Here is a 71,335-nt window from a genome sequence, read left to right on the forward strand (position 1 = left end):
CTGCCCCAGATGGGAATGGATTTATGGTACAAGCCCACTATTTGGACCAGTTCTGAGTTCCACAGTTTTAGGGTCTCCACAGGGCTTGTGAACAATGAGGACTTCACTGCAGAACTGCGATAGAGATAATATGCAAATCCTCATCAGCCTCTTCGTTCCGTTCCACCACAACAATGTCAGTCATTCGAAGCAGCACAACAACCAACTTTTGCTCAGAGCGACCGGGGGAGGAATGTTTCTTTGGTTCAGGGCCATTTGGATGGATTGGTTACCACCTCCTCCTCCTCTTCGATGCGGGAACAGTGGATTATCAGTCAAAAACAGTCGCTGCAAAACCAGGCTTCCCAGCAACCATGCGCTGCCAAGCAATTATGCAGCTTCCCACCCCCTTCCTTACAAACAACCAAACATCAAATCGTTGCGATCTTTCGTCAGGATATAAATTAACACCAGTAAATATTGACAAGTTATTGAACACAAGCCCTGAAGAACAATTTAGAGGGACTTCGCTCTCCACCCCAGGGACTCAATTAGAACTTTAGCTGCTCGTGCCCTTTTTATTCTTCACTTCTGTGGGCTGTGAGCACTTTGAAGCAGGAATACCATTTGGGTTTCCAAAAAAAAAAAAAAAACACACAGAAGAAGAAGGAAAAGAAGAAAGAAAATCTTCCTCCCTCATGGTCTCAACTTATTAATCGATTATCGACCGAATTGATTTCGTAGCGCTGTCTGGATTCTGAGGAGGGAGAAAATATTCACCGCACGTGGTTAAATGAAATATTCATCTCTGAGAAGAAGAAAAAAAATATATCATCACCACCTCACTACAGTCTGAGTCAAAGGGGCGTTTATATTAATTAGTATTTAAAAATGCAATATAATCAGATCCGGCAAGCGATGCAAAATCCAGTCAGTCATGCGTGCATTTCACACGATAAAATGCCGCGATCGAATTCTTAGTCTCGTTGTGCTCGTTTTTATTCATGGGAAGATGTAAAGTTGCGTGATGCCCACGGTGCTCGGGCGGGGGGGCATTTAAAGTTGCCACCTGAAATCTTCTGCATCGTCCGCCCCCGAGAGACCAGAAGTAAAACGAAGCCGGTGCTGCGAAGGACCGCAAGTTCCCCTCCGCCACTCACCTTTCCCGGCCAGAATGCCGCACCGGCCGAGGAGCGCCAGCGCCAGCGCCAGGGACGCCGCCGCCGCGGGGGTCTTCATGTCGAACGCGAGCCGAACCGAGCCTCGGAACCGGGGAGCGACGCCGAACTCCGTGCGCGCTGCCGCTGATGATGCTGCCGCCGCCGCGCTGCTGCCACGGGCTCTGACCACCGGGGAGGGGGGCGGCGGCGGCGCGGCGGCGGCGGCGCGCGCGCGCGCGCGCGGCTGCGTCACGAGAGCGCGCGCGCGCGGTTCACATTCCTGAGATTTATTCGACTTCTGGGCCTGTAATAAATCCATATTTCAATATTTACATGGGCCCGTGATACCTTTGACGCCACCACGTGTCAAGGTTGAACAGATGAATAGATTGATTTGGCAGCACTAAATCTATAAACGTCGGATCGGGGTCCGAGGCCCTTCACCTGCTTCACGCAACACGGTTGCGACCTCCCTACAAACACCTGCCAGACCTCCCCGAACCTGCGACCGGGTTCGGTCCTGCCCCTTGATGTACACGTCCTGCGTAAAAGTCGCCTCGGTGCCACGGTTCCGTCCAGCGACGCGCATTTCGGTCACCGTGTTTCTGGTGTCCTGGAATCCACGGTATTTATTCACGGGTGCTATCAGGGTGACATGTTTCCCGTAAATAGAGTGGGGGGGAGAGTGGATCGTGTCTTCGCTGCATACAAAGCAGATTAGCTCTGGTTTAGTGGGGCAGGGTTTGCAGACGCCGGCGTTGTGTTGGACCCCATTAACTATTATTCCATCACAGCTCGTTCCATCTTTTTTTTTTCTTCTTACTTAAATGTCAATTTCCAGAAGGCCCCAGGGATGTTCAGATAATCGCTTCAGTTTCCCGAAAAATAAAATGAGGTAGTTTGAAATGCCATGTATTTCTCCCCGCGTCTGTTTTTTTTTTTTTTTTTATGAAAGCCAATTTACCTGTGCTGACAATAGTTTGCAGAGCCAAGTGCACTCGCTCATTCTAATCGCACTGCCTGTTGCATGTTGCATTTCAGGGATATATTTGGTCTTGACCCATTCCATGCCTTGAGGAGAAACACAACATCACCAGGGTTAGAAATTTATTTATTTATTGCATTTTCGAAAAGTGTGATCTCATTGAATTTCTAGGAGTAATTGATGGCCATGGCTGTGATATATATATATAACATGGTTATATATAATAATGGCCATCCATTATTAACATATTCATTCATTCATATATATATATATATATTTATATATATAGTTTTGCTCTGGTCATCCTGCTGTGCATTTAATCACAGGCATTTCCCGTAGTATGCGGCATTCTGTTCATCTCTTGCCATAATGGAGCCCGATGAATTATTAACGCAGATTCTATTTAAAAACTTATGAAGGCAATCTGTTCAAAATGCAGTCTGAACTGTTCTAATCCACCATACCCACACGAGGCGTCGTTAATCTCTCTTCGTTTCAGATGTGCTCTCTGCCCCTCGTCTGACTGCGTCGCACATGGAGCGTTCCGAGTTCAGCACCCTGGAGAGCGCCCGCAATTAGATTGGCCATGTGGGGGCGCTGCGGAGCGACATCGGTCCGTCCCAGCACAGAACAGCAACTTTCAGACTTCACTCAAATACTTAAATTTTCTTCAAAACGTATAACAAAGATTCTACCTCTAATAGCAACTATAGAAGTGCATATGCTGTTATTAAGAATAATTTGTACAACCTGTACTATAGTTACACAATTACACAAAATATAATGGACAGAAATGAAACAAAAAGGTTTTGATAAAGTCCAAAAGATGAACAGTATTCAAGGCCTTCTCGTGGATAACACGGATAATCTCATCCTACCAGGTAGGACCTTTGGTCTTGCCTGTGACCATCATTACATGGGCAGGTTACGCTGTCCCACACCGCAGCCCAGCAGTGGATGATGGAGCTACTGCTCCCGGCCTAGCCGCGTGGACTGCCTGCTGAACACAGCAGTGGTCATTATTTTGCTATTCAGAAGCAATTCAGAGTTAAATTTTTCTGTCTGTGAAGGGCAACAAAAAGGCGCCTCGAAGGGTGATTTGGAAAAGCTTTCTCTCCTCGCACCAGGTTGAATATTTATGTTAAAGAGATGATGCATAATGCATGAGCAGCTACAGCAGAAAAAGAAGATTGAGGAGGCCAGGAGATGTGGGCCTGCATCCACACTGCACAAGCATGTGTGTACTTTTCTTTACACAACACCAACATCTCAAAATAGCCTTGGCAAGAAGGAGGAAGGAGAAGAAGAAGAAGAGGTCAGCACAGGTTCAAGAACAGAGATAAAATGTAAATAGGATCTGATTGCATTAATTCACTAAATGGGGAAACAGTTTCTGTACACATTCTTATCTCTTCATTAAGTCTTCTGCTGAAAGTTTTTTTTTTTTACTTTCTCATGCAGCAGAAGGAGCATCATCTTGTTGCCAAGCCTTAAATGAAGCTTAAGGTTTTACCTTCGTGATACTTCTAAAGCTCACATTTTTGAAGCTTTAAAACAACAAAAGGATGGTCTGTTGACAAAAAGTAATATGGTTTGCATGAAAGAGGTGGCAGACAATATATAGACACTTCAAGACCTTATTTTGATCATAAAATTTAAGCACAGTCTTGAACACACTTCAATAAAATCCAGTAGAAAAAGCCTCAAAGTATGAAAAAAGCAAATTAAATGTCCAAATAGTATATAATTGAAAAAAAGTCGTCACACTGCCAAATTGTTGTTGCTGATAGAAGAGTTAGAGACTACAAGCATGCATTCCAGCTGTGAATCATGTCTGACTTAGATTCCGAAACACCATGTATTCCTATGGGGCACATAAACAAAAGAACAATACGACAAATTATTTCATCAATGTTATTGTTTTTTTGTTTTCTTTTTCAAAAGTGAAGCACACAGTTTTTGTGTGGATGACTCAATAGCTCTCAATGACAGCAAGCAAGTGGTCTGAATAATTAAAGTGTTGGATTACAGTCGTGTGACTGTTTTATAATTGTGGAGAAATGATGAATTGAGTAAATGGGTTGTTTAGTTGTATAAAATAAAAAAACACTTCATTTTAACGGTGTGACATTAAATTGCTTCAGCAACTATCTAAGCATGGTCTGAAGGTCTTTTCTGAAGTTTAAACGAATGATGAAAAACTGAGGGATTAAACTCAACAAAAAGGTACATCATACTTCAACAATGGCCTTTAAGTTTCCCCACTTAAACCAACCTGAAGTGTATTATCAAAAAATATTTTTATGCTTCAAATGTTTTACTTTTATGCCTTCTCTTATGTTGGAGAAAACAGTCCAATCAGTGTAAGAGTAAGACTGATATAATTTAGTCCAACATGACAAGTGGAGACAGGATCTGTTCGTGTTTGAAGGTGCTGGACAGTGCAGAGTAGGTTTCAGGCAGACCGAGTGTGGACTGCCCGCCTGAAAAGATGTGGGTCAAGCACATTATAAATGGAGATCACTCTCACATGCCTTCCTTTTCCCCATCTTCGGCGCAACTTGCCTTCTCCTTTGGGCTGGCTGTGGGAGATGCTCTGTTATTGTTTTCAGTTTTGCAAGTCTTTGTAGCACAAGAGCTCTTCTACGTGATTCTTACAGATCTCTGCCGCCGTTCCCCCTGGTTTGAGCTGTTGCTGGCAGGTCCTTTCACTGTGTTCTCCACATTTTGCAGGTTGCATGTCATGAACAAAGTGTTGCTCCAGGTAGTGATTTGCTGTAGCCTAAAAGTCTAAAGTCTAAAACCTGCAGACTTCTTTGTTCTATGGGTTGAGAGCCAGCACTGCTTGATTGGCATGTAGCCTACTCCTGCATCAGCTATCAATTTTTTATTTGGTTAACTGGCTCTATTCCATTTCATAGAGACCAGGGCAGTGTGGCATAGTGGGTAAGAAGTTGGACCTAAAATCAGAAGGTATCTGGTTCAAATCCCAAACTGCCAAGGTGCCACTGAGCAAGGTACCATCCCCACATGTTGCCTTTCATGGCTGATCAATGGGTTAAACGCAGAAGACACAGTTTGTGCTGTGCATGACAATCCCTTCACATTGGCATTGAACATTCGCATTGAAAAGTGTGCGGTTAAATTCACTTTAAATTCAATTCCCGTCTGTTTAGTAGAGTGTCGTGTGGTTGATGAGACCAGGGGAGTTGTCACAGAAGTACGTGTCAGAATTACAAAACGAATTTGCGTCGCTGTCGCCGCCCGCCGCTAGTAGTCGCTGTCGCTCCGCCGGCTTGTCGGCGAGGTTCCGGGGAGCAGAACGAGTCAAACGCTCGTCCAAACCCAGATCGGTGGGACAAAAAAGGTGAACAAACCCCCCCACCACATCCCCCGAAACAGCAATGCCAGCGTCGGTCAGTGTAGACGCGAAACAAGCCTTCCCGGCGTGTGCTTCAGTGCCACGGCGGCCCGAGGCGAGCGGCGCGTCGGCTAGCTTGGTGTAGCGGGGACGTCCTGGTGCGGGGAGGAGAGCTACGTTTTTTTTTTTGCTTAGATCGTGTTGATTTGACTGCGCTTATGTCCAATTCAGTCCTGGCGGCAGAGGGAATTTCCCACGGAGGTCTTCTACCGCCAACCGTGCCCCACAAGTCATCCACTTGTCCCCATCACTGCGTTGCACGTTCTTTTTAATCTTAGCCAAGTCAGAAAAGTCCACCGAGCGATCAGTAACCTCTAAAGAAAAGTTCCCTGGGTAAGTAAAATAAAAACAAAAAATGTCCAGGAACCCCGATCCGGTCTCCCCCTGCTCTAATGGACTTTTTACAGGGAATCTGTGCTGCTGCCTGTTCGTAAACACGAACGCTTTAGTTCGTGCGCTGTTTCATTTGGTAATTGCGCCGCCGACTGATGAAGAGTCCCGTAACGTCCCGGTCCTGCGCCAGGCCGGAGATCCTCTCCGGTTCGCCATTATGTCACTTGACGTTTCGGCAGAGTGCTGGGTGCTTCTCCCCAGGTGATCCTCCCCGTGCATCCATATTCCATGGCCGTGCAGTGTACTCTACGTTAAACATGGGTTTATGGAAACTGTGGTTTTATTTGGAAACCCAGCCCATGAATTAAAGAGGATAACCTTGTCCGGTTCGACTGCAGTTTCTCCATAGGCCAGAATGGATTTATTCAAATGCACCATGCTGTGCCGCCCCATTCTTCAATCTAATCACTTTGTTTCCGCAGGCAGTGTGTCGAGCTTGGTGTGTTTGCGTGTTGCAGCGCGTTCGTTCCGATGGGTTGCAGTTTGCACAGTGGACACGCCGTGGTGTCTGATCAGACATGGTTAGCCGGATCCCCCTGGTCCTCCTGGCCTGTGGGTCTTTTAACCCAATTACTCACCAGCACATGCGGCTGTTTGAACTTGCCCGTGGCCACATGCACCAGACAGGTGGGTCCGCATGCACGAGATGTGTGTATGCACGCTGTGTTCTGCATCAACTGTCACTGGCCACGATAAAAAGCTACTCTCGCAGGGAACCACATCCCAACCTGAAATTAGTCCCAATGCAGTATAAGTAGGAGTTACACCTACGCACAGAATACCTCTTCATAAACCCACAGCTACGTAGCACTTACTGCACATTTTCATGTCCTGTACTTTGCAAACTTTGCAAGTTGATGAACAAAACTTTGGCCTTGTCTTTCAACGAAATGGGGGGGGGGAAGTGCACATAATTACACATTTTCTGTGTGTTTGGGATTTTTCTATAAACTACAACCTGCACTTTAAAGCATTTAAAAACGTATTTTTTATGGGTATTGCAGTAGCTGCTATTTCTGATGCTGATCTTTGTGGTAGTGTTAATTAAGCTGTAAATACTCAGGAGTAACCACAGTGCTTTCTGTTATCCAAAGGTCAGTATGAAGTAGTGGGTGGAATCGTGTCTCCTGTGAGCGACAGCTACGGCAAGCAGGGGCTTGCTCTGGCGAAGCACCGCGTCACTATGGCACAACTGGCCCTGCGTACCTCAGACTGGGTTACTGTTGACGATTGGGAGAGCCAACAGCCCGACTGGACTGAAACAGTGATGGCCATGAGGTACAGGTGCATCATGTCCCTTCGAAATTCCGATAAAAAAACAAGTTTTTTTTTTTTTTTTGTGGCTTTAAACCCCTGGATGTCAGAATAGTTTATTACTAGAATAACTCGGGTTTTTTTTTATATAGTCCCTTTCAGTGCCTGGTGATGATAGTTTCCATGGCTCTGTAAATTGTGGTTTAATTGTAGATAAGAGTATGAGCTTTTAAACCATAGAAGCAAATGTCCAACCATGTACAGTGAAACCTTTGTAGAACCCACAAAGCGGTGGTGCATCTGGCGGTGGTGCAACAGCCCTTATGGACACATCACCCCACCACCACTCAGACTCCACTGGCTGCCCACTGTAGGCCAGATCAAATACACATCACTAATGCTAATCTTCAGTACTACTTGTGGGATCACATCCATCTTCTAGAGCTCAATAATAAAAGCTAGATACTTCTCTCCTCCATGAAATATTGGCTGGCATTACCATCCCTGAATTTAAGGCACTCCCAGTACAGACCGTTATCAGTTTTTGTTCCCGCATGGCTACATGGAGTTCAGGGCCGGAGCATCTCTTTATCTTCAAGAGCCTCTTGAACATTCATCTCTTCCAAGAGCTCCCCTAACCCTCTAACTATGCACTATGTTCTTTGATCTCCACCTGCGGTTTTATTACCCAGATTGTGTACCTATGCCAACTCCAATGTTCACATTGGTCTGAAGCAATAATCTGTACCACAGGTTTAACGTTGAAGATTTTTAGAATAGAAAGATGGCGATATATATATTTTGAAATTGTGTGTAACAGTAATTACATTGGAAACTGTCAGGAGGGTCTCGGGCCTGCCATCAAATGGCTTTTCAGTCCCTGAGGTCTCATGAAAAGGGATTGTAAAATACAAGCTTCAGCAATAGCGTTTGAAACTGAAGGATCAAGCACCATTGATTTTTGTGTCATAGCAGTAATGTGTCCTTATGTTTTACACTGCTCTCTCAGTTAAGTTTAGCTTTGTGTCTTTGTTCGGACGAGTCAGATTGTTGTAGCTGGTTCTTGCAGTGGTGTGAACTTCCTGTGCTGGTAATTAGCTTTGAACTTTGAGCTTAGAATGCTGAGGGCAGGGACTCATTCCCTCCTCCTGGGTTTCTTGCATCCCTTACACAATTACTTCTGTGAATATTGTGTAACTTATTTACTGCAAACTAGGGCAAGATAAATCGAAAAAAGAAACAGTGCTCTGAAATAGACATGATTCTAGTTTAGACCTGTCGGTGCGCTCCAGTGAGTGACTGGAAGCTGAAATGATCTTCAAAAAAACATAAATATGGTTGTAAAAACTGGGATGTAATCGGTTCCTTACATTTTGAAAAAGTTCACCCATCTTGGGATTAGGTGAATTCACCTACTTGCTACATTGCAATCATGATATGCATGTAACTAAAGAAGAAAAGACTGTATAAAACTGTGTCCTACTCATTTCCCCCTGACAATGTCTCTGAGGGTCAATCCCTAGAAAAAAAGGAAGTGCTTTATTTTGTGCCACAGTGCAGTCACCAACTTTTTTTGTTGGTTTTTAATCTGCTATGAAGGCCCAGTGGGCACTAAAAAAAGATGTTATATTTTATACGTTAAAAATGAAAAACAGAATGACATTGGTATGGAGAGCATTTGAATGAAATCTAGCAACTACTTTAGATTTTTATACTGCTACCTCAGTTATAAAAATCAGTGCCATTTGTCACAGCTGTCATTCAAGCATATCGACACTTTTAGTTTTTGAATGTGCACAGACATTGGAAGCAGCTTTTGACATTGTTTTGGGTAAATCCAGATTGGTTTGAGCAAATTTTTCATGGCATCGATGTCTCTTTCCAAAATTAAGAATTACAGAATTACAGAATTACAGCCACTTTTCGCCAGTCCCACAATGAGAATGAGATTTCTCCAAGACGTGCTGTTTCAGTGTGTGTAGTTTTAAATGCTAATGCTTGGGTGGTAGTAGCCTAGTGGGTAACACACACGCCTACGAGCCAGAAGACCCAGGTTCAATTCCACTTATTATAAGGGCGTCTGATAAATGCCGTAAATGTAATGAGGAGGAGAGAGGCAGGAAAAGGAGTCTTGCGTACCAGTACTAAAAAATTCATTTGTGCTCATTTTTACATCCAATCAACAAGCAAGCCATGACAGTCGGTGGAGTTACTTTTTTTATGGGAAATTCTCTGGGTGGACAAAGAATAAGAAACGGGAGGCAACCTTTCCCATTCTGACGGCATAAGGGGAGAAATTCGAGATCCGACCGTCTGAGCTGCCACTCTCTGAACGGTGAAGCAAAATGGCCAAAGCGCTCTTAATTTCTTGAATTCTCCGGTTCCTGGTAAAGACAAAGACAAAGGCAAAAATACAGGGATGTTTTGCTGCAGGAGTTTGATGGGGGGAAAAAAAGGTCTTATTAGACATGGTGACTTCGCCCCCCCCTCCCGAATTCTGTCTAAAAGACGAGTCCTATTAACCAGCTGATTGTGCACCAGTGGCCCGTGCACCAAACCCAGGTTTCTCATTATTGTACTCTGGGAATTTATTTCTGAATTCCTTGGCAATAGCGCCTGACAAATCCTTTGATACACATATTATACCTCAAAATCCTTTTGATACACACATTGTGTGCTTACGAAATCCAACAAAACCCATTTATATCCTTTTTAAATATATTTAATTACACGTAAACAGCTCTGTTGTCCAACTGTGGAGCTCCAGTCTTGTTACAGTTCCAGGGCTGTCTCATTTTGTCCAACCTATTGGCCAAAGAATTGGCAACAGCTCAACTCTTGTTCACCAGCCAGATCAGAATCTCCCCATCCACCCTGCCAGCGTTTACCCCCATCTCCTGTGTACAGCAGCAGCGCTGTATTCTTCCCCTTATTCTTGGAGAGATCGTTCATCCCCTGGACCACTTGATGCCAGTTGAGCTCTGAGCCAGGGCTTTTGGTCTTCTGACGCCAACTCCATGAGGCTGGTGAACTGAGGGCTTGGCAAGACATTGTGCCAGCTTGCATATCCGCCAGTTGTGTTCTCTGTTGGGCTCAGGGCACGGCTCTTTGGCTTAACTTGAATGAGGGTGCTGGGTTCTGTTAACCAAGGGTCTCAGGGTCTGCTCTTCACATGTGTCTCGGGTTGCATGAAGAGCAGGGGTATAGTGGTCCATGTAACCTCTGCACCAGGGAGCTCTCGAGGCCTCTTATTCACGTCTTTCCTCGTCCTTCCCCTCTGGATTTTTGCTTTTAAGCTGCATTTACGCAAGAACCAAGCTGATTAAAATATGAAGTGGTCTCTTGTCTGAGGAGTGTGTGTATGAATGAATGTTAATCAAGGATCAGGTTCCAAAATGAGGCCACAGAGCCTCTAGAATCACTGAGAAAGTTTTTTATTTTCTTTCTAAACTAGTTTGAATAGTCTTCTTTCTGTACTTTTACGTAAGCATTTGTCCCTCTACTCCTGCAGGTACCACTATGCCAGGATAGCTGCAAAGTACCACAGAAGCTGGAGTGTCAGTCATCTCCAACCTCATGTAAGAGCTAATAATTATTATTTAATATAGTATCATTGCCTTCAATTTTAAAATGTAACTAAAATGACCAGAAAACTTTGAGAAAGTGGGTGTCACACAACTTCCCCAGTTCTGCCACTGACTGACCAAAAATAAGGAAAAAAGACATAAGCTTGGTAGGCCCACACTTGTCTTGTGAATTCTCAACACACTGCCTCCTTGGTGTGAAAACATAATTATTGAGAAAACATAATTCAATGCAAATTCACAGTTAATTGTCAAATTAAGAACCAGTATAATGACTGTCAACATAATGGCAGGTCTCTCTTGTCAAATCATCTGATTTTTTTTCTGTCTTGGTCTGGACAGCTTGTTTTATACTTTTCCCTAATTGAGGCAGAAGTACATCGATAATAAATGTTCAAACTAATTAAGCTCAATTCAAATTTGATTCCTGCCACAGGCCCCAAAAAAAAGTTGACGTGGGGGCAATGAATGGCTGAAAAAGCATGAAAGATTCAGCTAGGAAAACATCTAGCAACTAATAAAGTTCATTGGTACCAGGTCTTGTAACATTGTTGGCTATAGAGAGTCTTAGAGAGTCTTTCATATGTAAAAGAAGTAAAAAGTGTGTTGATAGTGCGTTAAAATATTCCACAATGTTCTTCAATGTCAAATTCCAAATGCTTGGCAAATATCATCTACAGGGCATAACATCGTCAAAAGATATCTTTGTGCAAAAGGGACAAGGCAGAATACCTTTATTTGTGTCATGACAAGGGCCCAGGAAAATTTCCAGAAACCGCTGTCAGTAAATACACATTTCTACCACATTTGAACATGGACCAGAAGTGCCATCATGACCTGTGGGCCAAACCTAATATAAAATCTTCTATAGTTAGGTTTTATTCTTTGTTGCAATTGCAGAAACTGTGTCCTTTGGGCTAAAGAAGGGGAGACCTTTCAGTGTTCAAAAGCCAGTATGTCTAATGGTATAGTGATGAATAAGTGCATATAATGTGTACAACTTGGATGTTTTGGTAAAATCTATGAATTCTGAAAGGTATATAAAAGTTTTGTAAATCTGTTTAAAACCACATACTGCATTACAACAGCATGACTTTATTGGTGCTGAGTCGGCCTTTATCATTAAATAAAAAATGACCACAAATTCTTCAGTAGCTGGAATTGGAACAAATTCAAACACCAAAACTCATAACCTCCGAGAGCTCATTTTGTGCAGGAAATTGTAAAAAAAAAAAAAAAAATTAAATTTAAATCAAATTTTAAACATTTGTTATGTTGTCTGTGTTCAGTTGGGATTAAATATTGGCTTATGTTATATGAAAATGTTCCTTTTATTAAAATTTAAAGAACTTCCTGTTTGGGTTGTAGAATACTTGTGATTAAACTTATTTGGTTAAATTGCAAGTCACTTTAATAGTTAAATGTAGGTACTGTATGGCATTTAATAGCACAAAATCAGTCAGTGCCTGCTTTCCAACAACTGTTTTCATTACACTAAAATAATGTGCACACTCCAACACACCACTTATTGCTTAGCAGACTTGGCTATTTAAAATATATTCATTGCACAGATACCTCTTAACCCAGTGACAATTAGTCTGAATGAGATGGCAAAAACAAAAAAGAAGTAGGCGAATTACGGTTTCACAAATATTGTTGTCCAACAGACCCACTTCTAAAAGCAGCAATAAAAGGCATCTTCATGTAGTTTTCTTTCTGGGCTTTTATTACACAGTTATTGGAAAGCAAATCAGTTTTGCTTTGGAGAGAGTAGTGATTACTTTAGAGTCCATTCTGTTTATTGAAAGAGGCAAGAATGGTTTTAAATTGATTGTGGCCGTTTCATTTATTCCCCCCCTTCCTTTCTCATTTGGTCCACTGCTTATCTAAACACAAATATTGACTTGAAAGGTCATATTGCTTGTGCTGCATGAACAAAGAGGGATTTTTATTAAAAATTATATAAATAAATAAGATTGAATTTGAGGATGTGTGTGGCATTTTTAATGCCACTTGTTAGCAAGTCAAGACAGAAATAGCACGGGTTAGATGTTATATATAATATCTTAGGTTGGAAGTTGAACCCCTTTACGGAACCTCTAAATCACAGGGAAGACTCACTTAAAAAAAAAAATCACGGAACTTCGAACACATAGACATACTTTGGGAGTTACGTCATTATCACTCGTCCTGCCTCCGGTGCTAGCATTGCTATGAGTTTTATATTTGATAAATTGGAAATGCCTTTGAACTGAATGAAACATGACTGGAAGCTAATCCAATATTCATAGGGGAAAATCACTGAACCTCACCAAGCCACCTCTTTCAAGTCTTCCCCAGAGGATCTGCTGATGAAGTGTGAGGGAGAGAGGGAAAAACAGCTAGCTAATTTCCAGCCATCCCAATTACAAGCATGCCACTAAATAAATTAGTAATACAGCTTGCCATAATTGAATGAACATGACGTTTTCCCAACTGCTACAAGTTTAAGTCATTTGGACCTGCCTCACGTTTTTATTTTTCCTGACAGGTGCACCTCAGTTGAAGTTTCTATGTGGGGCAGACTTCCTGGACACCTTCAGAGTTCCTGGTCTTTGGCAGAACGATCATGTGGAGGAGCTGGTGGGCCGTTTTGGTCTGGTGTGCATCAGTCGTGGCAACCTCCAACCTGAAACAGGCTGTTGCACCTGTCAGATCTGCTTTTTAAGCACCGGCAGAATATCTTTCTAGTGCACGAATGGATCCGCAACGAGATCAGCTCGACGGAGGTGCGGCGGGCCCTGCGGCGGGGCCTGAGTGTCAAATATCTTCTGCCAGACTCGGTCATAGAGTACATCAAGGAGCACAACCTTTACACCACGGACAGCGAGCTGAAGAACAAGGATGTCGACCTCCGACCCCTCACCAAACAAGCACTTTCAGACTGCTGATGCCATGCTGATGGTATTGCACCTTTCGTGATATTTACGGTTACGAGTTTACAGCCACATACTCATATGCACATCAGCGGGAATTATTTTGTACACAATTTCTTGCTACTGGAGATTTATTTTTTTCCGGTTGAGTTAATCAACGAGTTCAGCATGCATTTCAGAGAAATGTGTGATTTATTGATTAAAGCATTTGTGCATTGAATGTTTTTTTTGTTATTAATTTCACATTTGACATTTTCACATTTAGCTCTGTTCACAATCGAGCTTTAAAATCTAGGACAGTATTTTGTCCATCCGAAATACTCACGGGCTTGCACCGTCGCTCTTTCTGTGGGTTGTATGGTAGAACCACCCAGAGTGTTTCACTAATAGATTACTTGGATTTTACATGGACCCCTATTCTGTTACAGTACAAAACCTTGAAGGAATGACATTCACTGAAAATAAAGAGGGTCTTGGCACCATTCAGTAGAATGTTTGAGATCTCTGGCTCGGGATAGTTCGGGATATCATTTAATGAAAAATAGACACGTTTACAGTAAAAACTTTCACCTCCTTTTCAACTGAAGTGAGCTTGCTGCCCAACAGCAAGTAAATGGTTGCCAGTGGGAGGTGGTGCTGATGGAGGACTGCTCTGCAAGCATGCAAAATTTCAAATGGGTGGGTGGAGGGGTAGAGAGAGTAATCCGATTAAAGTGTTGCTGGATAAAGTTGGAGGTTCTGAAAGTGCCATGTATTACGGTAGCGAGACTGGATGTAGGATCCTCTTTCCTCTCTGGGCTTAAGGAAAACGCCACCACTTTTCCCACATGCCTGCTGACTATAATGGGGTCTGGAAAATGATCTTAAATGAGAACTTTGAGGAGTACTTGAAGGCTCTTGGTGAGGTTTTGTCTGTCTGTCTGTTGTAGGTCTGGATCCACAATTTTCCATGTTTCTAAAATACCATGGAAAGCAAATTGTCGTTTAAATTTAAAAAACGAGGTACATCTTTGTAATTATTTTGCAGAATGGATGTTCAACAGAATCCTCTTTTTCCCTCGTCATGTCTCCCAAAACGTATGACAGAAAAGAGCAGAGTGGTTTTATAGAATTTAATGTTTAGCGCAGTACATTGTAGCCTTTCACATGCCGGACAGATTATGCGCTCTTGTTCTGAGTAGCAGAATCATTCAAAGAGACCCAAATGAATGCTCCCTCCAGATTTTAATGTAATCATGATTTGTGCTGCTAGGCTTAGTGGATGAAAGTGGTTTTATTTGCATTTCTTTTTTTAGTCCAGTCAACTCCCAGTGTCTTTATTGGCATATTGTCTGAAATCATAACGCTTTGTTCATATATTGCTTATACTCATGCCGGCAGATGTCAATGTAGCTGTCAGAAAAATCGCCACACTGCTGAAGCCCGACAAAGACATCGCGCACAACGGGAACCACTTCATCATCAAGACCATCAGTGCCTTCAGAAGCTACAACATGGAATTTGAAGTTTGGTAAAGAGTTTGAGGAGGACTTGGCCGGGGTTGATGACCGGAAATGCATGGTCAGTGTGTGGTGGCATCACATTTTAAATCCAGTTCAGGATTTCTCATTAGGCTGTTACCAAATGATTATCTGGATGTATGTACAAGTGGGTGGGGGGGGGGTCCTGGTCCTTCTCATGATTATGTAGTCATGGCTCTTCGTTGTTCTGATGTTAGGGTAGGATGCTAGTAGCCTAGTGGGTAACACACTCACTAGGGTGTAACGATATGCCCAGGTCACGATACGGTATGTATCTCGATACTGGGTTCACGAGACGATATGTATCACGATATTTTGAACAAAAGTGAAAAATGAAACTGAAATTTAAATAACAGATTTATTTCAAAAACATTAACAAATTTCAATAATTTTCTTTGTTGTACATACAATACACATTTCAAAGTTTAATTAAAAAAAAAAAAAACTTCTGTATTCAAAATAACAACTGAAAATCTCGTTCTGTCACTGAAAAAATGGTTAAATTTAACATGAACTTAAAATTAAAGATACCTCAGACAGAACTTCTTAAAGCAGTAAAAATGCGATCTCAAGCATCTTTTGCTTCTCCGTGAGCACAGCTGTGGCTGTGGCACTGCGGTGAAAGAAAGCTACGACTTTTCTTACGCGACCAAGCAATCGACTGACGCGAGGCACATTTAAAACCTGCTTGCGACGTGACGACCCCGGCTTCTCTCACTGCCACCTCCATGTTGCGTGCGTTGTCAGTAACAACTGCAGTACTACGAGGAGCCCTATCAAGCTCCCACTCGTGTACAGCCGCTTTTAAAACTTCGGCCATGTTAGGCCCAGTGTGCGACTCAAAAAGCGGGCGAGTCTGAAGCACGAAACTTTTTCATTTCCCACTCCGTGGTAATAACATGCGCCGTGATTTGTAATATAGCTCTGACAAGCCCGCGAGGTCCACCCGTCAGTTGTAATCGCCACATTCTCAGCTTTTTTCACACCGTCGACCACCTTGCCTTAGCTTCACGGTACAGCGCTGGAAACTACCTCTTTTTTTAAATGGCACATCATATTCGAAGTGTTTGACGCTGTGTTTGGCATCCTTGTTTTACAGTGTTGACAAAAAGTTTGTGTTTTGTCTGTAATTTTTTTTTGTTACCGTCGTCCTGTCGCGTGACTGGAAAACCAGACGATGGAAGAAGAAGACGGGGCATCTTCAATTTCACTTTCACTTCATGTTGCCCTACTAATGTTCAAGCGATTTCTGCGGCTGCGATGAAAGCACACGCGACGCTGTTGCAGAGTAGGTCGCGTCGGCAGCTCAACCAATAGGATTAAAATGACGTCATATCGTGAACGTATTGTACTGCGATATATTGTTACACCCCTAACACTCACCTATGATCCAGAAGACCCAGGTTCAAATCCCACTTACTACCATTGTGTCCCTGAGCAAGTCACGGTGCACACAGTGAAATTTGTCCTCAGCATTTAACCCATCACCCGGAAGTGAGCAGTGGGGCAGCCATGACAGGCGCCCAGGTAGCAGTGTGTGGGGACGGTGCTTTGCTCAGTGGCCCCTAGGCGGATCGGGATTTGAGCCGGCAACCTTCTGATTACGGGGCCGCATCCTTAACCACTAGGCCACCACTGCCTCTAAGTTGCTCCAGGGGACTGTCCCTGTAACTTCTGATAAATGCTGTAAATGTAAAAAGGTTAGTAACCTATAAACTAAATTTACATTTATGGCATTTATCAGATGCCCTTTTTTCAGAGAGACTTACAGGGCCAGTCCCCCAACCCTACTGAAGTCGGGGTTTGATTCAAGACATCTATAATCAGGTCCATAACCATTTGTCTTATTTGAGCACTGTGAGTAAATTGAGCACCAACTATCTCATATTAATTATTAATAACTTTATTCATTTTACTTCGACCAATAGCAAAGAACCGCCTCAAATCTCTCAAGTGGTTATATTGCATTATATTGAATTTACGCAAAATAAACAATAACCTATAGAATCTACCCATTAAATATAAGGTAATATTTTTAATTGTGTTTGAATTACAAAGGATATTTGGAGTGAAAAATACCTAAAATAAACAGTCATAAGTCATACTAGATAAAATCTACCTAATGTTACTGAGTAACTAACAGCTATCATCAACCACACCATGTAGATAGCCTCCACCTTGGCAACACCGAATTATATATTGGTCTGCATTTATGGTTCCCTCTCTCTATTTGGCATTACTTGAACTTAAGAAATTCCAGTAAAACAGTCCACAGTATCCTGAAGCAAAATTTTGAACTGCATTTGGCCATGTTTTTATGTTGAGGCCATCCTAAAAGCTCTTAATCTGTTTGAAGTTGAGGAAGTTTGCATAAGGTCTTCCTGAATTACACTGTTTCGTTGCATTTAATCGTTTAGAATGAGAAACAGCTATGCGGATGCCAACGTAGATATCCATAAGAAGAAAAACTAATGTACCAGTATCATTAGCTTTGCCGGTTCAAAAGGAAATTACTGGTGCCGTTCAGACGGTGACCTTGGTTAATGACCCCAGCCCGGCTATGATGAGTCTTTCTCCCCCTCTCTAATCACAACGAGAAATTTAGTGCAATTTAGTGTAAATTACACCAGAGTCAGTGTTTTTTTGGAATCTAGACATTTACACAACCCACTGCTCCCTGTCAGAGTGGCGAGTGACAAAGCTGAGCGAGCGACTATGCTGCAGATGGGCACCAGGGCCGCCCGTGTCTAAAGGGCACCCTTTGTTCGGCCAAGTGAAATGGCCTGTGAAATTTTCAGACGAGTTTTAGCTAACGACTTGCGTGGCACCAGCTTGGCGCCCAGAAGAAAGCCCCCTCGCGCAAACAGTTCTTTAATTAAATGTGTCTGCACTTCAAAAAAAATAATAAACTACACACATACACTCAACACCACACCATACAAATTAGTGAGGAAGCACAGTGTCATTTTCCCTTCTTCTCAGTTTCCTCTGGCCCCTCTGTAGCATGTAATTGAAAGTGCGAATCTCATTTACTCTCTTCTTTGTTTTGAATCTGTGTGAAGGTCCGTACATAACTTTTAATGTGTGTGCATATGTGGGTTTATTGTGTGTGTGGGTGTGTGTGTGTGTGTGTGTGTGTGTGTGTGTTGTGTGTGTGTGTGGTGTGTGTGTGTGTGTGTGTGTGTGTGTGTGTTACACCTTTTTTCCATTTCTTTCCTTTTTTTTTATTGGATTGCAAGTTATTACCTGTCACTTCCTCTGTCCTCGGTTGCAGACCACCATCTCATGGGACGACGATAAGCTAGTGTGTGTGCAGAGGGGGGAGAAGCAGAACCGAGGCTGGACTCACTGGATAGACGGAGACGAGCTACATTTGGTGAGAGCCCTGCATCTACACCCCATTTGCATGCGTTACGTTGCATGCATGCAGAACACGTACTCTGTCTAATATAATGATACTTAAGTACTCTGCAGAAAGTAAATTTAAAGTTCTCATTTTTCTAATTTTCTTTTTGTTTTATTATCTCCACATGTTTTTCTTTTTATTTGCCATGTAAAGTGCCTATACAAGCATATTACCCCAAATGGGACATTTAAGGAGACAATATTATCTTATGTCTTTTCCATATAGCTTGTTTTGTAATTGGATGACTAGCATTAGTGCAACCAAGTGAATCAAAACCACTTCTACTCTATTTGGAGCAGTTATGTAGAGGTCAGATGCATTTAGGAAAAGTAAGTTCAAAATGAATGCCAAGCAAATCTATCCTCCGAAGATTCGAGTGAGTTCATTTATGTTCTTGGGATGCTTGCGCTTAATTATTTTTCCATTGTTTCCATTGGCTGATTGCAGTGCTTGGATCACAGCGTGTACTGGTGGTCGTGATGTGCATCATTTATCCCAGAACAGCAGTTAGCAGCATGCTTCAGCATGCCAACTAATGCAATGACTAGCGCGCATTTTACATTACAGTTATAGCTGCAGCATGACCGTAATGACTGTTATAGCACTGTAAAGGCTGTATTAGTACCACATGATGTATTGAATGATAGCAGCAGATGTTTGTCATCAGCCTATTTGGAAGACCATGCATTTCCAGGGCGATCACCTTGGGACCAGTAAACCGGAGGGCATTCTGCAGGATGGGATATGAGAAGCATTGGCCAAAGCAGCTGCATGGTGAATGGTGGCCAGAACTTTGGCCACTTTGCTAGGTGGACTGCAAATGGTGGCTATCCAGAAGTGTGCCATATACGTCACGCAAAATAATGCTATATGCATTCTGTGGTTTATTATTTTGAGTACCTTACACTCATGCCCACCAAACAACTCATAGAGGCATGGCCTCCTTTAGAGCTTTGTAGGTATGTTGTGATGTTTGCTGCTGATCTTTAGAGTCCTTTTTAGTGAGGGTTCCACCAGTCTGAGGAATTTTGTGGCAGGCCAGAGTTTTGTTCTCCTAGCGTTTCCCGAATAATCTTTGCAGTATGGTTTATCTTCTTGCAAGATTTCACTGCCATTGCGGATGTTGTTTAGAAATGCTGGTCTTCCCTCCCCAGTTTTTTTTTTTTAATATCTTGATCACTTTTGGAATGTGCTATCCACTGAACACTCACACTCACCAACTGACTCTTCACATGCAGCCTCTATATCCCACCCATTAAGAGGTACCATTTTCATGAGGTAATCAGTGTCTTTCATTTCAACTATCAGTGGTTTAAAGGTTGGGTCTGATACGAGTTTATGGGATCTTGCAGCTTTATAAATATTGGAGTAAAAAGTTAAGAACTGACTTTGATCTGCAGGAACTGAGAGTGGAGTCAGTGGTGGCCAAGCAAGTCTACAAGAAGTCCTCCTAAACTCAACTCAACTGAAAAATCAGGAGACCAACACTGACATTTTCTTTTCCCTCATCCATCCGAAACACAGCTCTACCTGTCCCAATGTGAAAAATAAATTCTGTCATGAGATAGACGAGAGCTGCTTTACTCCAGAAATATTATAGTTTTCCACCCATAAGCATGAGGACTGTTTCTCGTGACTTTATAAAACATGACACCCCTCCACATAGCTGCATCCAGCTTATGCTTTCATCTTTGATTGCTCGACATCCATGCCCAGCAAAATGCAGGTTGACAGTTTCTCTTTTGAGAGAATGAGAACAAAAAGAAGAAGCGTTCCGATCTCCTTCCCTCGCTCTACATTCTATAGTGGTTGACAGCTCTGTTTTATCCTCGATTTACTGAAAGCATGCTATCAATAAAGAATCAAAATCACACTTGTGTGCCTTTGTGTTACTTACGTTTTCATATGAGAGTATTAACAGTGCTTTGTAGCGACAGGGTGTCAGTTCAGCACTGACTAGCACTGATTTAGACTGATTTAGACTGAAGAAGTTTGTACACTTTTATAGCTACTGAAGGTGGCACATCTGACAAGTGTCACTGAGACAAAGGGAGGTGTAAAAGACAGCAGTTCAATAACAGAGTCAAAAACACAGGAAAAGATTTACATGGGAGTGCAAAAGAGTGCGGCCTGATCTGATGTGAGACAACTCAGAGTGTTTAGCACAGTTCAGTTTTAGCTGTTTTTAAGTGTGGTGTGTGATTCACAGGATCTGACATTCATTCTGCTATCTTGGTGCCCTGTTTGAGATCAGACTGAAGTGAGCTGGTCTGTCATGCAGCATATGATCTAACCTTAAATGTTGACAGAAGACTGTATGTAGCGAGCTGTGGAGGTCTAGACAGTGAGAAAGTAGGGTATTGAACAAGATACATGAGGCCAATGAAGACAGACCCAGTAGGATGGACACGAATCACTATGCTGAGTTGCAGATTCTGTCTGAAATGGTTTAGTTGTAGTATGCTGGGACTTGGTCTTTCGTATGCTGAGTGGGACCAGGAGTAACATTGTCTATTAATCAAGTCTTCGTAAACTGCCATAAACAAATTCAGTAAGTTATAACTGCAAGTTTTTATTCTTATTGATAATTTGTGAACTTGCCTACATATTTCGGGGGGAAAAATCTAAATGAGAAACATTTCTTTACTAGAGTCTTCACTTCATTTACTTTCCTGAGAAGGTGAGAGCCAAACTGATGAAACAATCTATTTATATAAACTGGATCAAGGAATAGTCCCTTGTGTAGTTTCTCATGAGAAGGATGAATGTTCTAATATCTAACGGCACCATCCGTTCATAAGGCTTTTTATGTAACCCAATATCTCTGAGGCTTCTTTTCATTGGATTTAAACTATAACAAACAAATGTTGACGATGTGTTAAATAACATTTCTGAAAAATGAGATATCGTTTTGAATCAGTGCATGCAACTGTGATTATTGCACATTAGTGTGACCTTGGTAACGGCTACCTCATCACATTGTCAGTGGCGGCCTGCTTGTGCATTCTGCACAAATTTAAAAACTACCATTGAGGAAACGTGACAAATATGAAAGCTTTGCTTCCACTGGTGCCCATTCGGATCCTTCCAAGAATGCAGAGGTTGTGGCATGATAGATGTTACAGTATATTTCATCCCTTTCAAAAAGGACAATGGTTATATTGTGTTAAAGAAACAGCTAGACAATGCATAACCTTGATATTTGCCACTTGTATCCATTATTTCTGTAAGATTTTTTAAAAGCTTCAATGGTTCAAATGCGACATTTTTAATCGGAATGGTCTTCTTGTAGGAAAATCAATGCGATCTCTAAGCGCAGACCTTATCTGCTCCTCAGGATTCAATGATTTCACTGAGCAGTAAACTGCTGGTTTATTATTATGGCTTATAAATGCTTACAGCAATTTGTTCATTGATTTGGTTGGCTGCTTACCAGTGAAAATACAAGGATGGTTTGTCAGCATGACAGGAAAAGATGGAAAAGGGCCTGCGAACCTCTGTTGTAGACAGTGTACACTGCACTGGCAATAATTACCTCATTTGACCTCAAAGGGCAGACATCCACAACACAGACCATCACCTCAGCCTGAGATGGGGAAGATTAGGAGTGACATTTCAGTCCAACCGTGCCCAAAATCACATCAGAGATTTTTCTTTTGCTGTATTTTCAGCTCTCTTAGACCTCCTTTTTTTGTCTCTTTCACAGTCTAAGATCACTGATATGCTACTGTTTCCAAAAATGTCTACATAACTTAAAAAAAAAATATATATATATATATATATACACACACACACACACACACACACACACACACACACACACGGTGCACTTTAGATGCTGTGAGTGACAATTACTTGATGAAGAGGAAGAGAATTAGAGAGTTGAATATTTTCCATGAAATCCGGTTGCCCACTCGGACTTAAAAATCCATAGAAATCCTGCCCAGTAGTTACATCTATGTGATTGCTTTTGATGGACCAGATTGTCTTGGTGTCAAAAGTATAATCGTCTTCTGCAATTTTCTTGTCAACAGTAGACAGTCAGCATTCGTGATTACAGTGTTTATCTGCTTCCAAAATATGAGGACAAATGTGACTTTGACTTGGAAGAAAATTTAAATGGGTTGATGTTCAGTGTGCACAGCTGTATTAGTGGCACATCAGTCAGTCAGCCAGCTTTCAGCCAGCTAAAACTATCCTCTGGTCCATAAATGTCCAGCACTACAAGCAAGTGGCTGTGTGCTTGTGTGTTTGCTGTTAAAAATCTTTCTCATCCCTAATATTTCTTATGTGATGTGCAGTCAACATGTGTTTGAAATATCACAAAAGGCCTATCACTCATGTCTGCAGTCTGTTTTTGGTGTAAACTGAACAAAACAGCTGACAATCCAACCCTTGCAGACTGAAATTATTTCAGAGATAATTCTTATTGCATCATATAAATCTGGATTTATGGCACGGTGAGTTTCAGCTCAGCTCCTGTGGAGCCCTCAGGCAGCACAATTCCCTGCTGCAGCATATTGTGAGCACATTGTGTGCATTTCTAAAATGCTGTGTCATACAGTAAAGGTTTTTTTTTAAGTAACTGATGAAATGTTCAAAATACTCCTTCACAGGTGTAGTACAGTTGGAGAGGGCGGTTGTAAGGGAGCTGGATGCTTGAGAAGATGCGAAAACAACAAAATAATATGATTTTCCAAAAGGCTTTGGTGTATAAATGTGCAAACCAGAAAAAGTAAGTATGGTTTCTTCCAGGGGCTTCTTACATTATTATTTTAGCAATTCCCTGCAGTTATACAACAGCCATCAGAGATGCTTTGTTCCCTTCAGAAACCAGAATAGATCCAAAAGGCACAATTAGCTCACATTCTGAGAATCTGTTTCTCTCCGCTACTCTCTCTCTCTCTCTTCTTCACTTGAATTATTCATGTCACTTTCACATTTTAATTGTTAGAATGTATGGCCTAAATAGGGGATCATGAACGTATGCAAAGGCTCTATATAGTTACAGTCCTCTTTGTTCGTTTCCCCTCTATGTGTTAAGCTGGAGTCTTCAAAATGTGATTATGATGATGAAGACTTTGAGCTCTGAGTGAAGCAGCCGACTGCAAGAATCAAACAGTCTCAAGCTCCATCAGATGGTTAAGTAAATTTGCACAGAGGCCACTTACATAGCTCAATATTCTCCCTCCTGAGAAATATGCCAGCTTTATGTGTGTCTACTTTTTATTGTCAAAGAAGCAGTGAAAAAAAGATTTAAAAAAAAAGAAGTGTTAAAGTGTCTGACTTTCTGTATTACCATTACCACACTTTTGACAATGTATGCAGATTATAATGTATAAAAGACAGTAGTAGGATCTGCAATAGTGATAACCTAGTTATTTGATGTCCTATGACAATTAGCTATGCACATGTATAAAATCCAATATTGTTTAATTTGTCAAATATCGATTAAGTTAAAAAATAGTTTGATATTTTTTCTACAAAATGAAAATCTGTGTTTATTTGTGAGGAAATAGGGAATGACAGATAAATCGAGGAATAGGGGTTTTTGGTTTGGCTTTTCGCCGACAGATGTTTCTGGTCACAATTTGTCACCGTCAAGGTCACTTTGCAATTATTTAAATTCCCCTGAGACTCTATGGTCAAAGAGCCTGTGGGCTAGAGATTTTGCCGAAGTCATCACATTTAACAGTCCTGCCAGAGACCACAATGGTCTCATGTGTCCTCACACAGTGTAGCCAGAAGGGCAAGAAGACCAGCAGAGGACAGAACACATGGGGGAAGACAAATTAAGTTCTCAGACATCATGCATTTTCATTGTGTTTTCAATGTATGATTTACAGAAGCAAATTAAAATGATGTGAATTCAATAGTCATGGATTCTTGTTTCTCTTTGTGTGTGTGTGAGATTTGAAACGTCTATTTAAATGTCAGCACTCTGTTTTAAGGGGACAATGTTCAACATCACACCATTCATGTTCATGTCACTACTAGACACTCGGAAAATTTAATAGAAACAGTGACCGTGGTGGCATCAGATGGCCTTTCCAAGTCAAGAGCGCCGGTGTTGTGACGCCCCCTACTGGTATATTTTACCAAAACGTCTGCCTTCAGAGCTCCCTCACTCTCTCTCTCTCTCTCTCGCTGTCTATTTCTAAATAACTATTATGACGCCATCTTTCAAAACAAATTTCAAGTCAATACCAGTGGAGGACAGTAAATTCAATTCCTTTTTACGAATGAGTGATTACATGGTGAAATAACTGTTGTATAAATTGTTCTTGTCTTATAACCATGGACCACTTAGTAATTAATTGTTTTTTACATGCAAACTGTTCGCTGAATGTCGGTATTCAGTGCAGCAGCGTGTAAAAGTGCAGACAATCAAAGCAACTTATTATTATTCCTCCTTATAATAAAATACATATTAACAGTGTATTATAAGAAAGGATTTTTTGTAATGGCACCTAATGTTATTATGTCAGTCAACTTTATTGTCATCTCATCATATACAAGTACACAGAGAGACAAGATTGCTAAGCTTCAGGGATTCACATGGTGCCAAAAGACAAAAAGACAAATGGAATAACACCCAACAAAAAACATGACAAAGGACATTGTGCACCGACCCATAATATAGTGCAGGTTGAGACAAACTAGACAGACCAGGCAGGCAAGTGGCAGCAATATGACAATATAGCAGTGTATGGATATATTTATAAATTTAGTGTATATAATATATGATATACTATGATAATAATAATAATAATAGTAGTAGTAGTAGTAGTAGTGTTGATATAACATGATAGTATGACGTCTAGTTGAGAAATATATTTGCTGTTAATGAGACTCTTCAAAAATCTGTTAAAAGATTGTTTTGTCAAGAGTTGCAGTCTTTTCACATAAAATTAGTTGATTTAGCAAAACGTTATGACCTCACAGGTTTAAAAACCCCAACTAATACCATTGTGTCCACTGAGTTTCTCCAGGGGGGGACTGTCCCTGTAACTACTCGTTGTAAGTTGCTCTGAAAAAAAGGGCATATGATAAATGCCATAAAAGCAAATCACTCTGGAAAAGGGTGTCTGATAAATGCTATAAATGTAAATAATACATTGCTGTACTTTTGGTACTTTAATGCATTCGAAAGCGTTATTTTACTCGAGTGGTATTTTACCGCGAGGACTAAAACTCTACCTCGTGTGTCTGCTCTGCACTACCGATTGATGTAAACGGAATATAATGCTGATATAATGCTGATATAATGCTGATATAATGCTCCACGGATGACCTCCACGCCCCCCCGGAACACGTCATCACTTCCTGGGCCACGCGAGCCCCGTTTCAGGAAGTTCCACGTCACGTTTAGCTGCTCCGCGAAAGAGAGGAAGAACGAGAGAGAGAAAAATCGGCCAGCGGAGCGAAGCAGCCTGCGGGGGTGAAGGACCAGTCGTCAGGCTAAAAGGAGACCAGCTCCGACCCGGACATCATGGTGAGGGACGCGGTTCGGAGTGGGCTTTATACAGCGCGCGGCAGCTGCGGGTTGTTCTTTATAAAAAGCCACTGGCGGCCTTAGCTCGCCAGGCTAGCTGCAGCCAGCCATGACTACGTGTCCGTCTTCGGCTGCTACAGGGATGTTTTGTACGACGCGTGGAAAGTTATTCTGCTTCGTTCGTGGTTGCTGATGTTTATTTGCGTGTGAAATTCATTTTGGCGTTCAACTTGCCTCTTGTGCTATGCGGCTAGCGGGTTGCTGAACGTAACGCTAGCATCTTCGGCTAGTTTGGATATTTGTGTACCCTTGGATGGGGTTTTCCTCGTCGCTTTTGCTGTCAGTCTGAACGTCACATCCATTAGTGGTAAATCGTGTTGGTAAATTGACTACTCTGCGTTGTTCTAAGCAGTGAGCTTTAGCGTTATTGCAGAGGAACCACGTCAGGCTGGACTGTTCTCTGAACCCTTCCACGTAACAACCTCCATGTGTCCCACAGCCTCTCAGGCTAGACATCAAGCGCAAGCTGACTGCCCGGTCAGACCGTGTCAAGAGCGTGGACCTCCATCCCACGGAGCCATGGATGCTGGCCAGCTTGTACAACGGCAGTGTCTGTGTGTGGAACCACGAAACCCAAGTCAGTGCCTGTTTTATTCTTCATGTGATGCAAAAGCATGCATACTTATCCCTCTTCTTTCTAATATATATATTTTCTTTTACTTTTCTTATAGTGTCCATGCATATGCTTTAAAGCGACGCTTTCTTTCATAGTAATGGCAATCGAATAATAAATATAAATGTTGCCTTACAGACCCTGGTAAAAACCTTTGAGGTGTGTGATTTGCCGGTGAGAGCCTCCAAATTTGTGGCCCGGAAAAATTGGGTCATCACAGGAGCGGTAAGTGTATTAAATATGAACATGAACATGAACTTTAATACTGGGTGCAAATTGTTGAGTAGTATTAGCAACTATACTTGCTTTTTTTTGCTTACATTGTGTATTGTATTGTGCATTTTAGGATGACATGCAGATCCGTGTGTTTAACTACAATACACTGGAGAGGGTCCATATGTTTGAGGCCCACTCTGACTATATCCGCTGCATTGCAGTGCATCCCACACAGCCCTACATTCTCACAAGCAGTGGTACGTCTGAAGTGATACGGTTTTCAGTGCTGTGCGTTATTTCATTTCATGTTTAACCTCTATGCACCTATCAAAAACTTTTAATGGTTTGCAAAAAGAGCATGAATGAGTACTGTTTTATTTATGCCATTCTGTTTATTTCTATTATGGGTAAGCGATATGGCCCATAAAATAATTTCTTGATAATTCAGAGTAGTCTGATAATGATACATTTGGCGATATAACAAAATATGCTTGTTAATCATTTGACAACATAAACATAACAGACTACCTATAAATAATTTCTAATAAATATTACAATGGTTATATTGCAATGACTTTATTTAGTAAAGCATTCAGTCTTGGACAATAAAACATGACCCACCTCTAATTTGTCATTTTCATTATATTTTTGTCTAGATGACATGCTCATAAAGCTTTGGGACTGGGAAAAGAAGTGGACATGCAGTCAGGTGTTTGAAGGTCATACACACTACGTCATGCAGATTGTCATCAACCCTAAAGACAACAACCAGTTTGCCAGTGCCTCTCTGGACAGAACCATCAAGGTAGTTTATTTTAATGTTGTTAGTTAGATCAATGAATACGAATGTGACATGGAATGGTATGACACTGTCTGACCTTTGCATATTCAGGTGTGGCAACTGGGCTCCTCTTCCCCCAACTTCACTTTGGAAGGCCACGAGAAGGGTGTGAACTGCATAGATTATTACAGTGGAGGAGACAAACCTTACCTGATTTCTGGAGCTGATGACAGGCTGGTAAAGATCTGGGATTACCAGGTAAGGATGCCACCTTATCAACAAAAATCCACTGAACCATATAATTAAAAATCTGTCTAAAGTACACATTCTTTGATTATAGTAATGGTCCATCGTCAAAAGAACAGTAGAAAAGTTAAACCATATTATTAAAATCTGCACAAATGATCATAAATGTTTGAACAGTAGTGTAAATCAAATACAGCACAGAATATCAAAATATCAGTATACAGAAGTTAAATAAAAAAAACTTATAACTGTGTAATACAAACATTTAAGCAGGTAAATTCATTAAGATGAGTCTGTATAGAGGAGGTCTACAGTATTATATATTATTAAGAACAAAGTTTTCACATGGCTGAGACTGACCACCCTGCCAGTCTGTTTTTGTGGGTAGCATGAACTTCTCATAGGTAGATAAAGCACTACATTTTACTACTTATCTATACAAAGTTGCATCTTTGTCTTGTGCTGTTTAATTTCTCCACAGAATAAAACGTGTGTTCAAACCTTGGAGGGACATGCCCAAAATGTATCCTGTGTAAGCTTCCACCCTGAGCTGCCAATCATAATCACGGGTTCAGAAGATGGTGAGTTTCCAAAATTCTAAAGCATCATCACAGGACAGGATATTCACTAAATATCAGACACGTGATTTCGAATACAATGTTCCTTTCCAGGCACAGTCCGTATCTGGCACTCCAGCACCTATCGGCTGGAGAGCACGCTGAATTATGGCATGGAGCGTGTGTGGTGTGTCTCTGGCCTGCGAGGCTCCAACAATGTGGCACTCGGCTATGACGAGGGAAGCATCATAATAAAGGTGATTGATTTGTTCTCACATTTTATACCTCATTTGCTCGTTAATAAAAACCGCAATGATGATAATATTATTATTAGTCAAATCTAATCTGTCTCTCTGTTGTGTTGTCTTGTATAGCTGGGCCGTGAGGAGCCAGCCATGTCTATGGACACCAATGGAAAGATCATCTGGGCCAAGCATTCAGAGGTGCAACAGGCCAACCTGAAAGCCATGGGAGATGCAGAGATTAAAGACGGGGAAAGGCTCCCGCTGGCTGTGAAAGACATGGGCAGCTGTGAAATCTACCCACAGACCATCCAACACAACCCTAATGGCAGGTAAGTGGAACATGCATTAAAACCAGCAAAACTTAAAAAAAATTAAATAAATAAATAAGTCAACACACACGCTCAGATATGGAAAATAACTACAACCACAGTATGCATACAAATCATAGTAACCATAGCTTAAAATTAACAACATTTACAAATGTTTTCAAAATAACTTATACCCTAAAAGTAAACTTAAGCCCAGTCTATGTGTGAGTGTTTTTGTCTAAAATGGTCTAAAACGGTTATTATCTAAAATTTGTCTTTTCCGCGTAAATGGGCTTTTTTTCCTGTGAAAATGCTGACTTGTTAGTGCAACCTGACCTATAATGCCAGACACGTCATACATACAACAATGGCGGATAACACGTTAGGGTTAGCGCCACTTACAGGTGTGCATGGGGGTTAAAACAGCATTTGGGCTGTTCTCTACTTCTCAGTATGGGTGACAACATTTCAGATAACACCCCCATGTGGATGCTTTTTTAGAAACTAAAACCCATTTAAGAGAAAAGTGACCTTTCATGGCTGCTCACTAAGGTAATGTGTTAAATGCAGAGGACACAATGGCAATCACTTCACTCTCACTTTTTCACTAACGTCACTGCTTTCAATTGTGTTTAGGTTTGTAGTGGTGTGTGGTGATGGAGAGTACATCATCTACACAGCCATGGCTTTGAGAAACAAGAGTTTTGGATCTGCCCAGGAGTTTGTCTGGGCACACGACTCTTCAGAGTGAGTCCACCTTTCGACACACTCCAACACAATTATTTATTCGCATGTTTTCCATTCTTCAGTGTATTTAATAAGTGCTGCAGGCAGAAAATAATGTCTGGATTCTGAGTTATGAAATTAATAGCAAACGTTGTGCGATAAAGAGTTTGACTGGGCCAAGTTCTTGACAGGAAGTGAACAGGGTTACTTTTTGAGTCTGTAACAAATTGATTGTTACATCGATTTAAATTGAAAAGCAAGAAGTGTGAGTAAGTGAGTAATTATAATTTGTTTAGTTCCTTAATCGAGCTAATCTTGTGCATGTTTTATTCTGCTGTCTCTTAATCAATAACTATTGATCCCTGGCATTTCACTCCACATTCAACGTGAAATTTGTAGAGGCGTGCAGCCAGAGTAAACTCAGGACTGAATTTTGGTATTGACACATGCCCTTCTCTTCAACAGGTATGCAATTCGGGAGTCCAACAGCATTGTGAAGATCTTCAAGAACTTTAAAGAGAAGAAGTCCTTTAAGCCAGACTTTGGTGCTGAAGGTACAATGCTCTTACAAGGCCCCCTAGGGAGATTCTTGTTGCATTCATCTAGAGTGCCATTGTTTCAGCACCCAAACACCTCACAGGGTTCATCACTGTAAGCCTTTTTAAGAATACTTGATCCTGTATTTTGGTCAAACCAATGCAAATGATTAGATCAGATTCTCAGGTGCTAAACTTGTTCACTGAATGAGGCAAATGTTTATTGTTTATCTAACCTACATTTACAATTATAATAACTACATACACATATTAATGAGGGCGATTATTCTAGTCAGCATTACATTATTACATACATTGAATGCAAGGGCTTATTTTATGTAGACACAGATTTGTGTGATAATCCAATTTTGTATGTTTTTCAGGCATCTATGGTGGATTTTTGTTGGGTGTACGTTCCATGAACGGCTTAGCCTTCTACGACTGGGAGAACACAGAACTGATACGGCGTATTGAGATCCAGCCCAAACACGTGAGTGAAACAGCTGTGAAACACAAAATAACTGAGTTACACACACCAAGCTGTTACAGTGGTCAACATTACTACACCATTCCCAGCACTGAAATGTGACCGGTACTCCTCCTCCTTCCTGTCCTTTTCTATGCACAGATTTTCTGGTCTGACTCTGGTGAGCTGGTCTGCATTGCCACAGAGGAATCTTTCTTTATCCTGCGCTACCTGTCTGAGAAGGTTGCCGCCTCCCAGGAGTCTAATGAGGGTGTGACCGAGGACGGAATTGAGGACGCTTTTGAGGTGAGTCAATCATGTGGGATTTTGGGGCTTGAAAATTACTAAGGTAATATATTGTAGGAAGTGTTTTCATTTTACTTTTAAAATTACTTTGACTGTTTTCGAGGAGGATGGTTGAGATTTGTTTAGGGAACAAAATATTTATTTATTTGTTGCAATGCACAGTAAGACAACAGCCAGCTAGTTGACGGAACCACCCAAACCAGAACCAGGGCTTATTTTTTATACGTTGCTCTTGTCTTTGTTCATGCATTATCAACACATCTGGGCCCAGAAGGTAGTTGCATATGTGTGTCTGTGTGTAGTCCAATTGTATTTAGGTGCGCAGCATGTACCACTAATTCAAATGTGCTTGACGCTTGTCTTAAAGGTCCCCTGACATGAAAAAATAGATCTTGGTGATCCCCTAATAATGACTGGTTCTGAAATTCTGAAGTCTCTTTCCGAAATTCAATCTTGGTGCAGAATTACAGCCACTTTTAGCCAGTCACACAATGAGTTTTCCCCAGGATGCAAAATTTCTTTGTTTGTAGCTTTACATGCTAATGAGGAGGAGAGTGGCCTATAGAAGGCATTCATAGGAAATGACGTAATCAACACCAGTCACCAACTACAATGTTGGGCTCAGACAGGAAGTAGTGTCTGCGTTTTTCCAGAAAAAAATGTTTCTTCAGAGTCTCATGTGACCGATCTGCTCATTCCAGATCTGACCGTCAAAGCACCTATTGCCATTTGTAGCCACTGCAGGACAATAGTTAAAATGTTAAAAATAGTCAAATGTTAAAAAATTTCACTCACAAGGTAAAATTTTCATTACAGGGGACCGTTTAAGATTTAGGTTCGATCCCAGGATCTGTGTAAGGCAGCTAAGTGATAAGGAGTAGAGGCACTCCTAAGTGTGTGCGTGCTTACTCAAAGGTGTATAACAATGTAGTTTTAGAAATGTATTATGAATTAAACCATGTATCAATTGTGTAATAGGGCTCAAAAATACTGCATGCATATATGTGTGTGTGTGTGTGTGTGTGTGTGTGTCTCTCTCTCTCATATTTTTATGGACTATTAGTGGACTGTTAGACTATTATAAATCATGGCAAAGACTTTATATTATATTTTTCAAATGCCCAGCCATTGTCTTTTGAGTTGGCAATAGTTATGAAAATAATAATCCTACTTGAAACAGTTCATAGACCGGTATTGTTCACCCAGCTGTGACAGCTGGGCATTCTCTGGGTCATCCCATGCCTCCCCATTATTTACTTTCCTGATTATTCTATCTTGCTGGGCTTTTGTGGGAGAATCAAGATAAGACTACAATACCTAGGCCTTGTAAATGCGTTGGGTGATCTCATTGCAGGTTCAGGTCAGACTTCGTATAGGCGTTAAGGGCCCACAAATATACAATAATATAGACATGTCTCAAAACGTTGTTATACAGCTATGGTCATCCTGTCATAATGGGAAGGAAGCTCACCTGACCTTTTATCTTTACAACTTTTTGTTTTTAATGCTGCTCAGGTCCTAGGGGAAATTCAAGAGATTGTGAAGACTGGTCTGTGGGTGGGAGACTGCTTCATCTACACCAGCTCTGTGAACAGGCTCAACTATTATGTTGGTGGAGAAATTGTCACCATTGCCCATTTGGACAGGTACAAAACACAGATTACATTAAAAACATTTGAAAGACTTATCCGAAGTGACTTGCATAAGATCTTTGTCTAGGGCTGTGTGGTATAAATAATATGCAATATAAATTTGGGAGAGGTGAATGTGAAGTGATTGTGAAACACTGCAGCAGAGCACACAACGAAATGTGTCCTCTGCTTTTAGTGAGCAGTGGGCAGCTGAGAAAGGCGGTCCAGGATTTGATCCGGCAACCTTCTGATTAAAGGGTCCATTTCCTTACCTGCTAGGCCTTTTTAACATACCAGCCTACCGCAGGAATATCGCTCCTTGCACGAGCAGGGTTTCGGCAGATCCTTAAAGTCCTAAATTTGCATTTCCAATTAATCAGGCCTTAAATATAATCAATTTATATCTTGAATTCAAAGTCTTAAAAATTCCATCAACATGAGTATTTTGCGATGAGAGAGGACAACACACTGAATCTCGTTTACACTAACGTGGCCAGTGCATACCGGGTGGAGCCCCGCCCCCATCTTGTTTTGAGTGCACTGACTGGCAAATGTTTTGGGAGACTGGAGGAGTACATCAGTGAACAGCTACATCGGCAAATCCACTGATGACATTACTGTCCATCTCGGTCCAGGACAAAACAAGAAGCTGTGTATGACTATAGAGGTATGTGTTCTGCTCAAAGCTTGAGACTCCGCCTTCAGGAATGGTGACAAGGTGGCCCTAAGATCAGCCATTAGAGCAGCAAAGCGAGCACACAGGCAGAAAATTCACATCCTCTTCCAGGACAGCGGTGACAGGGCATCCAGGTCGTCACAAACTATAGGATTACAACCTCTGCCTGTGACAGTGACCCCTCCCTATCAGATGCACTGAATGACTTATACGCTGAGTTCGACACACACAGCGAGGAAATCCAGTCCTCCTTCCAGTGATCAAGTGCTGTGTCAAACCACGGCGAACGTGAGGACATCTTTGCATAGTTAAGTCACGAAAGGCTGTTGGACCAGGCAACATCCCTGGAAGAGTGCTCAGAGAATGTGCAGACCAGCTGGCAGATGTTTTCACCAACATTTTCATCATCTCACTGAGCACCGTCGTTGTTTCTACATGTCTCAAGGCCACCGCCATCATGCCCATGCCGAAGAAGTCTTCAGTATCATGTCTCAATGACTATCATCCCGTTGCACTTATCATGATGAAGTGCTTCGAGAGGCTGGTTAGGAAATATATGAAGACCCTGCTGCCCTCCACCCTGGACCCACTGCAATTCGCCTATTGTCCGAAATGGTCACTCCACAGACTATGCCATGTGACCCTCACCCACCTGGACAATACGCAAGAATGCTGTTCATAGACTTCAGTTCAACATTCAACACCATCATTCCTCATCACCTGGCTGAGAAGCTGAGCCTGCTGGGCCTGATCTTGCACTTCCTGACTGAGAGACCTCAGTCCGTCTGGATCGGGAACAGCATCAACAGCACCATCACACTGAGCACTGGAGCTCCTCAGGGCTGCATGCTCAGTCCAATGCTGTTCACGGCCCAGCTCCAACCACATCGTCAGACTGGTGTAAGGTCAACAATCTGTTTCTGAACATGGACAAAAGGAAGGAGATGATTGCTGACTTCAGAAGACAGCAGAGGGGCCACTCTCCACTGAACATCGACGGATCTTGTGTAGAGATAGTCAAGAACACAAAGTTCATCTAGAGAAGAAGCTCTCCTGGAATCTCAACACCAGCTTAACAGCCTAGAAAGCCCAGCAGCGTCTCTACCTCCTGTGGAGCCTGAGAAAATCTCCCACCACCCATCCTCACCACCTTCTATAGAGGGAATCTTGAGAGCATTCTGACCAGCTGCATCACTTTCTTTCTTGCTGCATCCGGAAAGCTACCAGCATTGTGAAGGATTCTACACACCCCTTGCATGCACTCTTCACCCTCCTACTGAGGGTGGTGAAGCATTCGGGCCCTCACTGCCTAATTCTGCAACACTTCATCCCACAAGCCAACAGACAACTGAACCCTCAGACTCGCACTCGCTCTACCTCTGTTATATTGTAGTATTATCTATCTGTAATATTATCCATTAATGCACCTTTCCATTTTGCACAGCAATATTTGCACTATTTTACTTTGCACATTGATTATTCATTTCACATGTTTAGCGCTGTCTGTCTCCTTGTTTTTGTTGATTGTTACTCTTGCACTGCCCGTGTCTCCTGTTTGCACTTTATGTATCCCAAGTTGTCTGTGTTGCACACGTGCACTTTGCCAGTATGTAACTTTGTCTAATCGTTCAAATGTTGCATGTAGCACCAGATTCCGGAGAGAAGTACTGTCTAACACGTATATAGCTGAAATGACTATAAAGCTCAACTTCACTTCACTAATGTTCCCAGCGCAGTTCTCGGGGTAGGGAACCATGTACGCATTCTTTCTACAAACTGCTGTGCATACTCAACCCCTGGTACAATGTGTGTGTTCAGGACCATGTATCTGCTGGGCTACATTCCTAAAGATGACCGACTCTACCTGGGTGATAAGGAGCTGAACATTGTCAGTTACTCCTTGCTGGTGTCTGTGCTTGAGTACCAGACAGCTGTGATGCGCCGTGACTTCGGCATGGCTGACAAAGTGCTGCCCACCATCCCCAAAGAGCAGAGGACACGAGTTGCCCACTTCCTGGAGAAACAGGTAGAGCAACTCTGCACAACCCTGGAATACTGCGGACTGGTGTGTACTTTGATACTAGAACCAGGTTTAACTCTGTTTGTGTGTGTGTGTGTGTCCATCGTACAGGGCTTTAAACAACAGGCCCTGGCTGTGTCCACTGACCCAGAGCACAGGTTCGAGTTGGCCCTGCAGCTGGGAGAGCTGAAGATCGCCTATCAGCTTGCGGTGGAGGCAGAGGTAAGTTCAGGTTTTCGATATATAGCCAATCAAAGAGTATAACAGATTACAATTACGTAATAAAATGGGTAGAATTGCTGGGGTGAAAGGTTATCATATTTTCTCGCTATTTTTCCTTCAGTCGGAGCACAAATGGAAGCAGCTTGCAGAGTTGGCCATCAGTAAGTGCCAGTTTGGGCTGGCGCAGGAGTGTCTCCACCACGCCCAGGACTATGGTGGCCTTCTGCTGCTGGCCACAGCCTCGGGCAACGCCTCTATGGTGGGCAAGCTGGCAGAAGGTGCCGAGCGTGATGGGAAGAATAATGTGGCATTCATGACTTACTTCCTGCAGGGAAAGTAAGTGGGAAATTAATAGAATTCATCAAGTATCCAAGCATCAGGCTTAGTCCACACCCTGCTTGGTTCAGACAGTACAGAATGTTTTAAAAGGTACTTTGAGGTGTGTGGTTTGTATTTTGTCAGGTTCTTTGATTTCTAATGGGCTCAGTCTTTATAGCTCTCTTAGCCAGTGCACATTTTTATGTTATCTTTTATGTTGGGCAATGAGTCCAGACGAGAATGGAATGGTTCAGGAATTGAGAGGATGTATGAATTTGACCACTGCTCATTTTAATCTTTCAATGTTTCTCTCATTCAGATTGGACCAGTGTCTGGAGCTCCTGATTAGAACCAACCGCCTGCCGGAGGCTGCCTTCCTCGCCCGCACTTACCTCCCCAGCCAAGTGTCCAGGTACAGCGCAGTCTGTAGCTGTGTTGCTGTAAAAGGTCAACTTCATTCAGATATCAACCTTTTTTTTTTTTTTTGCAGAGTGGTAAAGTTATGGAGAGAGAGCCTGGCCAAGGTGAATCAGAAGGCTGCGGAGTCTCTGGCTGACCCCACAGAGTATGAGAATCTGTTCCCCGGCCTGCGGGAAGCTTTTGTGGCTGAGCAGTATCTCAAAGAGACCTGCCTTGGCCAGAGCAGACCTGCTACTGACTACCCGCTGGTCACGGTGAGCTCTTGCTTCTGAGTGTCTTCTCATAAATTCATAGTCAGCAGTTGTTTTCGTAATTATTTTCAATGATTATGCACTAGACTTTTTTTTTTTTTTTATGTATATGTATGTGTTTCCTCCCGTTTCATTTTGCACCGGGGGCTTCCATGAAAGTAACTTTTTCAGAATGTGGTGTATTTGAAACTCAAACCCTAGAAGCTTGGAGTTTGCTAGATTACAAATTTGATTAACTTGACGTTTTGCATATATAAGAATATGTATATGGCTGTCTCCACAGCCCAATGAGGAAAGAAATGTTCTGGAGGAGGCCAGTGGTTATGAGTTGAAGGGAACCCCTGTATCGCTACAGGTATAACTGCAACATACACACTGGTACACACGCAAAGTGCAGTAAAACCGTGTTTACACACCGTTGTACCATTGTGTGTTCAGCAGCCTGAACCAGTGAAGGAGACCCCAGCCCCTGTGGAGGAACCTGTAACAGCTCCTGTGTCAGCAGCAGCTACTGTTTTGACACCCGTTACTCATGACGTGCAGGAACCGACCTCCAGTACAGCAGCAGAGAAGCCCTCAGACAAGGTGTGTTAAATAATTACATCAATGCATTTCAGACAATACACTCACTCTTCAATAGCTGCATCCAACAGGAAGTGAGAATCTGGATTGTTTAATTTTCTCACAGTTGAAACAAGGATCCTAGACCCTTCACTCCAAATTTGAGCTGTATGTAGAGCACAGGTTCAATATGCTAAATTGCAAAATTTTCTTGAATGCGTGGATGGTCTTGAAATGGCAAGCTGACAAATGTACATGTTAATTTTGGCAAATTTATAAATTACACTAAACATTGATTAATCAAGATGAAACTTCACAGAAATATTCAGTCTCACACCATATTCATATATGAATTGACACATTGGTATAGCGCCACCAACTGGCAAGAGAGAAAGTACCAGTTTGCATTTTCTATTGTTGTGTTCAAACACAGTTCATCAGATTAACATAAAATGTGGTCAGAACATGTTCCTTATGAAGTGCTTATAAGAAATTATTGATATGTTGAACACTTTCTTGCCCATTTCAAATCCGTTGATTTTGGAGCAAACTGTTTTTTTTTATCCTGTAGGGAAAACAATTTAACCTACATATCCCAAATACAATCTGAACAAATTTCCGATTCACATCCATTTGCTAAAATGCATGAAAAATATAGTTTTTTTTACATTGCCTTTGTTCATATATTGTTTTCTGAATAAAAAAAATGCGCCAATACGTCTACTATATTGAATATACTACTATATAATACTATATGTTTATAGCAGTCAGTTTTATGTAAGCTTACCTGTTTAATAATAACCCTTTTCTCAGAAAAGCGTGTTTACACTGTACACAGGACCTGTTATACTTTGTTTACTTGTAAAAATTGCATACATTTTTGCTTCTCCATGCCTTAGACTCTGGATGAGCTGGAAGATGATCTGGACAACATGGAGCTGGATGACATTGACACCACAGATGTGAATTTGGATGATGACTTCTTAGAAGACTAACGAATCTGTCCAGATCACAAGTGTAATGTTTATTTAAGACCAAACTTCTTTTGTATATGTACTTAAATTGTTTTAGACCTGCACGGAAAACCGCAGAGGTGTGCGAGCCAACATGGAGATCCGTCTCAGTCATTAAATGATTTGATGGAGGGGGGTTTATTCCTCCAGAATTTTTTGTATGAATGAACATGTTAACTTGCCTTTCACAAGTTATCCTGTGTCCTGAAATGTACTTTTCCATATCAACATATGTTCTGTCCTTTATGAGTCATTGTCTGTTATCGCTGAGGGGAGAATCAATAAAGTTGTAAAGTATATGGATTGACTTAGTTTCAGTCTCTGAGCAACGTTCATTTCGCTTGCTGAACACTAGATGGCACCTTTAACCTTTATTTTTTTTAGTCTATAGCCTTTTTTGTGTGTAGGGAGGGCATAAAGTATTAAATTATCTAATGTCCTATCCATCATGCGATGCTCTTATTAACTGATTAGAACCATTGACCAAATAGAGCTGGAACTATTTTTCTTTTTTAAGGGCCAGAAGAATTGCACAATTAATGCCTTGGAGTCATATGAAATTTGTTTAAGTGTCTTATGTGTGAAAGAATTAAAGTGTTGGAAAATATCTGAAATATCCCTTTAAAGTTTTAATGGTACCCTTAGGAAAATCAGGAAGTTGCCTAAGATCTTCTACATCTGATGTTTTCAGTTAGGGATGAGTGTTCCATATTATCACAATTTTTCTACATGTATGCTCTATAATATAAGAAAGTAAAACAACAGTTTTTTTTTTCCAGTGTGTGATTAGCAAGCTTGTATAATTCTTATGGAGTAAGTGTGACGATGCAGTGCATTTCTGCCATAACAGCCAAATTTATTAATCAAATCAGCCAAATTTATTGCAGATAAATAGGATAAGCATGCACATGATTATTGATGCTATATTAGGATTAGAAAATTGAAATTTGTGATAGAGAATGTTCATATGTTTTATTCTTATTATCTCAGTCTAAAAACATACTCATGAAAAAACATGCTGGCATGCTGTAATGTTCCAGTGTTCATTCTCCCGATTTTACAGCTTGAACTGTTAAAATGATTACTGCTGTATTTTAATAGATCACATGTTTTTGGTTTTTCTTCCAAATGCCATTATGATTTTCAGAATGTTAAAAACGCTTCTCTTTAAGAAGTACACTTAACATAGCTACAATATGTGTACACGTTGACATAATAGGTTTTGTGATTATTATTTATAATTTTTTTATTCAGTAATAAAGGATGAAAGTGCCTCTTTAGAAAGTCAGCAGACGGTCAAGAATCACTAGTAGAGTCGCACCTGCGCTGTGTAATTGGTTTTATCTCAATTTAGGGAAAAGACTCAACCAAGGCGTGAGAGCCGTGCAACCAATCAAAAAACTAAGATAAGACAGCTGAATGACATTCTGGCCAATAGCGTCAGGTTTCCAAAAAGCAATTCCTGTTTCAGCGTGAAGAATGAATATCGGCCTCACCCTGCCAAGTTCTGCCGGAGACCTTTGCCTGCACGCCGCACACTACATTTAATCTACTCGCTGCAGAAGAGTCCCTCTACGCAGCTCAGGAAATAGTGAACAGGCGTTTCATTCGAGGCCAGGCCATGGCGAGGTGTGTGTGTGTGTGTACATGTCTGTGTGCGAGCGCACAGGGAGGTCACCGCGAGGTGAGCCAACTGGCCGGCTGGGAGAGGAGAGCCTTCGCTTCGGAGTTTCCTCTCTCATCTGAGTGGGAGAGAACGAGGCGAGGGGCGGGGGGGGCAAGAGACGAGCAGATCACAGGCCGCTGGGGCACTGTGACATTCAGGCATGAGCTCTCGCAGCCCGGCCAAAGGCCTGGCATGAAGCGCGGCCTGGGAACGAGATCTGCGGGTTTCTCGCTCGCTAATTAACTCTGCAGAGCGGAGGCACGAAGACGGAGCAGCAGCGAGGCCTACTGTAGTTTTGTCTTCCTCCGTGTGTGGGTGAAGAGTATTTGGGCGAGCCAAGAGCTGTGGATGAGAGAGGCCAAAGGCCAGCTCTGGTCATGTGAATGTCATTATGGAGGCATCATCTGGAATACAACATGGCTGACACACACGTTGGAAACAATGGAAACAAGCGTACCTTGGTATCCTTTAAACCAAGGCTTATTTACATTTTTGGTCATTTTACTTCATAGTATCAGTCCATCGTTTTTTTTGGAACATTTTCTCTATAATAATCATTAGGACACTGTCCAGGGGAGGTCCCTGCAGACTGCTGGGAGAGACTCCAGCATATCACTGACCCTGAGTTGAATAAGCTCGCTTGAAAATCGGATAGAGAGTTTGGAGAATGAACCGTGAGGCAGGAATACCATCCAGCCATTCATCTGTGGAGCTTTTTACACAGCAGCTAATGGAAACAGTCCTTATCTTAACTTTTAATTGAACTCTCTAATTCACCCACCAATCCGGCCCCATTTGGCGGTCCATGGAACTCTTAATCAGCCATGCTAATCGACGGCAAGATCTTTCCACCCGGCCACCGCGGTGGAAACGGAGCAGGGCTGGAGATTTAGCCACAGACCAAGCGACGGTCATCAGAAAGGCTTCTCGTTCTCCCGTAGGAGCAGCCGGCCCGGGGAAACGCTGAGTGCTAAAGCTCGCGCCCCCCACATCCACCCTCATTAGCTGGCCGTTGATTGATAACCTGGCTAATTGTGGCCCAGCGTCCTGGCTGGGCCGAGTCCAGCTGCCCGGAGCTCACAGCTGTGAGCGGTTATCACGCGCCGGTCCGTCACTCCTGACGCCCCAGCTGTGTCCCTTCACACAGCACCAGGCAGGGGACGCATCACCGCTTCGGTGCCGGTCGCTAGTGACGCCGGCCAGGTTGGCCCGCACATTCTGGATGAGAGGTGGCGGCCTGTGCTCGTGGTGGCTGTGCTGATTTTGAGGCACTAGAGGGGGTTTCTTCCTTCTTGAGACGTCGGCGCTCTGGCATGCCGAGTGCTGGGATCTCGCCCTCGCTCTGCGTGGGCCCTCTGCTCTCTGGCTCCTGGCCTTACAGCTGTGGGAACTCTGACCAAACACCAGAGTAGCTTATCTGAGGGTCGGATCTGAATCTGATAATTCAGCTGCTAGCGACTAAAACCGAGGATCCTTTCTATTCCACCAAAAAAAAGTCCACAAAACAAGTAACGGAGGCTTCACCTAAGTCCATTTTTCAAAGAGAAAAAAAACCATCCCTTCCATTGTAGCAGAATGTCATTTATTCGCCACAGATGTCTGAGAGATCCGTTTGACAGAGGTCTGAGACTGGTGAGGTCCAGCTGCCCCAGCCAGCTTACAGAGATCCGGCGTTCACCTTCACAAACACTCTCTCCGAGCTCTCGGGTTTCACCGTGCTGCAGACAGCCGGGCCACTTTTAACCTCTGGTTCTAATTGGGTACGGGGGTGAAAGATGCTTAGATGTATCCTTCATCGCCAATTAACCTCCGACGGGAATCGCTCAAGGTAGAGGAATGTCCGGACATCCACCAAGTTACATTACATTTGCAAGGATTTTTATTCAGTCATGTCAGGATTTTTAATGTCTATCATCTTGTGTGTGTGTGTGTGTGTGTGTGTGTGTGGTGATTTGTTTTCCCATGTGCTGTATCTTCATCTCAGGGTCACTGCTGTAGACCATCCAAACACAAACTACAAACTCAATTTCTTGCAAATACTCATAGCTGATAATTATTGCAGTGATTCGGCTACTGTTATCAAGTCTCGAATGACAGTAAATATTTTTATTATTCGGAGGATTTTTCCTGAATTTACGCTAGACGTGTTCCGGTTTTACTTTGTTTACGAGTCCCTTTTTTTTCTCACTTTCAGAAACGATTCGCACAGTTTTGCCTTATTCAGACAGTAGTAAGGAGGCCAGTGGACAACATTTCTGGAACTTTCCCTCTCTGTTCCGCTGTACTATAGTGTTTTCATACTGAGAACACACAAGACCAAAAGCAGGGTCCAATAGGAGATTGCCTGGAGTCAGTTGTGTAAACGCCCCCATACCACTGCAAGGCCAAAAGGCAGAATACTAGTACACTGATATGTACTGAAATAACAAATACGCTCTCAAACCTTATGCCTCTCAAATAAATATGCCTTTGATACGAGTGCCTCTTCAGAAAAGTATGGATCTCTATGCTAGAAATGTTACAATTAAAATCACAGGTAAAACTGATTTGTTCCTTCTGATGTTCATTCTGTTTAACTTTTAATCCATCATTTAGTGGAAAAAAACAAATATGCAACAAATATGCATGAAAAAATTACTATCTGTAATAAATGGGCAAAAAGTTGCATTTTTGTCTTCCTTTTCTCTTCAATTTTCAGCAATTAGTTTTGGACCGAGATTTGAAGGCTCAGACTTGTTTATCGTCTCCCCATCCAAAAAAAAAAAAAAAAAAAAAAAAACAACCAAATGCGCAAAGCCCAGGCGTTAGGCCGGTAGGGAGTCTGGCGTCCAAATAATAAATATCCATCCATTAGGCCGCCGGCATGCGGCCCGTATCCGAAAGTCATTTCCTGTGCTGCGCGCACCCTCACGGCCGCTCGCGACGCGTCTTTCTCGCGTGCGGCCCTCAGACAGGATGTCTCTCCGTCCGAGGGAGCCCGGCCGCTCTCTCGGACGGTACCGCGGGCCGCGGTCGCCGCACGCACAATGGAAGGATGCGCGGCCTGTTATTCCAGTGGCCGTGGAAATGAACGGGCCGCGCGGCGCTGTGCGTGACCGCTGACTGACGGGTCCTGGGCGGAAGTGCACTTATGAGACCCATTCCGGGGGCTTCCGCCGGCAACTACAGAGGCCACTTGTTTCTGTCCGGCGTGGAGGGCATGATTAAAGTTTTTGGAAAGGGGCGTGGGTCTTGCCGGGTTGTCACAACACTGAGCTTCCCACTCTGGGGGCTATTAATAGCCCTGGGTCACTGTCAAAGGCCCGGTCTGCAGCCTCGGCTGCTAATTGCGGCTAATATTAACAACACATTAGGCTCGGCCTTCATCCTTTTCGGCGGGCAGATTGTTTTCTTCATTGTCCGTGAAGCCCCATAGCTGGCCGGAGCCTTGGAGGCTTTGTAAAGCCGATTACTCCCGTACTTTTCTTGGATCAAAACACGCGGATAGTCTTTCATCCCAGGAATTACATACAAACTGACCTCATCATGTAAGAGGAAGGAACGGCTGCCTGCACCAAGCCCAGCAAGGCAGGGGACTTTTTTCTTTTTATCACAAAGACCTGTGGACACAGTACCGGGGGGGAAATTTGATTAGTAACCCTGGAAAAATGGAGGGGTCACAATAATCCTTATCACTGAATATGATATAGGTCACACTTTGGGTTCACATAGGATCTGTAACAGGCCAACAGTTATTGTGTCACAGAGGTGCTCTGAATTGGGTCCCCAGAATAGCAGATAGGGTTCTGATTGGATATTATGAATGAATGTATGAAGTATGAATTCCATTTCTGTCTGCTTTGTATCAGTCAAATCTATCTTCAATTACCAGTCACTTTTGTGCTCAGATTGCAATCATCAAAATTGGAATGACTCATTAATAGGATTAAAGACATGATGTGAGTTGACCTTAAATTAGATAAAGACTTTCAGTTAGATGAAACAGGGCTGCGCGCACCAATGTGTTGACATCTGTGTAAAATCTTTTGATGTCATAAATGTAATGGTGACCGTGGTCGGAATGTGCCTTTCAGGAAAAAAAAAAAAAAAAAGCTGAAAAAAAAACAATACACGGATCATTGGGTCTCTCCTGTGCTGCAGCTTGAGCCTATTATTGATGTCATCTTGATCCAATTTGATGAATCTTAGGGGTTCGCCCAAAGAGAGGGGCCGGTCGGAGCAAACGCAGGTCAGATTTCTTCAGATTTCACCCCAATTCCTACTCCCAGGCTCACACTCACACACTCATGGTCAAGCCTGCTAGCTACTAACGTTGCTCACTCACACACTATATGCACTATCATGGAGACGTTTGTTTTTCAAAAATGTCTTTTTTAATGCGCATTCTCACCTTCTTCAGAGGGCGAGATGTGCGGTGACCATTCAGGCTTTGTGGTTGCCTGTGCCGGAGTGTTTCATTCAAGACGAAACAAGAAACAGGTTGCTTGTCTCAATGAGTGCTAAACGTGCCGATAAACTGAAAATTGTGCCAAAGGTTACTTACTACCATCAGACGCTGAAAAGAAATTCCATTAAACAGATTTAACCCCTGGCCTTTTGGGACTCATTCACTCATATTGTGTTGCATCACGTCAATTATGACAGAATCATCTGTTTGAGTTACAAAAAAAAAAGAAAAATTTTAATAAAACGGTTTCAGCTCGCATGAAACAGAGAACCTGTTGTGGCGTTTTTTTTTTTTTCTTCTTTTGCTTCTGCCTTCACAGCACCGCTGACCCGGCCCTAAGCTGGACCAGCTTTGATCAGCACCTTCTGAGGTAATTCTGCTATCTCCACCACGCCGCGTCCACCAATGACATGGATCGTAGCGGGTTGGCCACGACTTTCAGTCCAGTCGCCATGGGCTACATCAGCCCAGCCGGCACGTGAGGCCTTATTGGATGTGGCAGGACTGAACTCTGTCCCTAGCGATACTCGCTCCATGAGGTGAGGGGGTGAGAGGTAGAGGGGTTGGGTACGGATAGAGACAGTTCTGCTTTACATGTCGTAGCTGGGGCTAACGAGAACTGTCTGTGATTTTGGTTTCAGGAAAAGATTGTTTGACCTCCAAAAAAATTCCTTTCTTCTCCAGGTAAAGAAATTTGTTCAGCCCCGCGCTGCGCTCAGCTCTGGCTAGCAGGCCGTACTTATTGGACATGTCCTGATAACTGACTAATCGAGGGTCCTTTTAAGTTAAAAGGGCTGCGCTTCAGGATGTGTAAGCCTGTGCGGCACACAAATGTACACACAAAGGCGCAAAGCAGGATACGTGTGTTTTAACAATGGCTTCCACACTCCAAGCACAATAGTTGTCATCGGGCCCAGGTCCACTAACACAGGGCTTCTAATTTGGCAGTGAGCCTGTCCAAACATAGGAAGTCAAAAACCTTAAATGGTTTTACTCTTTAATATTTAATTTATATATATATATTTATAATGTATGAGTTATGACATGGTTCTGACATGGTGCATTTAGAAAAAAAGCATTATAATGTATTATTTGAACTATTATTTTTGTTTTTAGTATATTAAAATGCATATATTGTATCATTTTGTGTATAAGTGGAAAAAATATGAGACAGTTTCAGAAAAACTGCATTAACATTTCTCTGGTAGACATTTTGCCAATAATAATTCCAATGTTATCAGTATTTTATTGAAGTATATAAACATTTTAGAATTTAAATAGAGTGTGTTATATTTTACACAGACTCAAGCAGATCAATTATGAAATAAATGAAGAATAAAATTCTGCAGATTCATTGTTTTTTGTAAACAGGTTCATAACCAGATACACATTAATGAAATGTTTAATCAAACATGTTTTTATATATTTTTTAATGTAATGGAAAATGTTCAGTACTATTTGAATAATTTCACAAAAAAATTGAATTTTTTTTCATTATTTTAATGTCATATTAGTGTCCACAGAGTAATGTATGATGAGGACTGCTGTCTGTTTTTGGTGTGATCACATTATTCAAGGGAACGGAGTATTTGCTGTCTCCTCCATCACTGGGCGACCTCCTGCGTGAGAAAAAGTTTGACGCACTTGTTTGTAATCTTCAGTATTTTCCTGAACACTTCCTCCCTCTTCCCTTCTCCACCCATCCAATCACCAGCTCAGCAACAACACCACACCCAAACCCCCCCTCCCCCAGGACTGCCCAGAGATCTGGTGGGTAAGTGAAGCTGACAGCTGGGATGTAGCCATTGCTTCACACCCTCAGCACTGTCGGTCTTAGAGCCACGAAATTCCTTCCCTCCGGCTTTTAACACCTGCTGTGGGAACGGAGATGGGCGAGCAGTCTTGAGGAGCAGACAGAGAGTGAGTGAGTGAGGGAGGGAGAGAGAGAGAGAGAGAGAGAGAGAGAGAGATAAAGGAGAAGAGGGTCAGCGTGCCCCTCAGTGGAGAGATTCACACCTGTGTGGTCCCTGATAGCACAGCTGCGAGGGGAGAGCGGATAGCGGAGCTGCCGGAGGCCTTTTCATCTGTGTTTACTATACGGACACAGGTTACTTTCTGTTGGCCGGGGCTTAAAACCAACACATACGCCGGCCGGGGTGTTGCCTTTTCCACTTTCCCACTTCCCTTGCTCATTCTGAGAATATTTCCGTTGGGTTAGGCCTACACACCTATTCTACCTATTCCTTAAATCTGACTGGTTCCACTGCATAGCAGGAAAATCAAACGTTGTTTTTATTTCGTTTCCAGCATTTATTGATAGGGATAGTGTGTGCCGATAATTTTAACGAGGCTATGGATATAATATCTGAGAAGAGGGTGCACGGGACCATATCCAAAATAAACTTTTTATTACTTTGTTGTCAGTTTGTTTATATTTGCTACAGGTTGCTCCTGTGTGGATAGGGGTCATGTGGCCATGAATGTAATATATGAGGAGAATATGGGACATAAAGTCAAAAATAGTAGCTATTCAACTAACTGCCAATGTGGGAAACCCAGTTGTCCCACCTCTGCTCCGGCATTTGGGAAGCAGTCACGAATACCAGCATGTGCGGACACTGTCCTGGCATTGAACCCAGCCACCAGCACCCCTGCCTAGCCCTTATCACCTGCATCGTATCCTCCCCAGTCCTGCCCCACATACCCGAGCTGATCGTCCCAGAGGAGAGAAGGCTCCATGCACTGTTATTCTTCTCTCTCTCTGTCTCCACCCCCTTCTAGAGTGATTCAACCTTCCACCTCCATATGAATCTCATGAAGTGAGACGTGAGATTGGAGATCTTACTCACAATGCTTCACTCTGGCTTGGTATTTGTCCAGAACTTGGTAATTCAGGTTCTTTGGTATTTTTTTTATGATTTTGGCAAAATTAGAAAATGATTCTTGTAAACACAGGTGAGATTACAAGGGCTCTGATTCTCTGATTAAAGAAGGAAGATAGATTCTTGATGTTCAAGGACAAGGCTTATGTTAATTTTGAGACGTTTCAAAGTGACCTAGGATGCCATGGTCTACAGCGCAGGTGATTCAATTCAATCTTTTGACCATCTGCAGACGGGACCGAACCCTTCAGCTGAGCAGGGGCAGGCCGCTTGGCATAAGGTTAGCGTAGCGCATGTAGGGAACAGCAGAAAAAGAAAGTGTGCAGGGCCCTGGACAGGCAAGGACACGTCTCTTCAGCGGGGCTTAGCGGGCACCAGGCCTCACGGAGTGATGAGGGGGGCTGAGAGGGACATTCCAGTGCTTTTTTATCTTTTTCTCTTGCTCCGACTTACTATCTATCTCTTTTATCATCTCTTTTCTCTCTGTCTCTTTTCAAGCTATTTTTCAGACAAGTCCTTGTTTTTTCTCATAACAGACTAGACAGGGTGGCCATTGAAAATGGGATTTTTTCACACACCGTGTTTTATGAGTAATACATTCAGTACATATGTATTTCAGGGAGTAAATTGCTCCCTAGTGTTTTATAATATTTTCAAGAGTTTTGACCCAAGTTGGGTCATTATCAAGTATGTTTGTGCGACCTGTCAAGACTGATCCAAACAGGAAGTGAAGTGGAGTGAAGCAGTGACAGCAGGTGACAGGATTAGTGGAATGCCGGCCTTTTTCATTTGTCAAGTCAAGTCAAGTGAGTTTGCAGAGGTGTGAAATAATATTGTTCCAGTTCCACAGCGCAGCGTAGTACACAGAACAGGAGCTGAAATTACATGGATCAGAACAAACAGACAGGAGAACAATAGTGTAGGCAGGATATGAAAATGTTTTTGATTTAATTATCAAAATGAACCGTGTGTGTGTGTGTACATAGTATATTTTTCGTATTATTTTTTTAAATAGCATTTTTAGTATTATTGTAGTAATGCAAAATTATAAAATGCTGCATGTGTTTTTTTATTGGTCAAGGAAATCCAAATGGAATTAACATGTTTAAATACATTTATTATTGATTTAATTGACCAATGAAGACTTATTAGACACTAGATTACTCATCTGAAAGAACAGCTTGAACTGAACCCAGTGAAAAATGGTTGTAGTGGCTTTTCTCCTCCCGTGGAGATGAACGTCATTCGTTCAGCAGCGTAGCACAGACACTTTCACCAGGCTTATGCTTACCTGCTATCAGTGAATAGTTGTCACTCTGTCCTGACACCCCCAGGGGCTCTGGAAATGTTATCTGCGCAGCCATCTCTGCTCTGGTCAGCAGAGACAGAGGCAGGATGAAAGGAGGCGGGGCCATTAACATTTTCCCCCTGGTCACAGACTGATGCAGGGATAGTGGTATAGCGGTAAACATTGCACCTCAGACATATGCCACACAACAGAACAGGCACAATAGCCTTTTTACACGAAAACATAGCGGCATAGACACCAAGCCGAGACCGTGCCGCGTAAGTAGCCGTGTGTGTCCATCGCTGGCCTCAGGCAGAAAAGTTCAAATGTCGAGAGAAAAGAAATCATCAAATCATTTCTTTATTACAACAATAAAGAAATATGACACACATACCTACTTTCCAGCTCTCTTGAATGCCAGCATAAGCAATACTTTTTTTCTCATGCGCAGAAACAATGCACACAACAGACATGTGTAATGAGTTGATACTGTCATATTTCTAAGGGTGCAGCACACATCGCTAAAGGAAAAACAAAAAGTCATAAACTGAATCAATACGCTACGGAGAAATGTCGAGCAGTGTGTGTGCCGTAACACTGTGTTCCTCTCCTAACCAGAGCCAGCCACCACAGATCACTCTCAGGCGCCTGCCGGACCAGAGCCGCTAACATACAAATGTGTGGGGTTAACCATTGTTTTTGCTGAAAGAGGAAGTATTGGAGCACCAGCGGGCTGCGTGTAGCGCAATCGCGAGGCTGGGGAAAAAAAAGCAGAGCACCAGAGGACTCGCGTAAGGAACTTTGCAAATGCGGCACTGTACAGAATATTTTAATTTAATAAAACCTCCAGAGAGCGTGACAGAGGCCTGCACTGCCCACACATGAGCACCAAGGGGCCTTCAGCACAAACAAGACAGGTTAGCCATGAAGCCTGTTAATCTTTTAGCTGGGCATGTCGTTATAGCAACAGTCACTATGGCAAACTTAAAGATCAAACGCGATATGGAGCCTTCCGGCTGCCCAGTTGGATTCCGAGGAAATATGGTGTCATGGCTGATATGGCTGATAACTCACACTGCGTTAGTCTCATGGGAGACTCAAGGCCTTTCAGTCACACAGCAGACAAACTGCCCTCCCCTCACACCCAAGGACCTTCATACACCCCCGCCCATTCTTATCAGCATTCGAAAGTCTCTCCTGTGTTCATGGTGGGTATGTGTGTCTCCAAATCACGATGCCTCGCCCCCATCCGTGGTAAATACCTGGGATGTCAGGCAGACGGTTCTGCCTGCCTGACTTAGACAAAGGCGCGCAACACCTGCAGGCCACCAGGGTCAGCGAAGGAGCCAGGGTCAAGTCTGAGCACGGGGGGCTCCACCACCCTCAGGAGAGGAGCGGCGAGAGAAGAGCTCCAACCATCTCCCCACCTGAGTCCCCACAGGTGCACGCCTCTATTGTGGCTGACTGAAGGTCACGTCCTCTCCTTCACTTCTCTCCTTTGATATGGGCAGCCACCTCAGCTGCTTCCTTCACAGGCTTAACATTCCTTACCATAGGCCACAGTGGTGGGGGGTGGGAGAGACTTTAAAAGTTGGGACACTAATCTGGGTTCGAGAGAAAGATAGAAAGAATATAAACTCTGGCTTGACAAAATGACAGGAAGGGTTGGTACTATTCTTTAGTCATCAAGATGAGGATTATGAGTTTATACTGTCTTCCCGATCAAACCTGCTTTTTTCATTCGTAACGGGCTGTTGAGTGAATAATAAAGGACCCTGAAGCACTTTTCGCCGTACCCTGTTTGTACAATCAGTGCTGTACAGAAGCTCTTGCTCACACCTTAATACTAATAATAAGAAAAGAGAAAATAATAATAACAATCACAGTCAATAACAGTAATAATACATTTGTTGCTTTTATAAATTGGTTCATCTCTTCATACAACACATTAACCACCATTGCTGTACATTGATGTATATTGATGCTGTTTTTCACCAGTGCACTCCCGGGCTGAAAGGCAGAGAGCTGAAGCCAGATCCCCTTCAATTTGTATTGGTTTCTGTATCGTTCAGGCTGAAAATGTATTTGTATTTGTTTTCAGATAAATGTGCTAATAGACATGAGATAAGGCAAATTTGAATGTGTTATTTCATGGGAAACTCCTGCTAGAGGATATGTACAAGGAAACAATTTTTCATTTAAGAAGAGTGCTTATCGGATGGTTTGGGGAATATTGTGTGGGTTTTGGCTCATTTTTGGACAATTTGGGCTGACCCAACCTGGCATCTGACAACACTACGACAGGGACTTTCTCTACGAACACTGTTAGTCTTTCCTCCGTAGTCAATTCTCTCTGATCCTATGTGTTAAATAGATAAAAACAGAGCACTGTTCATACCTGATACACAAAAACATTGTTGTGCTACTATTTAATTTCAAATGTGCTATAGTCACATGGGAAACATGTGTGATTGTTTTGAATGGGGCGGGAAAAGTGAGAAAAGTCTTCCCATGCCGGAGTGCCGCGCTTGCTGTATTCTTCCTCTATTCACTTACAGTAATTGTCCATTGAAATAAATATGGTTTTGCATTCCTGAATACCATGTACGGTTTTGGCCTTAACCTACGTGTGATGTTGCCAGTTCAACGGAGGGGATTATTAGGAGGCCAGAGTTGATAACAGAGGAACCCGCTACTCTTTTTCTTGCTGAGTGCCTAATGACCTCCTAATGATGCAGCAAAAAAGACGTCGTATGAAAATCGACAGCAGAGGAAATATTCCACATGTCATCAACAGTGACTGTAATGGAGTAATCATCCATATAATGGTGCTTGAAACCAAAACAGCCCTTCAGGCATCTCTAAGATTTCAGCAGGTTTTTATCAAAACCAGAGCGCGGTTCAAACCCCAGCTGTGCCTCTCTCGGCCATCTCTGGCTGGGCACTTTTTGGAACATGATTGGCTCCTTCCTACAGTCAACAGGGCGCCTGGTGTGTTGGGTGAAGCTGAGGGAACCAGAAGCTCCTCGGAGGCTCATGATTGAGAAGAGAAATGAGAAATGAGCTGACGTCATCCGCATGCAGTCTTCAGCCTCCCGGACGGATGCAGATGATTGTGCCAGGGTGGGGCCCGTACCCCACAGATCTGGTAATTAGCCAGTGGCAATCAGGCACGGAAAAGAACAGGGGGGGAAAAAGACTCCGGGAGTCTTCAAATAAGCTCAAGTGCTTATTTTGGGTGGGGGTGGGTTGTGAAGCATCACAAGATCCATCACTGAATTACCAGCACAGGGACAGGAAAGAGAGTGAGGAAAGGGGCTGAAGGAGAATGACAAGAAGAATAAAAACAATGAGACAGGAAGAGGGAAGACCTGACAGTGAAGAGGAAAGAAGGTGCAATGAGGTGAAAAGGTCCTGGAAGGTGAAAGATCTCCTTCTCTTAGTCTCCCAGAATCACACTCAGCCCAACACTAAGCCCTGCACTGCAAAGCTCTTAAGCTGAGCTGAAACTTTCTTGCCTATCTGCATCAGTATGTCAACACCTGATAGCAACCAGAGTTTGAGAGGCTTCCCAGAGAAGATCTCAGAGCCCTGCTCGCTCACAGTCAACACAGCATCACACCATGTACCCAGATACGGGCCGGAACAATCAGAACGGCCATGGTGCCCTGTTACCGATAGCAGAGAGTATGGAATATTACTGTCAGTGACAAAAAAGACAAAAGAGTGCAATTCATGTGTGGGAGTAAGAAACAATGAAGATGACTTGAGGTCATGTTGAATGTCCACAAAATAGGGGAAATGGTCAAATAACTCTGACAGAGACAAAGCCAGTTGCAAACCCAGTTGCCTCACAAACAGGACAGTTGTTGGCCTAGTGGGTAAGGAAGCTGACCCATAATCGGAAGCGCCAAGGTGCCCCTGAGGTACCTCTGTGCAAAGCTCCATCCCCACACACTGCTCCCCAGGCGCCTGTCATGGCTGCCCACTGCTCACCCAGGGTGATGGGTTAAAAGCAGAGGACACATTTCATTGTGTGCACATTTCGTCTCTACCTTATTTTCTAGTCTAACGTCTATACTCTAACAGTGTCATTTTTATCTGGGCTTTTGCAGGCCTGCCCCAACTGAGCTCTTGTTGTACTGAAGTGGCCAGTGAGGTGTCTAGTGGTGGCGGAGAGAGAGAAGCGTTCTTCACACAAATAAAATACAAATACTGTTTAAAAAGTAGCCCAACAAAGGAAAAAAACAACCATTTGTGCACCCCGTGTCATATTGAGGTAATTGTAAAATTATCGCAACTTTTAATAGATGGTGTACACTTTCAGGACAACAGAAAAGCATAAAAAGTGGAGATGAATAAAAGAAGCTCTATTTGCCATGGTCCTTATTATAGATGGTGACACTTGTAGATCTAAACACATTCCACAACACATTTTTTACATCAAATTGTCATTTGCAATTTCCATTTTCAATGGAATTGTCTATTCTATATTATGTTTTAAGTGTTTCTAAGCCCCATCCAATTGTTCTGAAATCAATCATAATATCTTGATGGTGCAATGATGGGCACTATTAATTGAAGTACAGGTATGGCTTCTGTATTTGCATATGTGTATTTTAAAAATACGAAGGATGTATGCATGAGATAAATGTATGTAGTAAAATTTTATTGAATCATTAATTATATACTATTATGCATTACAATTATGCAGAGATTGCATGCAAAGAAAAAAACTTAGGGGGAAATATCAGTTCTCACAGCAATTTTGGGGTTTTTCATTTTTCAATACAAAATATTAGAATTTTAAGAGAAACATTACATCAGCATAATACAAATGCTCTGAAAAAAACAGCCGTTTACAGACAATGCTATTTTCACTTTTTTTCCTGGTGGGATATCAATAGAGTCAAATTTCTAAGAATATTACCCCGTAAATTAAACAAATAACAAAATCATTCCTTTCCCTGTGAGAGGGGATGGATTCTGTTGTTTTGACATGACAATGAGTTGGAGCGAAGTCAGAGAGAAGTGGCTGAAAACAATAGAACGTTTGTGTTTCAGAGCGAGAGAGAGAGTGTGTGTGTGTGTGTGTGTGTGTGTGTGTGTGTGTGTGTCGTGGTGAAATTTTATGATTGTCAGTCGGACCATTGTTGACGCTGATGTGAGGGTTGTGACCTTTCTGATTTGCCCCTTGACACTATTTTGAACTGTCACCTGTTTCCTTTTTCTCAAAAGGCATTTTGAGTTCTATTTATAAATGTAAAGAACTCGCAGAATTGACTTGACCGCTAACTAATGCACTACTGAACTGAAAGGAGGAAAAATGTTTTCTACTTCTTATAAATAGCTCCCTGGCACAGAGGCCGTTATAGGTAGCTGATAAAAAAAATGGAATGCCAAACAAGAAAAGTAATGTTATGTCTAGACGGGCGCTATCGCTGGAGTAGACTGAGAGTGGCATTGACACTGAAGGTGGGTTTGAGGAGGAAGGTTTAAAAATCTGTAATACTGTGTTCAACAACCCAAACTTTAAAAATAATAATAATTAAGTTTAGATAATTACGTGGATAAAACTGAGTGCCCGTGGGAGTGAAGTTATTTGATAAAAGTTATTTTTTTTCGTACATAATGTAAAGTAAAATCAGAGTGGTATAACACAGGGAAACTTTTCTGCATCAGGTGAGCACACGGGCAGCAATGACCTTTACTGCTGCACTCTGCGAGACCTGCTTCATGAGGTTCACCATCGGCGGGATCACGTGGGGACCTGACCGAACAGGGATCTCTGGCTCTACACGGGTAATTGATCTTGGCATAATGGGCACAATGAGCAGTGGAAAGGGGTTGACTGTTCAGTGATGGGGATGTTTTACCCTAATCTCTCCTTATCGCTGTAGGTGAGACTAAACAAAGGGCTCCTCACAGGAGCTGGGCCGGGCGTGTCAGTGTCCCCCGAGTTGTGTCTGCCGAGTGTCATGCCTCAGTAAAGCACGAGAAAACCTGTGTTTTCAATATGTGTGAAAATGAATGATCGCCCACAAGTATGCGGGACATGGTCAAAAAAACACTCTTTCCTCCTGACTGTGTTTCTTTTTTCACACACGTTTACACACATTCATTTACATGACCGCTACAGTCTACAGCCTTTACATAACAGGACTGATGTTATTGATTAATTCAAAATCAAATATTTTAATTTAAAACCTATAATTAGGAGTCACTAAATAGCAGTGGAGAAAAGATTGCTTTCTCATCGTCGTCATTGCAAATGTGATTTCATAAAAAAAAAAAGAGGCAACCACCTCTTCCTCATTTACCAATGAAAGGTATTCGGTGGAAAATGGGTGCTCGGTATCAGCCACTGATGATGCTCCTGTGATCTAGGATGGATAGTGATAGTGTTAAGCTAAGCTCAGAGCCACGGTTTATGTCCCTTTGAAACACAAACGTGATGAAACATGTTTGCACCCATTTTTAACAAAAAAAATAGTCACCATAATCCCAAAAGATTAGGGATCTTTTTTGGATTGGAAGTTGTTTGGTCAAATGTGACAGAACTCCGGTCCAAACAATGTTTATGTTGTAAATGATTCTAGTTGCTGGCAATGTCTCTTAATGATGGAATATATCTGTTAATGATGGAGTATAACAGTAACTATTAGTCTTGACTATTAGGCTTGTTTGTGTTGTGTTTGTTAACTCATATTTAAAGAAAATCATTCATTTTTAGAAAATTCTTTTGAATTGTATCCTAGTTCACATTTGCACTGATTAAAGAAGCAATAAATACGGCCAAATTTGCATTAGAAGCAGCAAGCGTGGGTTCCACAGCATCATTCTTCCCCCCACTTGCACTTATATAAAAGGAGAGGCTCATTACTTATCCAAAGTAATGAGCCCCCAGCTGATCATCCCCGACAGGGCGTGACCCCGTCACAAGGCAGCGCGTGGTGGTACAGTGGGCCTAGAGGGGCGAGAGAGAGACGAGAGCTGTCAAAGCAAGACAAACACACGCGCTACACACTCTCCCACACACACAAACACTGGAGGTGTCCCAGCATTCCTCTGGTCTGGTAAGTGCTGCTCACCTGTAGCCCGGCGCGTCCACGTCTCCCTCCGGCCGTCTGGACGCTCATCTGGGCCTGGTTAGCGCAGGCAACTCCTTAATCCCTCTGCTTGTTTGTGTTGCCGGAGCGGGGAGCGAAGTCGTGTCATTCCCGGACGCAGCGGACGGATGGACCAGAGACACAGAAGGACACAGGATTTGGGGGGACGGGAGGCGGGGGAATCCGACGCCTCTGCGTCTTGTTAGCGGCTTAGGTGTTTGTTGTCTTTTGCCTCCCATTTTTCCCCCCTTCTTTCCTTTCTTTTCCTGTCCCGCTCGCTCTCCCTCTCTCTCCGGGAGGCGTACGTGTGGCGGGTGGCGAGAGAAGAGGAGAAGAGGAGAAGAGAGAGAGAGAGAGAGAGAGAGGGCCCAGCCGGTGGGCCCTGCCGTGAGCTCCATGGCCTTTCGTTTAAATCAGGCCCTTGTTTGTGTTTCCTCTGATTGAGAACACATTGGCCCGGAGCAGGGTGGTTGGGGTCCCTCCTCTCCAGGGTCGCCCCCTACCTCTTCCTCCCCTCTGAGCTGCAGCCGCCACGGACCCAGCCAGGGGCCCGCGCCCCGACCCCCCCCTCCCCAGCACAGGGTCCCGCTGCTCCCTGACCCTCCGCTGCCCCCATCAGGGGGCAACCTTCGCACTGCTGGTCATAACCTGGTCCATGCGCTACCCCCCCATCCCTTCAATCCCCCACAAACCACCAAGCCAGCATGGCTGAAGAGATGGGCGGCTGAAGGAAGATTGACAGTCGAATTGTCTTTTTCACCAAGACACAGTTTCAAGTGCAATGCATTTAAACAATTACAAATGACAAAGTATAATGCAAATTGTGTCATTTGTGAAAGCTCTTTTTACAATTTTCACATAAACTGGATTTCCATGAAATTTCCTTTGTATTTGAATGTGTGTGTGTGTGTGTGTGTGTGTGTGTCTATTTGTGTGTCGCTTGGCTCCACATGAGCGTGTGTGTTTCATTGTCTCGGCTCTTTCATGCATGTGCTCCCCCGGCTCTGGCCTGATGGGAGGAATGAGAGAAAGGTGAGGGAGAGTGGTGCCCAGCATGGCGTTACTTCCCTCAGGAAGACTGTACCCAAGGCCCACCATAAACAGGACATGGCGTCATCATTTCTCCACCCGGACGACCCGACGTCGTTCGGACCAGCACCCGGAGGCTGGACCTCACTTCTCGGCACATTATTGCTGTCGGTGTCGTTGAAGCTGACGTTGTACTGCAGATTGCTGTGCGTGACGTGTGAAAGTAAGTGTGCTAGTGCTGGTTTCTCTCAGTGGCAGTACCACAGTTCTGTTTCGGCCGTTTATCATGCCGCTAATCGGGGTTCATTTGGCCCCAGATCTGAGCGTTCAGCTGACTGAGTCACTCACACTTCAGGACCAGGATCTTTGTTGAGTTTAAATCTGCTTTTTTTCCGATTCTGTTTTTGGACTTAATAAATTACATTCGTTTTATTTTTAAATTAACAGTTAAACTGTTAATTTTTCAGTATGGAACAATTTATATATATATATATATATATATATATACACACACACACACACACACACACACACACATATACATATACATATACATATACATATACATATACATATACAAAACAGATACATTTGAGTTGTTGAATAATCACAATACAAAAAAATACTATAAATATTTGACTTAATAACCAATGAGAAATGAAGACTGATTGAAGTTTTGCGAATAAACTGTAAAAGTTGCTCAGCATACTCTTCTTCCACAATTTAGCGTTTAAACAACAAATCTTTATATATAAATTATTTTGCATTGTGAATCATTTGGATTGTTGTTAATGTTGTTAAATAAAGCATTAAATCTATAACAAAATCCATTATATCTCTTTTTTATTCAATTATGCGCTTTTGTAAATGTTTGTACTTAATTTTTTTGTATTTGCATCTAGACTATATTTTATATTATAAGAAATGCTTCAGCTGTGATATTTGCAAACTATTCATATTTTAGTCTATATTTTGTGCTTGCATCATTCTAATATTTATAATTGTTATGCCTGAAACACAGATGCACTGGACATTTAGAAGATGTTCCTCATACTATATTTGATTTCCAATACTCATAGTAAGGGATTCTTATACTTTTTACTTACAAATTCTAAATCACAGTGTTATTAAAGTATTTACTGTTATGACCGCTATTAAAGTGACCGTTATTAATGTATTTCATGCTTTGCATTTATAATTCTTACATGTTATGTGTTTCCTCCCAGAAAATTGGCTGAATTTGGGAAAACGCTTGTTAGACCTTAGTAGTGTTGTGGTAAGTAATGCTCTAATGCTTATGGTGATTATGATTAATGTTATTGTTTTGGAGCGATTGTTATTACTGCTAAGCCGAGTCGTCTCTCAGCGGCACAGGAGCACTTGAGGAATGATGTGGTAAACCCACGTCGGTCGGCCCAGCACCGGCCCACCAATGCGTTGGGACATGTTTAGCCCCGGCTCCTCCCCATCAAAGCCTGTGGTGCAGGCCGCCAAGTGTCACCTGCTCCTCTCCCGAAACAAAGGAGTGCAGGCAGAACCAAAATAGCCCCGGTGAGAACACTTCCTCCTGGGCTCAAAAGCTGCCGATCAAAGGCCTGCTTTTTTCCTTTTCAGGGTCCTGCTCTCCCTGGACGTTCTTCCCAGATAAGGACTCACATGCGGGACTCTGAGTCGCCTTGTCCCTGGCCAGATGAGACTTTTGGGGGTTCACGTGCAGCTCCGCCAGCGCCTCGCTTCGAGTTATGGGTTTGGCGCGTGCTGTGTGTCCGTGGCAGCAGGTACAGTAGGTGTGCGCATGCAGTGAGGGCCCGGCGGAGACGAGCGGCAGCGCTTCCGGCCCCCCGCGCAATGCATTATAATCATTTGACAGCAGAGCTGTTAAGAGAATGGCTCGGAGCTTCCCATACGCTTCCTGCGGGTGATAAGAAAAGTAAACAAAAAAAACACGGGCCACCTTCAGGAAGAGCACATCGGCTCCATGGGCTTTGTAATTTAAGGCAGGGGTCAGCGTGCGGGGCTCACAAAGCGAGGAAGCTCCCGCCCTCTCCTCCTCGAGGGGGGGACAGGTCAGCTCCTGCTCCAGTAAAGGAGCGGCCTGAAAGTGAAGCTGGACACACGCTTCAGAAGGTTTCGCCAATGACAGGAACTGCTTTATTCGCACACACACAAAAAAAAGTCTTTATCCCATATAGTTCATAATTAGTTATCAATTAACTACAATGTGTTTTTTTTCTATATAATAATACAATAAAAAAAATAATAAAAACACACATTCATGCACTGTGATGGAAGTAAAACGTTGTCCATGAGATTCCGGCCAAGCGTGGTGTAATTGTGCAGGTTTTGCAGGTAAAACGCCCTGTGTTCCCTCAGGTCCGCACAGGGTCACCCCAAGCCGGCCCGGTCCTGGTGACCTGGTGCGCGGGTCCCTCCGCATTCTTACCCTCCAAACCGTAAACATCCTCGTTTCAAAGAGCGCCGCAGGAAGTTTGGGGGGAGCAGGAATCTCCAGCTTCCCGCGGCTTCTTCCCTCGTCGCTTTATTCGTTTCTCATGCGCCGCACCTGCTGAACTAAAGTAATAACCAGCAATAACCACCGTAGTAATCATGTTATTATGAGTGTTTATTAGTCATATTTATTGCCGGCGCCATATTACTATTCTCGTTATTATTGTTATTATTATTATTATTAATGTCATTATTATTATTATGATATATTTATATAATGTTGACGTTGATTGTTTATTGCGTCGTCACTGTTATCCTTGTTGCTACTTCTGTTGTCATGACGTTGTTTAAAAAAAAACGTCGCCTTGCAAAATGAACAGTATGGTCCGAATATTAAAAATGATATTTGCAGTGCAGTGTTCTGAGGGACGAGTGATGTCTGCGGGAACGGAGGATATAAGGGATCGTGATCAGATCACCCCACCCAGTCCAGCAGCGGCAGCGGCAGCAGCAGCTGGCGGGAGGGCGCTGGGTGCGAGCAGGGTGCTGACACACATGACAATGCTGCTGCACCTGCGGGGGCCGCGGGTACGAAATGCCCGGGGGGGCAGCATGGGTGGCCGAGGAAACTTTACCCCGCCGGGCCCGTCTGGGTCCCGCGGACGGGACAGGTGGGGTGAAGTCAGGTAAAGGGGCGAAGGGGAGAGCGCGGCCTGCGTCCGACGTCACGTCTTCTTACGCACGGAATCGGAGTGAACGAAGGAACCGCTGGTGGATTAAAACACGGCGTCGCCCTTTTGTTTTAATTTAAAGGAGGTATAAAATTACGCAAGTTGGGGGGGGGGGGGGGCAGTGGGGATACCCAAAAGCAACAAAAAAAAAGTCTCAGGTCTGCCGGAACCACAATGTTACTATCGGGAGTCGTGCAGCCACGTATTATGAACAAATTCCATAAAAGCGCGACTGAGTCCTTAATCCCAACTCTCCTGATGTCCCATAACCCCCCTCCCCCATCTGTCCGTGTCGGGCCCGTTCTGGGAGAAGTTCGCGCAGACAGCCACGGAGAGAGAGAGAGAGGGGGGGGGGGGTGACGCACGTGACGAAAGCGGAACAGGCCCCATGCGCAAAGCATTGCGCATATATCCAGTGCGCACCGCGGCGCGGCTGGTCCAGGGCGTCACTGCGCCTCGGGAGAGGAGAAGAGAGGGGAAGAGAGGAGGAGAGGAGAGAGAAGGGACGAGAAGAGAGGGATTTCTTTTTTTTTTATCCGAGCAGGGGGGATGAGCGCAGCGGCACACCGCGGCTCCGCGCGTCCGTGGCGCACACAGCGGCTGTGAGGAGCGGTATGCGAGAGAGCGGAGCCGAGCCGGACTCGCGAGGTAGGAACCGGAGAGCTTCCTCCAGCTCGCGCGCCCTGGTTTGTTTGGTTTGGTTTGTTGTTTCGTTTTTTTTTTTTTTTTTCTTCTTTTGTTTGATGGTTTTGTCTCGGTGTTGTTTGTTTTCGTTTCGGCAGCGATGGCATCTTACTTGGAGGATGACGCAATGGCCCTGATGGTCCACGACACCGGCGCCGTCAAGAGCGAGGAGTTCATCAAAGAGGAGCCGGTCCCGGAGCAGGGTCCGGAGAAGGCGGACCCGTCCCAGAAGCCCCCGTACTCGTACGTGGCGCTCATCGCCATGGCGATCCGCGAGAGCGCGGAGAAGCGCCTGACCCTGTCCGGTATCTACCAGTACATCATCAACAAGTTCCCCTTCTACGAGAAGAACAAGAAGGGCTGGCAGAACAGCATACGGCACAACCTGAGCCTCAACGAGTGCTTCATTAAGGTCATTAAGCTTTTTAACTCCACTATTTATTTTCGTCGTGTGTGTATATATATATTTTTTTTGTCTGATAATTTAAATATATGTCTGATAATTTATCTGATAATATTTTTTTTAAGCCACGCGGTCACATGCTAGTGTTCAGAGAGAGAAAAAAATAACAAGAGCACCGCGGACCCTTTCAGCAGCTTCTCCAGCTACAATAATAATAATAATAATGATGATGATGATGATGATGAATGTCGAACATCGTCGCCATTGGTTGTTGGCTTGTTGGCGATAATCGGTCATCTGGAGCTGGATTAACGGCGGTGTGTTTGGTCCAGGTCCCGCGCGAGGGCGGCGGGGAGAGGAAGGGGAACTACTGGACCCTGGACCCGGCCTGCGAGGACATGTTCGAGAAAGGGAATTACCGGCGACGGCGGAGGATGAAGCGGCCCTTCCGACCGCCCGCCGCGCACTTCCAGCCGGGGAAGTCGCTGTTCGGCGGCGAGGGCTACGGGTACCTGTCCCCGCCGAAGTACATCCAGTCCGGCTTCATGAACAACACGTGGCCCCTGAGCCAGCCGCAGGGCCCGATGTCGTACGCGTCGTGCCAAATGACGGGCGGCGGCGTGAAGGGCCTGTCGGCGCCGCCGTACAACCCCTACTCCCGCATGCAGGCCATGGGTCTGCCCAACGTCATGAACTCGTACAACAGCGTGGCACCCCACCAGCACCCCCACCAGGCCGTCGCCGCCGCCGCCGCCGCCGGCGTCGCCGCGCCGTCCCCGGTGCCCCCGAACCCCGCGCCCGGACTGCAGTTCGCCTGCGCGCGCCAGCCCGCCGAGCTGTACCCGTACTGGGACCACGACAAGCACGCGGCGCTGCACTCCCGGATCGACCTCTGAGGACGTGGCCTTTTCCGTAAAACTTTTTTTTTAATAACTTTTTTTTTTTTTTTTTTTTTTTTTTTAAGGTGGGTCGTGATCGCAGCGTGCGTTTTCACGTCCCGCAGACACCGTGGAAGTCTTAAGAAACGAGGCGAATACTCGTCGTGCGCGTAAATGCCTTCTTGTACCCCCCAAAAAACGCGAACAAACGGTCCAGTTTGGGTACAAAAAGGGTACAAAAAAAGGTGAAAACTCGCACATTGTCCATGAACTGTCTCTCTAAATCGTGTGGTTTACATGAAGACATTTAAAGTAGCTGAATTTATTTTTTATTTTTGTGGATGTCAGCCTACCTCTGTAAACGCTTCTGTCTGATGGAATAATTTTTTTTACCCTTTTTTATTTCTTTTTTCCCGAGACATATTTGCTCCTTCTCTCTCTGTCATTGTTTTGTCGATTGTGAGATATTTTTTAGACGTTCCCCTTAGGTCGCTTTTAACCCTTTGACTTTTTATTAAGTCGTTTATTGTTCTCTAAAATGTTGGGACCATGTTAAACCAGCACTTATTTTATCATTAAAAAAAACCTTTAATAAAGGATATTTTCAATCGAACAATTCTGGTTGTATGTAGTGTATTCTCCTCTGTGCACGTAAAATATTATCACATTATAATAGAGACCTTTTTTCTTTGTGAATTAATTTCTTCGACACTAAAATTAACACGCGAACATTAACGTGTAAACGTGTAAAAAAACATGATAAATTTAAATTAATTATAAATAAGCAAAACAAAATAAAAAACATATTAATTTAAATATATAATAAGACTTCTTTTTTTACAGCGCTTGTAAGGAAAAAAAGTTTAAGACATTTTATGCCAAAACGTCATAATTGTCTAGTTTAATTAGTTAAATGGATCCATATCGTGGAATTTCAATGGTTTTCATTTCCCCGTTTCCCCGCGCCTCGAACCCCCGCTTCTGGCCGCAGTGCTGATCTGGGCAACGGATCGATTAAAAAAATCCATCGATCTGTCTTTGTTTCTGACTTCATCCCTCAGTCGCCTTTCGACTCTCGTAGCCCAACCGAAGACGAGAAATGAAGGATCGTGGCTGGCCGGATGTGATCTGGGATATCTGCATACTTCAGATCTTGCGTGGCTGCTTCTTCACATAAGTCCCTCATACCATTTATATACAATATATATTTAAAACGCAATTCCTTGATTTAACTAATCATAAAATACGAACATTGGTAAGAAATAAAAAAAAAACCGAATCATGCGTTTTTGTATGTATAGGCTTATTGTTATTGTTATAGGCGTTATTGTTGTTGTTGTTGTTGTTGTTATTATTACCACAGCAAATAATAATAATGTTGATAATAATAATAATAATAGTAATAATAATAATGATAATAATAACTAGGTTTCTAGATAACGCAGTGGGAGAAACGCAGGTGTAACGCAGGTGTAACGTGCTGCTCCCACCCGCCTCACTACTCAAAACCAAAACCAGAAGTATAAAAAGTCCATCCTGAGGTTACTTCTCGCGTTATTTCACCGCGGATGGGGAACATTTATATGAAGCCTGTAGAGCTGGAGATGGGTGCAGTGGGTGGGTGGGGGTGACCTGTCATCATCGGGGAATTCAGTTGAATTTAATTACGTGAAATGGTGGTAAAAAAAAAAAAAAGCGGAATGACGCGCACCTAGTGTGAACAGGGTCGGGCCGAGATTCTTCTAAAATACACATTTACGTGATAATTATAAATGTAATATTCTTTAACAGATAGATAATTATTTTTGAGAGTTCTTTCGTGGCAACAGTAAAATCGTGCAGTAAATCATTTATAACGGCATGTAAATACACGAGTATTTATACAATTGTCATAAATCATTTTTGTTAATAATGTTTTTGTAAATTACTTTCCGTTGATGATGCTGTAGTGAGAATGAGGTCTGCGAGTCGTGACAGCAGTGCGTGATGGAGATTTTCACAATCGTCCGTGATTACAATTGGATTCTCGACATTCTTGAACTTGTTTCTAATTCGGCGAGCCGGACCTTTTCCTCCACTTATTCCTAACGCGCTGCTGGACTTGGACTTTGCACATTTCACCCCAGTCCCATTGAAATGGAAGAATGGGGGGTCATCATTATTTACAGCCCTGTAAACACGAGCGAAGACGGGGAGAAAGGCCCGAGTTTCGACTAAATCCGGCGATTGTTGGGAATCGGTTCGGGACAAAGCGGTCAGATGGAGCCGCGCCGATAACGTGTGAAGACAAAAAAAAATTATGTCATATCCACAAGAACACAAAAATAAGATTTAAAAAATAAAAATAAAATCGGTACGTGGCAGAACAGTCCGGGGAAAGAATTCAGCCGAAGTATTTTAAAAACGGCGAAAATTTTTATGCGCCTCCTTTCCTTTGGTGCAGTCTAGAGAAAACTCACATGACAGACAGACAAATAGTAAGATAGACAGACAGCTGTCCTGCACCGGGATGTGTGTGGTTATAAACTATAAACAGGGGATATCTATCTATCTATCTATCTATCTATCTATCTATCTATCTATCTATCTATCTATCTATCTATCTATCTATCTATCTATCTATCTATCTATCTATTATATTGTATATTGTTATATATCTTTACTTAACTTTACTTTATTTTGCAGATATCTATTATCTATCTATCTATCTATTATCTATCTATCTATCTATCTATATATATATATATATGTGTGTGTGTGTGTGTGTGTGTGTGTGTATAACAAGTTCAAGATAGATCTTTAGAAATGTATCAGATCTGTAACTCATTAGGCTTGCTGCTTCTCTTCATCCAGTATTTTCAGTTTACACTTCCTCATATCCTCTCTTGGCCTGAACTCAGGCACCTGGGGGTGATTTGCATCTTTTTAACCCGCCTGCGTCTCCTCTTCTCCCCCCTCTCCTCTGCCCCATCTGTACCCCACAACCCCACCACCCACAGGCCCGCACGCTGTGCCCCCCTCTTGCTCTTGCCGCCAGGGGCGGTGCAGCGAGCCACCAGATGGGAGAACCGGACCCGGGGCGGGCGGCCGGTGACAAGTGTCAAAAAGCATGTGCTGCCGACGCCGTCGTCATGGCGCTGGCAGGTGGGGTTCCAGCCGGGTTCCAGCGGCCTGCTCTCTGCTTTCTCCAACGGCCATGCTGGTAAATAAGAGGGCCTAACCCGGCATTTCATCTTCTTTACTTTTTTGGTTGATAAGTGTTTGAGAGTGTTGATTGTTCATTGACAGAGATTCTTCCGAGCCTAAAAACACGACCAAAATCAAACCTTTGCAAGCTTCTTAACTCCGCCTTTCACTTTGTAAATACAAATTCTCGGTAAAAATGTCTACCATTGTGCTGGATATGAACTCTGCAGCCGGACACGTTTGTAATGTAAAGATTCGTTATGGATCTGTGGACGTGGTCATACAGTGAAAGTGAAGTGATTGTCATTGTGAAAGGCAGCAGCACAGCACACGGTGCACGCAGTGAAATGTGTCCTCTGCATTTAGCCCATCACCTTGAGTGAGCAGTGGGCAGCCACGACAGGCGCCCGGGGAGCAGTGTGCGGGGACGGTGCTTTTGCTCAGTAGCACCTTGGCGGCTCGACCACCACTTCCCCATCAGTGGCCACATCTAAGTTACGGTCACTAAATACAAACTTTTTCAAGCGTGCGTGTGTCTGCACATCCCTCTACCATGAGAATTCTTCTGTGAGAAGAATGAAACCGACAATGAACGGTCCGGTTGAAATACTTGTAAGTTTGGTTCCATCTGAGACTCTTGGTTGACTCCTCACTACTACTGCATGTGTGTGTGTGTGTGTGTGAGTGTGTGAGTTCCATGGCTGACTTTGTCCATTGGCTCACCGGCGGGTGAGGAATTCGATTCAATGCCTTTAGATGTAGAACCTGAACCTTACATGTCTAACAGAACCAATGGCAAAAAAAAGGGGGTGGCGGATGGTCCCCCTTTTGAATGAGTTATGATGCAGCGCTGTTGTAAACATGATTATGAAAGTCGGGGTGAAAAAAAAAAGCGGTGGTCTGGTGCCGCTACGTTCTGTGTTTGCGCGGTGGAAATGAGGGAAATTTTTGTCTCTGGAGGTGAATAAAATAATCGCAGCGAGGAGATGAAGATCGTATCTTTTTGTTTTTCCCCCGCTTCTCCACCCTTTACCAGTTCCTCCTGTCAGTACTCCATTCCCCCAGTTTTCATTCCCAAATGTCCAAACGTGACAGGCCTGAGGCTGCAGCCCTGCCACCAGCAGGGTTTTTAATGGGTTCCAGAGAGAAGGAAACGTCCACGCGTGTGGCGGAGTGCGCCATCTGGTGGCCACAATGGGAGACGTCATTTTGAACAGAATTAGTCAGAATTACAACTCTTCCACTACATTTGTGGGTAAAGATGAAAGTCGCTCTGGAGAAGGGCGTCTGCCAAATGCCATAAATGTAAAGTTGGAATAGCCTTCCTGCTGGGCCAGTTGCTTTCAATGAGTTATGATGCAGCGGCAAGACAGAAAGAAAAAATTACTTTCATAACATTCACATTTGAAGTGAAGTGATTGTCACATGTGATACACAGCAGCACATCACACAGTGAAATTTGTCCTCTGCATTTAAACCATCACCCTGAGTGAGCAGTGGGCAGCTATGAGCAGTGTGTGGGGATGGTGATTTGCTCAGTGGCACCTCAGTGGCACCTTGGCGGAACTGGATTGGAACCAGCAACCTTCTGATTACAGGGCCGCTTCCTTAACCGCTAGGCCACCACTGCCCCTTTTTACATTTACAGCATTTACCAGACACCCTTATCCAGAGCGACTTACAATCAATAGTTACAGGGACAGTCTCCCTGGAGCAACTTAGGGTTAAGTGTCTTGCTCAGGGACACAATGGTAGTAAGGGGGATTCGAACCCGGGTCTTCTGGTTCATAGGCGAGTGTGTTACCAACTAGGCTACTACCACCCTATAACTATGCTCCATTTATCTATTCTATGGAATAAATAGTCATTTTATCTATTTTTTTCTATCACATGGTGACTTTACTGTCCCAAATATCTATAGTCTCCTGAAGTAATCATCCCATCACTCTGAGTGAGCAGAATAACACCTGGCGAGCAGTGTGTGGGGACGGTACCTTGCTCAAGGGGAACTCAGTGGCACCTTCCAACCTTCCAGTCGTCCATTTCCTCAGCCACAAGGTCACCACTGCCCCATGGTTAACTAAATGCAGATCACTACAATATCTACAATATCTAGATAAAGCAACACGAAGGGACATGAAAAAACCTCACGTCTTAATAAGTGATACTGGTTAGCAATTCATCAGTAAGAAAAAAAACATTACCTGCTCAGTTGACTAGGCTGCCGAATAGAAAAAAGCCAACTCCATGCTGATGGCGGTTCATTTTGTAGTGGTGGCCTAGCGGGTAAAGAAGTGAAACCGTAATCTGAAGTTTGCTGGTTTGATTTGAAATGACAAAACATTTCGTTTTGTGCACCATGCTTGATGTGTATCACAATAACAATCACTTCAAATTAGAACATTGTTTTATTCACATTTTTAGCTTCATTAATACCGCATTGTCCCGATTCTCCAGAAACACCTCTATCAGATCTATTTTCTCTGTAATAGTAATTAAATATACAGAAAATGTAAGTGGACAAAATTATAATGGTGTCTTTTCCTATTACTGTACAACAAATTAAATAGTCTTGTATCTAAAACAACACATTCCATTGAATGATATATTCATGCTTCAAATTGTAGTATTGTTTGCTTTACAAAATTCAAGCCAATACAAAGCCAATACAAAACTGGTTTCATAGCAAAGACTTAAATATTTTTTTCCCAGCGTAATTAAATATTAAATGCATGTTTTGGCCCATTTACCTAATTTCTATTACCCCCTGTGCAGGCCATTCTTTTCTTCAGTTTTCTTCGTGCATTTCCCATTTGATTCACTGTTGCAATGCTTGCCAAGAATCCAAATTCTAAAGCAATGATTCCAGAATATTGTTTACTGTCAAGGATGCATGATATACTTAATTAAATTATGCAATATTGTCTGGTTTACAATCCTAACTAAACATAATCTAAACGTTAAATGTCAAAATTAAACATATGTGAATGTCCAAACTGTGGCTTATGGGTAACTTCTTACTGAACAAACTCTTTTTACTGGTATTTATCCAGCAGTTGCAAAGATATAAATCTGCCACAAGGGGGCATTAGAATCTCATTAAATGAAGAACCATGAATGAAACTGGTTTTATATGATTCAACTTGACAGGGTCTGTAACTTATTACAAGTCTTTTCTAATGTCATTTGGTGTTTAGTTTGGTGTTTGAACACCACACATTTCTAACATCAAGGGTGGTAGTAGCCTATTAGGCAACTATGAGGTCCACTAAATGCTGTAAATGTAATCATAAGAATAGTCAAAAAGCTACAATAAACAGCTTAGCTCTTATTATTCATTGTTATGTTCAAGCAGCATATTCATGTCTGTTGTATTCTCTCTTTTGTAAACAGTATGATTTCCTGATTCCATTTTCCAGACCCATCATTGGGTTCGAATTAGATGATTAAGAGAGGACCTGAGCTTGTAGATCTCCTGAGAGATGTTGATAATTAATGGGGCCTTAATTTAATTGCACATCCAAAAGTCATCATTCAGTGCCATTTCCGGAGTGAAGTGCTCATGGGGCTACACTAATACTTGAAATAGTAAACCAAATCAGAGGATTTCTTTTCATTTGGCATTTCCGGTTGCATTCTAAAATATATCTAGTCCAGATCTGACGCAATTCACACTGGTGGGCGAGCGAGAGAAAATCCAAGAGCTGCCAAACTTACCACCATCTGCAATTATTTTCTCGCCGACCACGCACACGTAAAGTTGGAATAATGTATGCCCACATTTAGCATGTGGGTGTTAGTGCCTTGCAACAAAAATACATCACTTCAAAAATGCAACTTCTGTCAGTCTGGTTTTGTTAAATATATAATGAAAGAAACAGTGACCTGAGAGCAAGGACTCCTTGGTCCATAATTACCCTGTGGAGAGAGATAAAGGTACCCGCTGATTCTAATTGTGGTTCTCTGAGCTCCATTATTTGTCACTCAGCTGTCAATGGCAAGGCACTCTAAATAAAATGAAATGCAAATGAAAGGTCCCTCGGTGCATCCGACCAGAAAAAGAACGTACCTGGAGCATGAATGAGCACGGCCCTTTTCGCCGAGCGGAGGAAGGACGGCTGATTCACTTCCGGCAGTTCATCCACTGTGGGAGCCTAAAAAGCTCTTGTCTGAAAATGTGCAACAGTGCTGTCGGGTTGCAAATGGCACCATATAAGGAAAACATTCATATGCAGGATGTGATTTGAGGTGTTTTGTTCAAAGCTCTACTCAGCAAACATTTAGAATTTGGAGTCTGTTTAGTACAAATGTTAAGGTGATTCAGCTTTGTAGCATCTGTTGGTAGCAGCATAGACAGCTTCTCTGGCAAAACAAAATATTAGTTGATATTTTGATCGTTGATGTAATTTAACAAATAAGAGATTGACCAAGCCGTGTAGCATGTATCCTTTGTACATGTCCACCAACTCAGTCTCTGAATAATGAACCATTAGGTCTGTTTCCCGGCAACCGATTGGGTTTCATCCAGATGGATGCGAATGTGGAACTTTTTCCATCAACATGCTGTCTTCTTCATCCAGTTGCACAGCTCCGAGGCAAACTGTTGCAAAGCCGCTTAATGCAAGCAGCGTCATCAGCAATGACATCAGAGGACATTTGATTAGACGATGATAAATAAAAAGCCATTTTCTTCCATCTGCAGCTAGTAAACAAATATCTAACAAACCAAAGGAGAAATGTGTGTGTGTGTGTGTGTGTGTGAGAGAGTGTGTGTCTATACATATATATATATATATATTGCTCAAAGCTGTATACGTGTTTCTGACACACTAATAGATATAGACATTACATTAACTGGGAGAAATGTTTTTGCCTCCCCACACAGGCAGTCACTAAACCATGAATTGCAAAACATCATTTAAAAAGCACCATGGGCTGAAGGTTTTTTTTTACTCATTCATGAATAAATGAACACAGAGAGAGGGTGGCAGATGTTCGGTCTGTAATCAGAGGGATGGCAAACGGAGGCAAACATTTGCACCAATTTCCTTCTGACGTAAAAGACACGAAGACAGCCCCTTGGCACAGAGCTGCGCCAGTGGGGCGGAGAGCTGACCAAGCTAATGGGCTAGGTGATCTGAATGAATTTTAAAAAGCCACACCACAGCAGGACACCCACCCACCATGACATCCAGACAACCCACACTCCTGCCTATGAAACACACACACACAAATGAAAACAGTCCTGGAGCTCTATTTATATGTGCCTGTTCCAGACCTACCGAACACACAATGGCCTGCTTTCAAACCTCCTCACACCTTCTACAGATCCTGAGAAATTATCTGAATATCACCCATGTTCCATACCTTCTGTTCAACCACCGCAGCGACACTGTTCATTTCCAGGAAAACACATCCTAAGCTGATTCATTGGTTTGCTCATCAGAATTCCTTTAAAAAGGTGGTGATGATCCCTTGGGGATAAATAATGTATTTTTAATTTATTTGAAGTAAGACGTAATGGACAGTGCAGAGTACGTTTCAACTAGTCCAGTGGATGCAAGATAGTGAATGTCCACTATGGTGATACCGGTCCATTTTAAAGAAAGTGAAGTGATTTTGGCATCCCTATAGCAGTTCAGAGAGAGATGCCTCGATACATGTCCCTGGCAGTCAAACTAGGGCAGCCTGGTGACATGTTCATCTTGGTATGTGTGCATTTAACTGTTATAGAAGGCTTGGCTTAAAAGATGTGTCTTTATCATAGACTCTCTCTCTGCACAGTTTGTACGTTAATGGTAAATATGTGTTGGTAGTGCAGTGCTGACAGAGCAGTAGTACTGTAACAAAATTGCATCAGTAGTTTAGCAGCAGTTTTGTACTTGGACTTTGGATTTTAATTAATTACAGTAGTTACATTAAACCATTCTGGTAAATTCTTGTAATATTTCCACTTGTGGGACTAATAAAAGATTATCTTATCTACAAGTGCACGTACCAGTTCTGCTGCATCATCCATGGTCAGTGTCCATCTTGACTTTGTGTAGGTGAAAGAAAGCAGAAAACAAAGGATAGATTACTGTCAACTGTGATTCCTATGTATACATATAGTGGTAAAGGTACCATGAAAAAGTCAGATTGATGATTCCTTCTGCCAGCTTTAGTGCCAAGTAACTAATGTAACTAAGGTTATTAATGAGGAGGTTTCTGTCCATCAGCTCTTTAATATCCATTATCCAGTTCACACATTTAGATAGTTTTGATGTCAGGTGGTGATGTACATCTGCATGATAGTGGTAG

At 42.9% G+C, this 71,335-nt stretch overlaps 4 protein-coding genes and 2 long non-coding RNA genes across 8 annotated transcripts; 5 read left to right on the forward strand and 1 right to left on the reverse strand.

Moving 5' to 3' along the window:
* The first annotated feature begins 6,456 nt into the window (after positions 1-6,456).
* LOC114773658 (nicotinamide/nicotinic acid mononucleotide adenylyltransferase 3-like) lies at positions 6,457-13,911 on the forward strand. Its single transcript, XM_028965896.1, is given in 6 exon segments — positions 6,457-6,565; positions 7,033-7,216; positions 10,704-10,734; positions 10,737-10,770; positions 13,307-13,449; positions 13,452-13,911. Coding segments are annotated over 6 exon segments (756 nt in total). The 3' UTR covers positions 13,707-13,911.
* Positions 13,912-14,453: 542 nt separating this feature from the next.
* On the forward strand, positions 14,454-20,488 carry LOC114773657 (retinol-binding protein 1-like). The gene is given in 5 exon segments (XM_028965895.1): positions 14,454-14,591; positions 15,072-15,199; positions 15,201-15,251; positions 18,486-18,587; positions 20,018-20,488. Coding segments are annotated over 5 exon segments (408 nt in total). The 5' UTR covers positions 14,454-14,518; the 3' UTR covers positions 20,072-20,488.
* A 5,485-nt stretch (positions 20,489-25,973) lies between these two features.
* Positions 25,974-38,596, forward strand: LOC114773655 (coatomer subunit beta'). Of its 2 annotated transcripts, none has more exons than XM_028965890.1 (22): positions 25,974-26,112; positions 26,612-26,749; positions 26,924-27,010; positions 27,132-27,258; positions 27,658-27,806; positions 27,894-28,040; positions 28,510-28,609; positions 28,700-28,842; positions 28,960-29,159; positions 29,775-29,885; positions 30,330-30,418; positions 30,784-30,890; positions 31,029-31,172; positions 32,688-32,818; positions 35,298-35,505; positions 35,611-35,721; positions 35,843-36,057; positions 36,359-36,451; positions 36,530-36,713; positions 36,994-37,065; positions 37,149-37,295; positions 38,171-38,596. In XM_028965890.1, exons 1-22 carry the CDS (start codon positions 26,110-26,112, stop codon positions 38,264-38,266), a joined length of 2,802 nt encoding a protein of 933 aa, XP_028821723.1. In that variant the 5' UTR covers positions 25,974-26,109; the 3' UTR covers positions 38,267-38,596. The 2 variants fall into 2 exon arrangements, with proteins under 2 accessions (XP_028821723.1, XP_028821725.1); XM_028965892.1 differs by having other exon boundaries at positions 37,152-37,295.
* An 18,111-nt stretch (positions 38,597-56,707) lies between these two features.
* LOC114773659 (uncharacterized) lies at positions 56,708-58,851 on the forward strand. The gene is made up of 4 exons (XR_003744409.1): positions 56,708-56,928; positions 57,727-57,783; positions 57,932-57,981; positions 58,072-58,851. It is a non-coding gene; the product is annotated as an uncharacterized LOC114773659 (long non-coding RNA).
* Positions 58,852-60,004: 1,153 nt separating this feature from the next.
* On the forward strand, positions 60,005-61,870 carry LOC114773656 (forkhead box protein L2-like). Of its 2 annotated transcripts, none has more exons than XM_028965894.1 (3): positions 60,005-60,570; positions 60,667-60,980; positions 61,304-61,870. In XM_028965894.1, the coding sequence occupies exons 2-3, from the start codon at positions 60,669-60,671 to the stop codon at positions 61,865-61,867; spliced, it is 876 nt and encodes a 291-aa protein (XP_028821727.1). In that variant the 5' UTR covers positions 60,005-60,570; positions 60,667-60,668; the 3' UTR covers positions 61,868-61,870. The 2 variants fall into 2 exon arrangements, with proteins under 2 accessions (XP_028821727.1, XP_028821726.1); XM_028965893.1 differs by having other exon boundaries at positions 60,005-60,532.
* Positions 61,871-67,003: 5,133 nt separating this feature from the next.
* Positions 67,004-69,154, reverse strand: LOC114773654 (uncharacterized). The gene is made up of 3 exons (XR_003744408.1): positions 69,105-69,154; positions 67,240-67,314; positions 67,004-67,129 (listed from the first exon to the last, which is right to left on the reverse strand). It is a non-coding gene; the product is annotated as an uncharacterized LOC114773654 (long non-coding RNA).
* Positions 69,155-71,335: the final 2,181 nt, after the last annotated feature.

This window comes from Denticeps clupeoides, unplaced genomic scaffold (assembly GCF_900700375.1).
Source record: "Denticeps clupeoides unplaced genomic scaffold, fDenClu1.1, whole genome shotgun sequence".
Classification (NCBI taxonomy): domain Eukaryota; kingdom Metazoa; phylum Chordata; class Actinopteri; order Clupeiformes; family Denticipitidae; genus Denticeps; species Denticeps clupeoides.

Bases quoted from the DNA above. Each gene is read 5' to 3' on its own strand.
- LOC114773655 (XM_028965890.1), top strand. The intron at 29,886-30,329 runs GTGAGTCCACCT...TCTCTTCAACAG, and splicing joins TGGGCACACGACTCTTCAGA to GTATGCAATTCGGGAGTCCA. The intron at 30,891-31,028 runs GTGAGTGAAACA...TTCTATGCACAG, and splicing joins TTGAGATCCAGCCCAAACAC to ATTTTCTGGTCTGACTCTGG.
- LOC114773656 (XM_028965893.1), top strand. From the start codon at position 60,499: ATGCGAGAGAGCGGAGCCGAGCCGGACTCGCGAG. The intron at 60,533-60,666 runs GTAGGAACCGGA...TCGTTTCGGCAG, and splicing joins AGCCGAGCCGGACTCGCGAG to CGATGGCATCTTACTTGGAG. The intron at 60,981-61,303 runs GTCATTAAGCTT...TGTTTGGTCCAG, and splicing joins TCAACGAGTGCTTCATTAAG to GTCCCGCGCGAGGGCGGCGG.